Source organism: Pteropus vampyrus, unplaced genomic scaffold, assembly GCF_000151845.1.
Source record: "Pteropus vampyrus isolate Shadow unplaced genomic scaffold, Pvam_2.0 Scaffold44, whole genome shotgun sequence".
Classification (NCBI taxonomy): domain Eukaryota; kingdom Metazoa; phylum Chordata; class Mammalia; order Chiroptera; family Pteropodidae; genus Pteropus; species Pteropus vampyrus.
In genome coordinates this window covers 77-65,833 of record NW_011888825.1, presented here as the reverse complement: position 1 = coordinate 65,833, position 65,757 = coordinate 77, and the positions used below count along the sequence as shown (strand labels likewise).

At 49.3% G+C, this 65,757-nt stretch overlaps 8 protein-coding genes and 2 pseudogenes across 23 annotated transcripts in view; 6 read left to right on the top strand and 4 right to left on the bottom strand.

The window, feature by feature from the left end:
• NEURL4 (neuralized E3 ubiquitin protein ligase 4) overlaps nt 1-4,385 on the top strand; it is an 11,932-nt gene extending 7,547 nt beyond the window's left edge. For 5 of the 10 annotated variants that reach the window (XM_023529866.1, XM_023529862.1, XM_023529863.1 and 2 more), the window contains 11 exons: nt 13-111; nt 198-359; nt 555-719; nt 1,282-1,440; nt 1,745-1,924; nt 2,063-2,150; nt 2,243-2,350; nt 2,500-2,644; nt 2,799-2,911; nt 2,992-3,157; nt 3,705-4,385. In XM_023529866.1, coding sequence (XP_023385634.1) covers nt 13-111; nt 198-359; nt 555-719; nt 1,282-1,440; nt 1,745-1,924; nt 2,063-2,150; nt 2,243-2,350; nt 2,500-2,644; nt 2,799-2,911; nt 2,992-3,157; nt 3,705-3,909 — 1,590 coding nt within the window. In that variant the 3' untranslated portion in view covers nt 3,910-4,385. Of the gene's footprint in view, nt 1-12; nt 112-197; nt 360-554; nt 720-1,281; nt 1,441-1,730; nt 1,925-2,062; nt 2,151-2,242; nt 2,351-2,499; nt 2,645-2,798; nt 2,912-2,991; nt 3,158-3,704 lie in introns of those variants that run through there. The other 5 variants (XM_011358814.2, XM_011358813.2, XM_023529865.1 and 2 more) reach the window with 4 other exon arrangements.
• Nucleotides 4,386-4,519: 134 nt separating this feature from the next.
• Nucleotides 4,520-7,932, top strand: GPS2 (G protein pathway suppressor 2). The gene is made up of 11 exons (XM_011358822.2): nt 4,520-4,706; nt 4,912-5,074; nt 5,459-5,568; nt 5,644-5,756; nt 5,886-5,965; nt 6,056-6,138; nt 6,333-6,486; nt 6,586-6,675; nt 6,762-6,841; nt 6,932-7,027; nt 7,202-7,932. Exons 2-11 carry the CDS (start codon nt 4,981-4,983, stop codon nt 7,283-7,285), a joined length of 984 nt encoding a protein of 327 aa, XP_011357124.1. The 5' UTR covers nt 4,520-4,706; nt 4,912-4,980; the 3' UTR covers nt 7,286-7,932.
• Nucleotides 7,597-12,615, bottom strand: EIF5A (eukaryotic translation initiation factor 5A). Of its 3 annotated transcripts, none has more exons than XM_023529877.1 (6): nt 12,595-12,615; nt 10,135-10,320; nt 8,901-9,005; nt 8,574-8,705; nt 8,415-8,488; nt 7,597-8,247 (listed from the first exon to the last, which is right to left on the bottom strand). In XM_023529877.1, the coding sequence occupies exons 2-5, from the start codon at nt 10,297-10,299 to the stop codon at nt 8,426-8,428; spliced, it is 465 nt and encodes a 154-aa protein (XP_023385645.1). In that variant the 5' UTR covers nt 10,300-10,320; nt 12,595-12,615; the 3' UTR covers nt 7,597-8,247; nt 8,415-8,425. The 3 variants fall into 3 exon arrangements, with proteins under 3 accessions (XP_023385645.1, XP_011357111.1, XP_023385644.1); XM_011358809.2 differs by lacking the exon at nt 12,595-12,615 and adding an exon at nt 12,189-12,369; XM_023529876.1 differs by lacking the exon at nt 12,595-12,615 and having other exon boundaries at nt 7,597-8,286.
• Nucleotides 12,616-19,924: 7,309 nt separating this feature from the next.
• On the bottom strand, nt 19,925-20,555 carry LOC105291342 (annotated as a pseudogene).
• A 5,480-nt stretch (nt 20,556-26,035) lies between these two features.
• YBX2 (Y-box binding protein 2) lies at nt 26,036-31,985 on the top strand. Its single transcript, XM_011358808.1, has 9 exons — nt 26,036-26,387; nt 27,012-27,075; nt 28,402-28,435; nt 29,292-29,381; nt 29,974-30,258; nt 30,428-30,531; nt 30,847-31,024; nt 31,417-31,501; nt 31,607-31,985. The coding sequence occupies exons 1-8, from the start codon at nt 26,111-26,113 to the stop codon at nt 31,465-31,467; spliced, it is 1,083 nt and encodes a 360-aa protein (XP_011357110.1). The 5' UTR covers nt 26,036-26,110; the 3' UTR covers nt 31,468-31,501; nt 31,607-31,985.
• A 1,598-nt stretch (nt 31,986-33,583) lies between these two features.
• Nucleotides 33,584-38,285, bottom strand: SLC2A4 (solute carrier family 2 member 4). The gene is given in 11 exon segments (NM_001305197.1): nt 33,584-33,787; nt 34,311-34,514; nt 35,026-35,127; nt 35,271-35,375; nt 35,544-35,731; nt 35,822-35,984; nt 36,077-36,192; nt 36,303-36,427; nt 36,518-36,690; nt 36,814-36,930; nt 38,253-38,285. Coding segments are annotated over 11 exon segments (1,530 nt in total).
• A 9,082-nt stretch (nt 38,286-47,367) lies between these two features.
• CLDN7 (claudin 7) lies at nt 47,368-51,733 on the top strand. The gene is made up of 5 exons (XM_011358805.2): nt 47,368-47,482; nt 49,731-49,994; nt 50,801-50,965; nt 51,077-51,161; nt 51,257-51,733. The coding sequence occupies exons 2-5, from the start codon at nt 49,772-49,774 to the stop codon at nt 51,417-51,419; spliced, it is 636 nt and encodes a 211-aa protein (XP_011357107.1). The 5' UTR covers nt 47,368-47,482; nt 49,731-49,771; the 3' UTR covers nt 51,420-51,733.
• Nucleotides 51,734-51,890: 157 nt separating this feature from the next.
• Nucleotides 51,891-58,945, bottom strand: ELP5 (elongator acetyltransferase complex subunit 5). Of its 5 annotated transcripts, none has more exons than XM_023529856.1 (9): nt 58,746-58,945; nt 57,428-57,539; nt 57,208-57,268; nt 57,044-57,124; nt 55,163-55,383; nt 53,671-53,852; nt 53,141-53,236; nt 52,910-53,010; nt 51,891-52,269 (listed from the first exon to the last, which is right to left on the bottom strand). In XM_023529856.1, exons 2-9 carry the CDS (start codon nt 57,471-57,473, stop codon nt 52,155-52,157), a joined length of 903 nt encoding a protein of 300 aa, XP_023385624.1. In that variant the 5' UTR covers nt 57,474-57,539; nt 58,746-58,945; the 3' UTR covers nt 51,891-52,154. The 5 variants fall into 5 exon arrangements, with proteins under 5 accessions (XP_023385624.1, XP_011357105.2, XP_023385625.1 ...); XM_011358803.2 differs by lacking the exon at nt 58,746-58,945 and adding an exon at nt 57,682-57,825; XM_023529857.1 differs by lacking the exon at nt 58,746-58,945 and adding an exon at nt 57,643-57,799.
• Nucleotides 54,768-54,883, top strand: LOC111738946 (annotated as a pseudogene).
• On the top strand, nt 58,025-64,241 carry CTDNEP1 (CTD nuclear envelope phosphatase 1). The gene is made up of 8 exons (XM_011358804.2): nt 58,025-58,812; nt 61,397-61,463; nt 61,559-61,677; nt 61,873-61,944; nt 62,350-62,466; nt 62,692-62,803; nt 63,222-63,306; nt 63,610-64,241. The coding sequence occupies exons 1-8, from the start codon at nt 58,711-58,713 to the stop codon at nt 63,668-63,670; spliced, it is 735 nt and encodes a 244-aa protein (XP_011357106.1). The 5' UTR covers nt 58,025-58,710; the 3' UTR covers nt 63,671-64,241.
• Nucleotides 64,242-65,757: the final 1,516 nt, after the last annotated feature.

Genomic DNA, 65,757 nt, shown 5'->3' with positions numbered 1-65,757 from the left:
CCTTGGTTCTAGGTGGGAAGTCGTGTGGGCATTCGGCGGGGGACAGATGACACAATGCACATTGTGATAGATGGAGAGGATATGGGGCCTGCAGCCACTGGCGTTGCCAAGGTAGACCCAAAAGTTGCCTTGGATTTTGGGAGTGGGGTTGAAATCTTCCACTCATCTCCTACTTCCTGGGTCTTGTGTGTCCCCAGAACGTGTGGGCTGTGTTGGATCTATATGGGCCAGTGCGGAGTGTGTCTATTGTCAGCTCTGCAAGGCTAGAGGAGCCAGAAGGCACCCGGCCTCCTTCCCCCAGCTCAGACACCGGAAGTGAGGGCGAGGAGGACAACGAGGGCGAGGAGCATGACCTGGGAGTAAGAGGCTGCAGCAGGGCCCTTTGGGCACATGGATGAGTGGTTGATGGGCCATTGGCCACCAGGTTGTTTTTGGGTTCTCCGATCATGTCCTGGGTGGGCAGAGGCTTACACACAAGCTCTGTGTGAACTCCACTGGGATGTCTCGGACTTCACATTGGCAACCCCAGCAGCTTAGTCTTTCTTCCACACCAGGGCCAGGATCAAGTCGCCATTATGCATACAGCCCTCGAGTTCCTGGAGAACCATGGAAAGAATATCCTCTTGTCCAATGGGAACCGTACAGCTACGCGGGTGGCCAGTTACAATCAGGGCATTGTTGTCATCAGCCAGCCCCTAGTGCCCCAGCTGCTTGTCCAGGTGGGCCTTGCCTCATTACCCCCAGCAACTTACTCATGGTGACCCAGGGCCAGCCCTCCTAGAACAGAGCCTTTCCAGGTTGAGGACAAAGTGGAAGGCCAGCCCCTTGGATGTACTTCCCAGGCTTTTGTTCATACCTTGTGATAGGAGTTGCAGGTCGGTTACCAGGAAGCACCTACCTGGTAACTGTAGTGAGGGAAGCAGTAGGGAGGAGTTAATGGAGCCTAAGGGAGATGCCTGATTCTGAATGTGAGAGCAAGGAGGGCTTTCCAGAAGAGGGGCTTTTATGCAGCAAACTAAAAGGGGTTAGTGTTAGGGGAAAGAAGTCCCTAGGGACAAGAATCTTTACAGAGTCAACAGCAAGACCAAGGCTGAAAGAGGGAAGGAAACAAGTGAATCTGTAGTTTCTGATCCCTCTAAATGTCAGAAGAGGCAGCATCCCAGGCCACACTCTGAGAGATGTTATCTTCTCTCCCTGGCTGGGGTGAGGAGCATGGGTGTGCTGGGAGGGTGGCCTCTCATCAGGAGGCCATAACTGGGGAGTAGTCACCTTTTCCCCCAGGTGCGGATAGACTTCCTGAATCGGCAGTGGACATCTTCCCTTGTCCTGGGAGTCATCACATGCCCACCTGAGAGGCTCAACTTCCCTGCCTCTGCCTGTGCCCTCAAACGGGCAGCCTGGCTGCTGCGGGGCCGAGGGGTCTTCCACAATGGCCTCAAGGTAGGTAGGGGAAAGAAGGGAGAGACCAGGTCTCTGAGTAGGGAGGGGCTAGCCACAAGGGCGTGAATGTCATTACCTGGACAGTATTGGAGTTGCTGCCTCCTATGTCTTTGCCTTTGAAATGTTGCAGTGGGGGAGAGGGAAGGTGGAATCTAGGTCATTGAAGCAGAGGGTAGAGCCCAGGCATTGGGCAAATGTGGAGGCAAAGCCCAGGGACTGGCAACTCGAAGCTGAGTGAAGCATGGGGGTGGCTATTGCTGATAGGATTCTGATCTCTGGGAAGACAACAGATCTCTCCTCCCAGATCTGTGAGAAGTTTGGGCCAAACCTGGACACGTGTCCTGAAGGCACCATCTTGGGACTGCGGCTAGACAGCTCTGGGGGGCTGCATCTCCATGTCAATGGGATGGACCAGGGGGTGGCTGTGCCAGATGTCCCTCAGCCATGCCATGCACTTGTGGACCTCTATGGGCAATGTGAGCAGGTTAGTGCCAATGGAAGCAGGGAGGAGGGAATGCTTGAGAGACGGCTGTCCAAGAAAAGAGGAACACTATGGTCCAGGGAGGGAATCAGCAGGGCCTGAGGGCTGGTAATGCTCTGCCTGACCATCCCTCTTCTGCAGGTGACAATTGTGAGCCCTGAACCAGGAGCTGCCATTGGGAAAAGTGCTGGAATCCAAGGGGACATGGAGAAAGCTGACATGGTAGATGGTGAGCCAGCCCTAAGGGACCAGGATCCTACCTCACCCCACCTTGTAGTTCTAGCCCCATCTTTTGTGACCTCTGTCCCTCTGCTCCTTCAGGGATCAAGGAGAGTGTGTGCTGGGGTCCACCACCTGCTGCCAGCCCACTCAAGAGCTGCGAATACCATGCCCTTTGCTCCCGTTTCCAGGAACTGCTATTACTTCCTGGTGAGTTCCCAGTCCCCCAGAACCCGCCTCATTCCCTGGACCAGTGCAGGGCCATGTCTAGAGTCCTGGAGATGAGTTAGAAGAAGCTGTGTGGTTGAGACCCCAAGGTGGGAGCCACAGCATCAAGTCTGCCACTGACTCTCCTGCAGAGGATTATTTCATGCCACCACCGAAGCGTAGCCTGTGCTACTGTGAGTCTTGCCGGAAGCTGCGAGGGGACGAGGCCCACAGGCGCCGTGGGGAGCCCCCTCGAGAATACGCCCTACCGTTTGGCTGGTGCAGGTTCAACCTCAGGTACAAATGGGGCGGGGTCATGTGTCTCCCTTACGGTTCTTTGTCTCCTTGAGAAAGAAGTTTAACAAGAGGGTATATGCAAGAAGTAACACAACTTATCTAGGAGATGACCTTGGGGAGCCAATGACCTTTGTCCTATCTGCCCACCTCCTAGGGTGAATCCCCACCTGGAGGCTGGGACACTAACCAAGAAGTGGCACATGGCATATCACGGTAGCAACGTGGCAGTTGTCCGGAGGGTGCTGGACCGAGGAGAGCTGGGAGCAGGTACCATAGCTCTGGTACAGTCAGGGCAGGCCAGGCCTATGGGCCACAGCAGGATTTCCGTGACCCAGTTCTCTTCACAGGGACTGCCTCCATCCTGAGCTGCCGGCCCTTGAAGGGAGAGCCCGGGGGAGAGTTTGAGGAGCCTGGTGAGAACTGCGCACCTCCTCGGGAGGAGCAGCCCCCTCCAGTGCTTCTTTCTCCTTCCCTCCAATATGCTGGGGCTGAGACCCTGGCATCCAAAGTGCAGTGAGTACATGCATGGGAGGGGGCCCCAGCACCACTTGGGTCTCCATGATTTTCCTTCTCTTTTCTCACCTTGTTTTGCTAGTCTTCAGTCCTTTTGTCACACATTCGTTTAAAAGAAATCCCATTGCTTTTGTGCTATCTCAGTGAACAAAAAAGGGTATCTTGCTCTTGTGGAACTTATATTTTCTCTAAAATGTTATGCATAATAAATATTTAGTATTTTTAAAGGTGACAAGTAGTACTATGGAAACAAAAAGTAGAGTTGGTGGAAATGGATCAGAAGTACAGTTGGAGCAGGCATATTAAGTAGGGTAGCCAGGGTACGCGTTATGAAGGTGAGATTTGAGCAAAGTCTGGAAAAGGAGGTGAGGGAGTTAGCTGAGCAGGCATTGAGAGGAATACCATTTAGAGAGAACAGCTAGAGCTGTCCCTATAAGATGGGAGTGATTCCTAGGAACGGTGAGGCCAGTGCAGTCGTTGCAGTTAGCAAGGAGACGTGACAGGAACCAGAGACCCCACTGCCCTCCTTTTGCTTCTTGCCTGACAGATTCCGGGACCCCAAATCCCAGCGGACACACCAGGCCCAAGTGGCGTTCCAGGTGTGTGTGCGCCCTGGCTCCTACACCCCTGGCCCTCCTTCTGCTGCCCTCAGAGAACCTCCTGACCCTCACTTCAGCCCAGCCGAACTTGAATGGGTAACCAAGGAGAAGGGGGCCACGCTCCTCTATGCCCTGCTGGTACGGGTGGAATGAGGGGTGAGACCTCACTACTACAAGCACAGTTGGGCTTTGGGCCTGTGGACTCCAGTGACGACTGCCTCCACCTCATTCCAGTGACCCAGGGCATGCACGGTGCTCAGCCTGGCGATGCACAGGAGCATGTAGGCAGGCTCTCAGTTAGATGGAAAGTGGAGCACATGTCCATATCCAGGGCCCAGAACACTCCCTCTGAGGTGAGGGAGTTTGTGGAGAGCCCAGCTCCAGGCCCTGGGTAACACCTCTCATGCACTGATTTGGGGAACACAACTCCTTATGACTCCCTCCCCTGTATCACTTAATTTATTTCCGTTTTTGTTCTTGGTTACTGTGAATCCCAGAGGAGTTTCCCTGTGCCCCACATGAAGCTGCTTTTTTTCGGGGGCCACCGAACAGGAGCGGGGAAGGTGGGGCCCTCTGTACAGTTATGACTCTGATTTCTAAAGAGCCAATAAACAACGTCTGAGAGCATCCGCTTCGCCTCTCAATCATGCGCCCCTCGGGGATCCCGACTTGCCCAGTCAGGGACCTCGCCGCAGAGCCAGAACCAGCTCCCGGAGTCTCGTGGCTGACGCGCGGCCAGGAGCGGCACCTTGGTGTGGTCGGCGCGGGGCAGGCATAGTGGAGGACTTTGGATACCACAGGCACCCGTCTCGTATGCTTCCGCCTTTAACTCCCCGCCCAAACCACGAGGTCCCTATTGCTCTGACCCCGGAAGGATTAATCTCAGTTGCCGGATGTGACGCAGTGGCCAAGGCGCAAAGGGGGCCTCCGAGAAAGCGAAGAGAAGGAGGGTAGGGCGGGGCGGTGGCGGCCGGTGCTGGCGGGGAAGTGGGCGGGAGCGCGGAGGCAGGAAACCCTCGCCCCGCCTGCGCTGAAGCCGCGGCAGGCTACCGGGCCGGGCTGGCGGCGGGTGCCGGACACGTGATCGGGGAGGCAGGCGGGCTTCCGCCTAGGCGGACCAGGCAAGATCCCCGCTGAGCGCCCGCCTCCCTGCAGGCCGGGTCCGAGGTCTGGCAGTCAGCGACAGAGCCGGGCACCCACGGTCCGAGCGTCCCCAGCAGCACCATGCCTGCGCTCCTGGAGCGCCCCAAGCTTTCCAACGCCATGGCCAGGGCGTTACACCGGCACATCATGATGGAGCGGGAGCGCAAGCGGCAGGGTGAGCTGGGGCCAAAGCGGGAGGGCATACGCCCAGGGCGGCACCGCTATCCCAGAGCTGACTTCCACCCACGGGCAGACTGATGCACCGCCGGCTGAAGCTAGAAGAGGGATGGAACAGGCCCGTGTGGTGGGAGTTTAAACCACCAGGTCTAAACTCTAGAACTCTTGAGCTGGGAAGGACCTTGGAGAGCACCTAATGAACCCTCCCTTTCCCTGTCCCCTATTGCAGTGATGAGAAGAAGCCTGTCTTCTCAAGAGGGAAAGAGCCATTATCAAGAGCATAAAGGAGCATTGAGTTGACCCGATTTTGCTGGTCTTCAATCTATAATATTCTATTTTAACCACCCTCCCACTTTTCCATTCTGTCTAACTCTTCCTCCAGAGGAAGAAGAGGTGGACAAGATGATGGAACAGAAGATGAAAGAAGAGCAGGAGAGAAGAAAGAAAAAGGAGATGGAAGAGAGAATGTCACTAGAGGAGACCAAGGAACAAGTATGTAGGCCCTTGATCTCTCCCAGCTCTTCCCTTGGCTCTCCTGCCTTCATTTTCTCTCTCCTCCTTTCCCAGATTCTGAAGTTGCAAGAGAAGCTTTTGGCCCTACAGGAAGAGAAGCACCAGCTTTTCCTGCAACTCAAGAAAGTTTTACACGAGGAAGAAAAACGGAGGCGAAAGGAGCAGAGGTGGGATTGGAGGGCTAAAATTAAAATTGAGGACAAAGTATAATTGGGACCAGGTAACAAAAGATCAGTGTTTAATGGCAAAAGAGGGGACCTTGTCCTTGATTTTGATCTGCCTTCATTTCATTCCAGTGACCTGACCACTCTGACATCAGCTGCATACCCACAGAGCCTGACTGTTCACACAGGAACTCATCTCCTCAGCATGCAGGGTGAGGATTAAAGAAACCACTTGTCAGAATGGGCCCTCCTAGGGCTTATAGACTCCCATTTCAGCATCATGAAGATCTCTCCCTCTCTAGGGAGTCCTGGAGGACACAATCGCCCAGGCACCCTCATGGCAGCTGACAGAGCCAAACAGATGTTTGGACCCCAAGTGCTTACAGTAAGAGGAGTAGGACTGGGTGTCTAGTCCATTGTTTTTCCCTGTTTCCACCTAGAGCCAGGCATCCTTACTAAATCAGTTTTCAAGTCATGAGTGTAATATACATTTAGCTGTATAGGGAAAAATGGGGCATACCTAATTCACATTGAGTTTCTGCTTTTGAGTTTACGAAGTGAGTTCTCATCTCTCCTTAGACCCGGCACTATGTGGGCTCAGCAGCTGCTTTTGCAGGGACCCCAGAGCACGGGCAATTCCAAGGCAGCCCAGGTGGTGCCTATGGGACTGCTCAGCCCCCACCTCACTATGGACCCACTCAACCCACCTATAGTCCTAGTCAGCAGCTTAGAGGTGAGTGATGGGAAAAGGGAGGTACGTGTGGCTTGCCTCAAGGCCCAGAGCTGGGAAGTGTTATGAACAGACTAATGGCTGTGCCCCTGCCTTTCTCAGCACCTTCAGCATTTCCTGCAGTGCAGTACCTGTCTCAGCCACAGCCACAGCCCTACGCAGTGCACAGCCACTTTCAGCCCACTCAGACAGGTGATAACACCCCATACGGGGGCCTTAGTTCTATGGGTCTGCCCTTCCTCATTCTCTACTCATTTCACACACCCTTCTTCACCTAGGATTCCTCCAGCCTGGTAGTGCCCTGTCCTTGCAAAAGCAGATGGAACATGCTAACCAGCAAACTGGCTTCTCTGACTCAGTGAGTGTAAAGCCTTGGGAGGTCAGGGGAAGGGTTATGTTGAGGAGCCCAAGTCCTGGCTGCCTCAGGTCCTAATTCTCTTCTCTGCAGTCCTCCCTGCGCCCCATGCATCCCCAAGCTCTGCATCCCGCCCCAGGACTTCTTGCCTCCCCCCAGCTCCCTGTGCAGATGCAACCAGCAGGAAAGGTAAGGATGGTAAATCATACCTTAGGTCACAGTCCCTACACTACTAGGGAAAACAGGATTGGGTAGGAGAGGTGGCTCACAGTCTTGGTTTTCCCTTCTTCCTTTGGGGTGTGGTTGTAAGGGTATGGAGAAGAGAGAGTATGCACACTGACAAAGCCTTTTCATCACCACCAGTCAAGCTTTGCAGCTGCCAGCCAACCTGGTCCTCGGCTCCCCTTCATCCAGCACAGCCAGAACCCGCGATTCTACCACAAGTGACCATCAAATTTTATCTTCAGCCTCATCCCCACCCCTTACCATGGCTGAGGGTGCCTGTGTGTCCTAGTCCAGGCCAATAAAACCTGCCATTGCTCCTGGCTGCTGTTTGTGTTGCCTCCCACCTGGACCAAGCCAGGACTACTTGGAGGGCGGAGTGGTAGCTGACAGGTCCATGGCAAGTCACAGTGGGACAGTGGGTTGGTTGACATGAACTCAGTGGCACAGTTCAATCTAAAATCTATTTCTGGTTTCCAAATTTATCTTCTAGTCAGCAAATACCTATTTGCTCAAAGCAGCAGCCAAGTTAGAGCTTCATATTAAACTTGTAGTTTTATTTAGGTTTGCTTTTAACAAATGTGTCGGGGAGAGAGCCCACAGGAAAGGGTGAAGCCCATGGGGGCAGGGCCCTCCCAGATGCCTGAGGAGGGGGCAGGTCCCCTCCCCTCTCCTCCTTTTCCCTCCCCAGCTAAAGGGATTTGGGGAGAGATACAGGCAGGGGAGGGGGCTGGTCCCCAGTCTGTGGGGGTGGTGCTTGGGATAAAGGGCTATGGGGAACAGGAACCAGACCAGGGACAAGTGGGGGAAGGGCACAAGGATCATTTGCCAGAATCCACAGCTTTGATTCCAGAATTTAAAAAAAAAAAAAAGGAAAAAAAACAAACAAACAAAAACAAACCACTAAACTAAACCACAAGCAGCACCCACCCCCTCTCCCCCACCAGGGCTGTAGTGCGAGGGGAAAAGAGGAGGGCAGCTTCACCAAGGCCATGGCTCACTCCTGGCCAAGGGAGCAGGATGTAGGGCAGGGGCTCCCCGACAGATTGAAGGGGTGGGGGAAACCAAAATAAAACGTCAAATAAATTGAGTAGGAGAAGTCCAGCCAAGTGCCAGGCCAGAGCTGGGCCAGGCTGGGGGAGGGGGCCTCTGCAGGCTTGAGGATCACTGCTGCCACCATCACCACCCTGGGTAGGAGAGAGAAACCAAGTAAGATAGGATAATACCTGGAAAAGGAAAAAGGGTGAGGATCATCCTGTGGTCAGAAAGTAAGCCTGGAACAATTAAAACTAAAGCAACTCTTTGATGGGGACAACAAAGTATGTGAAGGGGGAATAGAGTTTGTCATACTCACCTGGGAGCCAGTTATTTTGCCATGGCCTTGATTGCAACAGCTGCCTCCTCTGTCATGGCAGACAGCACCGTAATCTGTGAACGAGAAGTCAGAAATCTAAGCTCAGAGATGAAGCACGAAGAGGATAGCTGGGCACAAAAGGAGGAGGGTGGTCCATACCAGGATCTCCTCTCCACAGTCGTACTTCTGCTCAATCTCCTTGCCAAGGTCTCCCTCAGGCAGACGAAGGTCCTCTCGCACCTCCCCACTGTCCTGGAGCAGTGATAGATACCCATCCTGGATGCCAATCAGCTGCGGGCAGATAGGGAAAGAAGTTGAAGTAAGTTGATACGGAGGATAAAGGATCAGACAAACTAGGATAGCAAACTATTAATACCAAATACCCTCTCCTGCCATTTCCCTCCTCTCCCAGCACAAACTCTTCTACTCAATCTGTACACCACCTCCAATTACTGACCCAACTATATACCCAGACCATCTACATACCTGGAAATCATTCCTTTTGATGTTGGGGACATCCATATTATGAGTTGATGGGCAGATATCTTCATATTTCTTCCCAGTAAAGATGTCAATACCAACCAAGTGGACCTGTATGTATGCATCACATCAAAGAGAAACCCAACCAAACTAGGGTAGAGGAGATAAAGGCTCAACTTGTCCTTGGCTGGGAAGGGAAGTCAGACGACAGTTGGGACAAAGATCAGGGGAGTTGGAAATGAACAATGAAATCAAGAAAGAAACACTAAAGCCTCTAAAATAAAAAGAACCTGAGGCAAAAAGACCACCACTGAAATTGGGGTTGACAGCATAAGGAAAACTGTAGGCCAGGTTTGGAGCAGTCAATTACCCAGAGCTATCAAACCTTTGACAATTAAGGGGTTAAGTGCCTAGAAGAGTCCAGGTAAAAGTTTAGAAGAGTTTTCTAAACATCAGCATAAAAGGCTGAGAACTTAGGAAATAAGTAAAAGAGAAAGAGCTGAGAAAACAGGAAGGATTAAGAAAGAGCTGAAAAGAAAAAAGGATGGGAGAGATTAGGAAGAACTAAGCAATTAGAAAATAAAGAAACCAAAACACAGAAAAGGATGAAAGAAACTGGGGCAACCCAGGAGGAATGCCAAGTCAACAAAAAATAGAGAAACCAGTTAGGGAACAAAATCATAAAAAATTTAAAAAGGATGAACCAGGTTGAACTTCTGAGGAAAAAGAAAAATCCAAAGTGACAAGGACAGAACTAGCAAGAATGTTAGGACCTAAGAAAGCAAAGAGCCTCAAGGAACTCAAGGAGAGGGGGCGGCAAGGAGATTTGGAAGTTCAGAGGTAAACTGTTCCTCTCCAGGGAAGGCTGAATTCTGTGTTAGGGTAGGAGAACCCTAAGCAGAGTAACAGAAACAAAGAACACCTACAAAGACTGAAGGAAAGAGAGAGAAACAGAAAAAGTGAAGGCCAGGAATAAGGAACAGCTAAATAGCCAGAGCATAAAACACCACCAAGAGATGGAGAAAGGGGTTACCAGAGACAATAGTGGAAGAGGCTCAAGTCTGGGAACAAATGTAGTAGAAAGGTATCCGGGGCTGAGAGCTGAACAGAAGGAACTGGATGGTAGGTTAAGAAAAGAACTAAAGGAAGGTGGAGGGCTAGGACTGATGACAACTTGCTTCCAGGAGCCCCATGGACCTGAGAGGTGTGGGGACAAGATGTGGAGAGGTAAAACTCTAACCTTGGCATGGCCGTGTTTGCCAGTCTTGGAGGTGGACATCTCCACAATCTTACATGGTCGGCCTTTGAGCACCACAAAGCCATTCTTACGTAATGCTGAGCACTGCATTGGGAAGGTGGCTGAGGCCCCTGCATCTCCTGTCTCGAAGTCCAAATCATCTGCCATTTTAAGAGGCTTCGATTCCAGCTAGAGTCAAGAAGAGAACTGGAGTCAGTAAGAATGGAGGTTTAACAGGGCCTCTCATTTATCCCACTCCTTTCTGGAAACTGCTTCATTTTCTTCCTAGCAGTTTATTCTATTACCTATCTAAAATAAAGTTAAAGTTCCTAGATTAAATATTGATTGGGATCACAAATATTATAGAACTAATGTGTGTATAGTGGAGGTAAGAAGCTGGATTCCCACCCCAAACAAAAGCTAAAGCGGGGGGACTTGGGAAAGTCTCAGGGCCAAATTAGGATGCCAAATCTCTGAAATGGGCAAAAGCCTAATTCTTGGGAGGGGGGAGGACTCAGGTGTTACTTGCCACTGAAACCAACCACCCCTCTTCCCCACACATAACCAGAGCTATAATTAGGTGAGCAGCAATGAGCCAGCAAAAGGGCGGGGCTAACGTGGAGGGGAGGAGGGTGGAGACCAGAGGACAGGGCCCCACCCGGCTATGTTACACCCCTACACCTTATCCACACACAAGCCAGTCACTGGTACAGGAAACCACAGGCCTCTTTGGGGGATTCCCGCCTCTCCAACATGCATTTGCAGATGCATCCGAGGGAGGGTAAAGTAAAGTTTTTTCAAACTAATCCCCCTGCTAAACACCTCGATCTCCTTTCCCAAAGGGAACTCAGGAACCCAGCCTCTCCTCGAAGGCCCTCCCACTTTTCCCAAGATGCATCGGTCTTGTCGGCTTTTCAGGCCGGGCCTGTAAGTCAGTAAAAGTGGGGGAATGGGGAGTGGTGAATGACAATAAAATGAAAGTAAAAGGCTGGTAGTAGTGAGTAGTATAACTTATACTAGGATAGTAAAGTGAAGGACTCTAAAACCAGGAACTCCCAAAATAGACACATCGAGGAAGACAGTGACAAGGTGAAGAGCACCTATCACAGCAGGGAACTCACTGCCCGGGATTTTAAGGTGCTGTCGGCACGACTGAGAAGAGTTGGGCTCCCATCCAATCGCCCTCGGTTTCCCCATTGTATCTAGTCTCCCAATACAGAAGAGTGCCACTTACACTTGGCTGGCCCCTTCACTTCACATGAGGTTCGGGAGGGAAAGCCCCAAGGGCCTGTAAGCTGCGGGAGTGCTAACATATGCCCGCAGCAGGCTATCTGGGGTGATCAGAATCCGGGCCTCCGGCTTCTCCCACTCCTCACAATTCCAAGCTCCCTGAGGCGCCCTCGAGGACCTGCTGTCTCCGCGCTGGGGGGTGCCGGCTCCCGCCCACCATGTGGCCGCCCGGAGCTTCCGGTGGCCCGGACCAGGGGGGAGGGGGTCCCCGCACACGTTTAGCCACGCGGCCTCCGACCCCGAGGGCAGCCTCCCGTGGGGGGGACTTCCGGTGCCGCGTCCGCCCCCTCCCCAAGGCCGCGCCTGGCCCGGGTCGCGCCAAGCCGGAGCCACGCCGCCTCCCCTCCCCCCGCGGGCCGCCAGCCCCCCCAAATGCCCTCTCACCAAATAGACCCCTCCCCCACCTCACGTGGCAGCGGGCACCCAGTTCTCAACCGCCCAGGTACCCTTGCCCCGGCAGGCCGATCTGGCCCCGAGCCCTCGCCCCGGCGTGGCCGCCCGGCGGCCTCTCCCGCGTGGCGGCCTCGCGGCTCGCCGTCCTCCGCCCTGCGTCGCTCCAACGTCACCTGGCAGGCCCCAACCGTCACTCCGCGCGCCAACCGGGACGCGCGCCCGGTCCTCTCCGCACCTCGCGCCGCTAGCCGACTGGACCCTGTGCGGCGGCCACCGCCGCTCCCCTCTACCCCCTCCCCGACTCCCGCGCAGTTCCATCTCTACTCCCAGGCCCAAGCCAAGGTTCCGCGCACGCGCGCCCTGTCCGCTCTCACCTCGCGCGAACGCACTGACTCGTCCCCGTCCGCCCGCCGCGAGCCCAACCGCTGCCTCCGAGCCCACTGCCGCCGCCGCCGCCGCCGCCTCTACCGCCGCCGCCGCTGCTGCACACGGGTCTTAGTACGCAGGCGCTGACTCCCCACTGACCAACCAAGCAGCCCTGTGACAGCCGCGCAAGCGTGCTTTCTAGCTCCTCCGCCCTCCACCCCCACACTGCGCAAGCGCACAGACCCTCTCTAAGCTCCACCCTCTCTCCCACCTACCCATCTAATGACGTGCATACGTGACCCCGCCCCTCACAAGTCCTGAGTTCTGCCCACCAGTCGGCAACGCGCAAGCGCACCCGGTTTTTTAATCCCTTCAACCTCCTCTTGCCTCCCGGTGATAGACCACTAGCCCTACCGAACAGTCCTTGCGCCTGCGCAATAAAGAGCCCTACACTCAACACTCTCTGGAGGAAACGCCTCGGCTTCAAAGCGCATGCGTGTTGGGAATCCTGCCCGCCCCTTCCACCTCAGACGTTGTCTATACGCCGGATGTTGAAAAGACCACGCCACCGTAGCTCTCTTCTTGTCTATAACGCATGCGTCATAGGAAACGCCCCACCTCGGGTTTAAGTAGACTTAAACGACTCACACTTTTCAGAAAACTTGCACTGTAGGATGGACCTCTTGACTCAAAACCCATCCCTCCCCATCCACCTCCTCAGTTACACACATGCGCATGAGAGCTTTTCCGCTTCACTCTTCCTAGAGCGCCAGTGTGGTCGAGTTACCACCCACCTCAGCTTCACTTCTCTAAGTTCTACGTTTCTGCTCTGCCATAGAGTTTCACCCTGAGAGATAGAGCGGTCCTGTCCCAGCCACCATCTTGTCTAAAGCCTTGGTCCGTATTGGTCCCTATGGCTTCCATAGAGGCTCTTCTACCTCTGAATTATAAGTAGACTTTCTTGTCATGTTTCTTTTTCCCCCAACTGTCCTGTGTGGTCTCCAAAACAATTGTCTGTTAGTACCCTTAGAAAAAATTATATAAAAAGTGGAATATTGAAATCCATTGACGTTCTCTAAATCAGGGTTACCCAATCCCCTTTCCTCCCTCCACTGGGCGGCTGCCTGTTAGGAATGGGGCTGCACGGCAGGGGGTGACTGGAGAGCAAGGGAAGATTCATCTGTATTTGCAGCTGCTCTCCAGCGCTAGTTAGCATCACCGTTTCAATGCCACCTCAGATGGGGCATTAGATTCTCATAGCACCAGTCCCTGGTTCCCAAAATGTTGGGGGACCCCTGCTCTAAATCGAAGAAGATGACTGTGAAGATGGAAGGAAACAAGCTCTCTCTCAGAATGTATTTCCCTGGCCTTCCTTCCAGGGAAGAAAGTGGCTTCTTTTCCTGAAACTCTGTAGTCTCCAGTTCCTAGGTTTCTAGCACTACCTTCGTGGCTACCTTGTTTGCTGCAGTAAGCAGGTGGACAACAGTAACGTGGTACAAGAGGAGCAACTAAATATCTGGATTTAGAATCCAAAACTCTGAATCTGGTTCTTGTTTTAAGAATTCTGTGACATGATAGATGTGAACTGCAATCATAACCTGAATTAATACATTTATTTATTTAGAGAATTGATACACTTATGTAGCACATTATACTATCACTCCTAGCTCTTTCCACTCAATTTTCTGAAATTTCTGCTCTTTCCATTGTAAAACAAACTTTCTGGGCACATCATTTAAAAGTTAAAATGATAATAATGGTCGAAGTTGTGCATGTGTGGGGCAGAAGGTATATGGGAAATATTTGTGCCTTTTGCTGTGAACCTAAAACTTCTCTTAAAACTAAAGCTATTTATACAGAATAGTGTTGAACGACAACTGTAAAAATAAAAAAATAAAGCTATTATATTTGAGGGAGAAATTTGAGCTGGACTGGATGCAAGAGACCAGTGAAGAGCATCTAATAGTAGCCCCAGTGTGCAAGAATGAAGACCTAGACCAAGGCAGTGATAATGTGGCAGGGAGGAAGAGTACCAGAGATATTTTGGAGATCTAATTGGTGGAACTTGGTGGTTAATTGTACGAGGAAGATTAAGTCAAAGGGTAGGTCAAAGGTGCTTTTAGTCTGTGTGATTGGGGATTATATTACTCAAGACATTCTTGAAGATAAATACAGTCATACATGAATTGGGAAATCATCTTAAGATTCTGAGATTTTTGGGAAGCCTGCTCAGAGTCAGATAGAATGAGCACCTTAGTCTTATAGCAAAGCTGGGCTCAGGTGGGCGTTTTCTACAACTGGGTTTGACGACAAATCAGCTGTTCTTTTTTTTTGTATGACTTGTCCCTTACCTGGAAGGGAAAGGACTCCAGTTATATCAAGAGGAATGGTTTTGACAGGGTAGGTGAATAGGTAAATATGAGCCGGAAGAGAGAGACAATGAACAGTTAACAAGGCCCTGAGACCAGTTCAGCAGAAGAAAACATAGAACCAGGCAGGCTTGTGGAGCCTCCCTCATTCTCCCAAGGTTAGAAGCCAGATGCACAGACCAAAAAGCTTAGTAGTGCCTGGTACCTTCTTCACCCTCTTCTCCCGACATAGCGTTCCCTGATCAGTTAACTGCAAATGACCATTATATGACCTTACTCTGGGGGCACTCAGCTGGTATGGGCAAAATTAGTTACCTGGGTTGTGCCTACTCTTAAAATTTTCAGGGCACAGGTGTATGGCTTCCAATCTACAGGCACACACTGCGCAGGCTCCAGTTTGGAGTGGGAGGGTCTAAAGGAGGAGAAGAAAATTCCCGCCATTTGAAGTAGGAGGGACAGAGGGAGAACAAAGAAATCCTAAGACCCATATGACCGCCCCCCTGCCCGACCCTTAACTTTTCAGGGCCCTGTCTTGGACTTTTTCTGAGTGAGCTTTACTGCGTCTATTTAATAAAATCACTTCTGTTTGCTACTTTTTGTTCGCTCTTCTCTGAGCATCAGACCTCCATGTAAATCTTTCATGGGGGAATCCAAGGACCGAGATCCTGACCCCCACAACGTAGACACTTCATTGCCGGTAACAGTTTTACATGAGTAAAAAGATTCTATCAAATTTTCTTTATTATGTAAATAGGAGTCCATTGTAGAAAAATATAGAAAATTTAAAAATTAACCGTAAATCCAACACCTAGAGGCAACTGCTATAATGTTTTACTGTATATTCCTCCAACCTTTTTCTATGCCTTTAAAAAAATACATCTGAGATCATAGTGAACTGTTTCTGTGTTGCATGTGAAGGTAAATTAAGCCAGCTGTTGGAAAGAATTCCCAGATACAAAACAGGCAAGAATTGGGATTGAGGTGAGGGTTCTCCATGGTGCTATTTCACAGGTAGGATTTATTTTTATCAGGGGACTTGGGCAAGGACTATTCCTCTTTCCACCCTCAAGAGCTTGCATAAAAGTCAAACACACCAAATGGACTTTGAGAATGGGCAAATGGTTAACCCTTTGGTTGTGGGCGGCGGGGGGGGGTCGGGTACTTGGACCTGTTCTCACAGCAGCCAGCTATTGGGATCATAGCGAAAATCTTGGACTGCACTCACTCAATCATCCATCCATTCAGTTAATATTTACTGAGTCTATTAAGTGCTAAATACTTGGGATACAAGAGTGGTGACCTTAGCAATCCCCACAATTGGGAAGGGGATTATCAGATAATAAACAAATATCTAATGTTGGTCTGTGTGCTCAGGCCAGTATCTGTCTACCACCAGTTAGTGATAGGTTTATAAAATGAGAGTTGGTGAGTAGAAGGAGCACCTTGAAGGATACCTGAGGGATCTTTGTGATTTCTATCTGTTCCTTTGGAAGTTAAAGAAAAGAGCGTGGAGATGGAGAAGAGACTGGATTGGTTCCGAGCCTGGAGGAAAAGCCTTACCCAAGAGTCCTCCCCTCCCTCTATTCTAGAAGCCTTGCTCAACCTGGGTGCTAGAGAGAGAAGTCAGAAAGTTTCTTAGAAACTGGACCAAGTAAGTAGGGAATAAGGCTGGAGACAGAATACAGAGCCACCCAGTTCATAGAGGAAGGAAGCTCAATGAGCCAATCACAAATGACTATAGAGTGTTGACTATGTTCCTTCATTTGCTCATTCATTCACTCTTCAGGTGGTTGCAGAAGGCTTGCTCTGTGTCAGGCCCTATGGCCAGCAGGAGAAATTCAGAGGTAGTCTGGCAACTGCAGAGCAGAGTGATGCAGCCCACTGCAGAGAATATGAGGTTGAATGAGCACCAACATGGGGCCAAATCCAGCCTGGAAGGCTGGTGGATCTTTTGGAAGGGGAGACATCAGAGCTGAAGAACCCGAAGAAGGATCAGCCCTCAACAGAGTGAGGAAGGGTCTGGGAGTTCTGTGGGCAAGAGATATAGAAATATTAACTGGATATCAACCCTTCCAGGTGGGTCTAGACCCATAATTAAAAGAATTACTCAGGATGAAAGAGAGGAGGTGAGGAGCAGGTGACGTCTGTGTTCAGAGAAGAAAGCTCCAAAGGGTAGGCTGGGGCCTTAGCTGCAGGCCTCCAATCCAGGGGGATACCCTTGCTGCATCATGGGTCCTGGGCCTGTGAACCTGCCTACAATCTGAGTTCTAATCCTAGTCCTAGTCCTTGTATGCCTTTCAGAATAGAATTTGGCTTCACTTCCCACTGAGACCATCCCTGACACTCCCAGGCTGACCTGGATGGCATTTTCTCTGCCTTACCGCCTTACCCCAACCTAGCATTTGTTCTACAGATAACATGTCTGCCTACCTCACTAGAATGTGAGCTCCATGAAAGCAGGGTCTTTGCATCCCCAGCACCCACCACAGAGTGTGGCATATGGCTGGGTCTGAATATTTATAGAATTAATAAATTGGGAGGAAGGGACAATTTAAGCATGAGAAATTGCCAAGAGTTGGGAGGAATCAAGAAGGAAGAGTGTTGTAAAACAGTGAGGTGGGAGTTTGAAGTTAGAGATTAAAGAATACACTCTGGGCATACTTGGGACCACTTTGTCCTGACCAGTCAGGAAACAGGCCTGGGACCTGCATTCCCTTCTCTCTTTGGTGCTCACTTCCTCTCCACTTTGGGGTGCTTGACCAGCTTAGAATATGTGATTCTTCTTGGCCCTGGTACCCCCAATTTCTTCGAAAGAGGGCTGGACAGCTCAGAGATGAGTGGTACTCACCAAATTCTAAACTCTACACAGAAACTATCCCTAAAGATGGAGCTTAGACAAGAAAGATAATTCTCTCTACTTGAGGTCCAAATCTCCTGCCTGTTTACAGAGAAGGGAGTCTCTCTTCTCACCAACCCCAGGGAAGAGGAAGCCTTCCAAGTCAGTCCTGCAGTTCATCCGAGCAGTCCATTTTAGGGCTATGTTGGCTCCCCAGACTGAGCTGTTATGTCAGAGTTTAAGCTGAGAGGCCCCACAGATCTATCTCTCCAGAGAAACACCCACTACACTCACTGCCTTCTGGAGCCTGACAGGAAAGCCTAAATCCCCACCAATGGTGTCAGTCTCTGAGGTAATTCAATTCAACCAAGAAGAACCCAGTAAATGGCTTTAGACAATAATTCAGGGGCCTCTCAATTCAAGACAAGTTTCCACCTGGATTTGAGGCTTGCCAGACTTAGGCTTTAACCTACCTATCCCAATTGTTCCTCTACAGACCTTCTGAAGGTGTCCTGTACTTCCCAAACATAGTCATGCCTTTCCCACTCCGGGACTCCTTACTGTTTAACTTTGGCCCACTTAGTATCTCTGGGACTGTTTCCTCATCTATGAGAATAGAGAAATCAACACTTACTTCTTAGAGAGCTCACCCATCCCTAGGGCTATCCACCCCATCTGTATTCAGAAATCCAAATGCAAGACTCTACCCTTGACCTCCTAAGCTGCAGACTCATACCTCCAACTGCCTGCTTAATCTTGATTTCAAACAAGCCCCAAAACAAACTCCTGACTATGTTCCTCATCTAGGGTTTCTTACTGAAGTAAACAGAATCATCATTCAAACAAGTTCATTCAAGCTAAAAGCCTAGGTGCCTTGATTCCTTTTTACTCACTCCCATGCATCCAATCCAACACCAAGTCCTGCAAACACCATTTCCAAAACATGCTTCAAACTGGTCCACTTCTCTCCACTGTCATTGCCCGCACACTAATCCATGTTCCCATCACCTCTGCCTCCCTCCAATTTATTTTCCACAGAGCAGCCAAATGTTTTAAAAACATAAATCATGTAGGGGAGGTTGTTCATGAAAGGCAAGGAGTATGTGAGAAATCTCTGTATCTTCTGCTCAATTTTGTTTTAGACCTAAAACTGCTTATAAAAAATAAAGCTTATTATAAAAAATAAAATAAAGTTTATTTTAAAATCAGGACATATAAGTCACTCCCTCTTTTAAAACCCTTCTAAGACTTCCCATCACTCTTGGAATAAAATCCAGATTCCAAGGCTTTGGTTGATCTGGCCCTGATTACTTCATCCTCTTCCTTTTTCACTAAACTTTCTCCTCTAATAGGCTTGTCTTTTATTCCTCAGGGACTTCGCACCAGCTATTTCATGTTCCTCGAACTGTCTTCCCTCATCCCTTCATTTAGCTGTCTTTTTCTCATCTTTCAGGTCACAGTTTAAACTGTGACACACCTCCTGGCATTGCCTTCCTGACAGTCTAATTCTAGTTTAACCCCCCACATCCTCAATCTATGCATTTCCTTCATGGCTTTTATTATATCTGTAATTAAAACGTGTATTTGTTTACTTATTTCACTGTCTCCTTTACTAGAATGTGAGTCATATGAGGGCAAGGATCTTATACATCTTATTTACCACTATATCCCCAGTACCATTACAGCACCTAACACACAATAGGTGCTCAATTTATGTTTGTTGAAGAAATAAATGAATATACGTTTCATTGTAAACTACTTGAAATATTTAGAAGACACAGAGTTGCTAATGAGCACCGCAATTATCATTAGTTACTGGTGCACTTCCTCATTACATGGTCAGAAAGTGGTAATAAATATCAGTGAAATAAATTCGAATAGAGAATCCATGGACTTTGAGAACAGATGATTTAGTATCATGAAAGTTGAGATTTAAAAAGATGGTTGTATAGCAGCACTGTCTACTAGAACTTTCTGTGATGACAAAAATGTTCCATATCTGTGTTAAAACAGTATTCACTAGCCACGTATAGCCATTTAATTCTTGAAACGTGGCTAGTGAAACTGAAGAACTGAATTTTTTATTTTAATTAAATTTCAATGGCCATATGTAACTAGTGGCTACTGTATTGCACAATTCGGACAAGTGTCCAGAAGACCAGTCAGGAGGGAGTGTTTGGGGACTGCATGGGTAGGCTCAGCATCAATGGAAAGACAGAAGACTGGATCTTGGGTCTTTAGAGCCAACCTAAGAGGTTTGAACTTTACCTATGGGTCTTCAATGGTAAGTCGCTTAAGAGTTTTAAGCAGAATAGAGTATTTCATTCATTCATTCATTCATAAATTTGCTTAAGTTTATTTTTTAATCTCTTACCCCACTCCTATCCCTTCCCTTCTGTAGGCAATTGTGCTATTATCTTTTTGTTTTTATGTATTCTGAGATGTGACTTGTTGTTTGTGAGAACCTGTCTTTTTAAGTAAATAAGATCATTGCATATATCGTTTTTCTTTTTCTTTTTCTTTTTTTTTTTTTGACAGATCCTGCCTCAGGTTTATTTGTACGAATAGCACAGGAGGACACCAGCCCAACACAGACAGCAACCCAGGGGTCACACCAGTCCTTCCATCCTCATATCGGCAGACAGATTTCTACTCTGGAACCTTCGGGAGGGCCTGGACACCTTTAGGAGCTCGAGCCTGAGCCAGAGGCAGAGCTGCAGCTGCAGCCAGGGCCTTGGTTTGAGCCTTGGCCTTGGAATTTGGCTGGCAGAGCCTGAGACCCTTGGCAATACAGGACAAACACATTTCCCAAGCTTGGGGTGAGCGATGTAGGCAAGTTGACTGAGCTTGCAGCTGCCGCCCTTTGGGATCCTGGGCTTGACCTCCTTGGGCTTTACGAGGGCCTTGATAGCCTTAGCAGGTGCACTCATGGCCTTGGCGCTGTTGGCTTGCATTTTCTTTAGCCTCTTCTTGTTGTGCTTCTTAGCAAAGCGCGTGTTCCTCAGGAACTTGGGGTCCACCCCCTTAAGAGATTCATATCTTTGTGATTGGGGTTTCTTGATAAATATTTCAGTGCCATTTTCGGGACTGGTTGTGTGTGGTGTGGTTCTTGGACTTGCCCATGTCTGCACTGAAGCCTGCGGCTTCCAAAAAGCCTGGGACCGGAAGAGAAAGAGCCTCATTCTATTTCTTACTTTTTCTCTAAGCACCGTGTTATTAAGATCTATTCATTCATGTTGCAATACGTATATCTAATCAGTTGCTTCAAATTGCTGCATAATACTCTATGGTGTACTCCCAGCGATGAATTCCCAGGTTGACTCCAACTTTCCACCTTCACATTTTCATGAATGTTTTTCCTTATAGACCTGTTAAAGAACCTTTTTGCGTCACATACCCAGAAGATGAATTGCTGGGTTATAGGGAATGTGTATATTTAATGTATCTAAATATTGCCGGGGGAAAAAATACTTTTCATAAAGGTCTTTCTGGCTGCCTTCATTAATCCAGCCATATATTTACTGGTCACTTACTAGATGCCAGTTACACTTACACTTTTAGGTACTGCAAATACAGCAGTGAACAAGACAGACAAGATCTCAACTTACAAATTATAAACAACAAAATATGAACAAGAAAATATCAGGTACTAATAAATACTTTAGTGAAAATAAAGCAGGTGGTAGGACGAAATGACTGAGAAGCTATTTTGCTTGTGAGGTACTCTGTGAAAAGTGGATTGGAGTGGGGCAACTCTGGAAATGAGGAAACCAAGTAGGCAGGATGCTATTGCAGTGATGTAGGTGAGAGATGCTGATGGTATGAACCAGGTAGGGATAGTGGGGTCCATATCTCCGCATCCAGATATGGTGGAGCCCTTTACCAAGACATAGGACCCTGTAGATTTCCAGTTTGCAGTTGGTCATCATGGGTCTGGAGCTGAGGTGGTCTAGAATGGAGGCATAGATTATGGAGTCATCTGCGTCTGGGTTGTTTATTGGTTTCCTAGGGCTACCATAACAAAATTTCACAAACTTCGTGTTTAAAACAACAGAAATTTATTCTCACACTTCTGTAGAAGTCTGAAATCAAAATATTGGCAGGGCTATCTTCTCTCTGAAGCCTTGAAGAGGAACCTTCCTAGCCTCTTCTAGTTTCTGGCAGCCCTAGGTGTTCCCTAGTTTGCAGCTGTAGCGCTTTAGTCTCTGCCTCTATCATAATGTGGCATTCTCCCTATCTGTTTGTCTTTACATGGCAGTTTCCTCTTATAAGGATACCAGTCATATTGGATTAGGGCCTACCCTAATGACCTCATCTTAACTCAATTACAGCTGCAAAGATCCTATTTCCAAATAAGGTTACATTCACAGGTGCCAGGGGTTAGGACTTCAATAACATATTCTTAGAAGACACAATTCTGTCCATAACAGGTAGGAAAGGATGAGCTTTCCATAGGAGAGGTTATAGAATCAGAAGAACTGGGAAGTCCTGACCTTTAGGAAAGATTAAGTAAAAGACTGAGGAGCCCATGAAGAAGTTTGAGAAGGAAATGGTCTCCAGTTGGATCTGCAACATAGACAGAAAAACAAGGGCAAAAAAGTGTCTGTTGAACTAATACAACAGATAGGTGTTTCCTGAATGCCAGGCCAAGGAAAGGAGCAGAGCCTGGGTAATGCAGACAGTCTTTCAAGAAGTTAAGTTTGGAAGGAAAAGCCTGACATATGGAAAGAACTAACAAGGATATGAGACCAAAAGACTGTTGAGGAAGATGGGAAAATGTAGTCTCAGCACAGGCAATGACTTAGAATTTGGGCTCTGGAGTTGGGCTTATCTGTATTTGAATCCCAGCTTAGCTTGTTCCACAGCAGTTATGACTTTAAGCTGGTTGCTTCACTTCACTATACTTCAGTTTCTTTACCTGAAAAATGGGGATAATTACCATAATATCCACTTCCCAGGGTTATTGTAGGGACTAAATGACTGAAGACATCTAAAGTGCTTAGCACAGTGTGTGACACATAGTAAGTGCTCAATAAACATTAATTCTTACTGCTATTATGCTAAAAAATAAAAACAAGGAGGAGATTTCAAGGAGATGGTAAGAAATATCAGATATAGTAGACAGGACAAGGAAGCAGAGAGTGGAGAGAAGGTCAAGGATTTCGCGGAGTGCTAGCAGAGCCTGAAAAGAGGGAAGGACAGAGGCAACAACAGCTGAAGAGAAGATGGAGGCTACAGGTATGAAACACTATAGCAGTTGAGAAATAAGAGAGTGGGTATTAGAAAAGAGAAAAAGTAAACTCTGATTTGGGCTGCAACAAGAAAGTTGAAGGAGAAAGTTGCTGGGAGTATTTGGTACTAGGGGACAGAGGTGACACTACCTTTTAAATCTTTCAAATATTATCTCAGTTTGATACCACAAATCTTCACCTTTGCTGTGCTAAGCCTAAGCATACAGGAGAAATTGTTCTATAAATGAGGAATGGGCTTTGGATATGTGGTGACATAACTCAGCAAGGAGTGGGTAGGAGGGAGGAAAAAGAGAAGCTGAGATATGGGCTTGTTAAGTTTTAGAAGTCTGAGGAGCAACTGGCTAGAGAGTGCTTGGCTCATTCTGGTGGGAAGGACTCAGCGCTAGAGACACAGGTTTAAGAGCCATCAGTAGCAAGTAGTCACCAAAAGCAGGGGAAGGGATCGAATGACCTACAGAAGGCAGGTCAGAGAAGACAGTTCAAGAAAGATTGAGGCTGGTGGGGGAGGACAAGCCATAAAAGGAGAGAGATGAAGGTACAGGGGAAGGTTGGGCAGTGGAAGCTACTACAGGAACACTTGTCTGGATGGAGTCGAAAGAGAACCAAAAACCATTCACTGAATGTTTCAATTAAGAAGGGACTGTAGACCATTGCTGAAGCAATTTCAGTGGAGTGGTGAGGCAGAAACTGGATTTGGATTTGAATTGGTGAGGTGTGAAAGACAGATGGGGAGGTAGAGACAGTAAAACTTGCTTTCAGGAGTTTTGGTGTTAAATTGATGGAGATATACAGGGCAATAGTTAGGGAGGCAGGGTTTTTGTTGTTTTTTAAACAAAACAGAGAACAAGCGAGACAACTTCAGGTGGGCAGGAACAAATGGATACAGTGACAGAAAAAGGAAGAAGCCTTTTTGTTAGAATGTTTGGAGCCCTTGTTATCTATAGAACATAAAAATACTTAAATAACCAAAAAATTACATGCACAAACCCTTCAATTGAACAGGGAAATTAATTTTGTCTGTCATCTGCTAATTCTTATTTATGGGGATAAAGACTATGTAACCTGTATGTACACATAAGTGTTGTTTCATGCCCCCGAGTCGCTGGCCAAAGTTACTTTTCCCCGTGGCACTCTCATCCCTGGTTGTCTGACCAATTTTTAATCTGATTACAAACAGGACTCACTCTTCCCATGAACTTCCTTTCACCTCACCTGCTAACTTTATAGTTAAGCAGTCTACACCTGAGCTTCACCCCTACCTTCCATGAGATTCTTTTGTTGCCGGGGTTACACTGTGAGCTATCTTGCTAGTCTTCCTCCAGCCTTGGTCTCTTGCTTCTGGCATCCCTTGAGCTCAGGGCTGGGCACAGGTAAATCGGTCTTCACAGTCTAAGGAGGGTGGTAAATTCTGAATCCTTAATCGCCTCGCCTAGTGATTTAGTTGTTTTCTCATCTTTTCTCTTTTTCTGTCCATTGTACCTGAAACCCTGGAAAACAGAATTTTCAACTCCAAAACGTTTTGAGGGGTGAGATGAGCAGGGCAACCAGAGGAAGGACAGCGAGGAAGCCCGGGCCACCAGCCCTAGGGAACAGCCGGGAGAGGGCGCACCGGGCCCGGGCTTGGAGGCAGCTGCTACCATGGCTGGAGAGCGGAGGCCCGCTCTAGCGAGGACACCGAGACTGGAGAAGCGCCACATGGGGCCGAGCGGCGCGTGGGGGCTGTGTGCTGCCCCGGGGTGTTCTGTCTCGGCTAAAAATATGCGCTGTTCAGCGCCAGTCGCGTACTCCCGGGGTCGTGCAGGCTGCACTCGGGAGGAGCGACTTCCGGAGCCGCATTATTCTGGGAGGGAGACTGCGGCTCCTGGACCAGAACTCCCCGGCTCCTGAAAAACCAGGGGCAAGCTTCGCACCGTCCTCAGTCTTCTCATCCGTGTAATAGGGACCATTTATTTATTTGAGAAGTATGGCGAGCCTATGTTGTGCTTGGCACTGTTCCAGGAGTCAGGCACAACTACAAAGTTCTAAAGGCTGTGGAGTAAACAGTCCAGCGTTGCGGAGGGGACAGGGGCGGGGTGGGGTGGAGAGAATAAAATAAAGCAAATAACAGGATAATCTCGTATTTTCAAAAATGCCAAGAGAAAAATAAAAGATGATGTGTCTACCGCCATGCTATCCTGAACAAGACGGATCTGACCTGATCTTGGAAGCTAAGCAAGGGTTAGTACTTAGATAGGAGACCAGGCGCCGTAGGCATAAAAAACAAAAATAATAAGGGATTGTAAACTGACAAGGTCCTTGCAATCTGTAAAAAAAAAAAAAGATGATGTGACAGGAGTGATGTGTAAGCTGGTATTTGAATAAGTCACCCTGAGAGACACAGAGGGAAGAGGAAACTGCCTGTGCAAAGGCCTTGGTCGAAGGAGGCTGGCCAACTGGAGAAAAGAAGGCGGAAAGGGCGGCCAGAGAGGGAGGCCCCGCCTGGCGGGAGACCACAGCGCCCAGCATGATAAACCCTGAAACTAACCCAACGTGGCAGACATCAGAACAACGATGGTTCGTGGGGAGACTAGGATTGCCTGCAAAGGAAAACGTCCCTCGAAGAAATTTCCTATGGTGAGGGGAAAAATACCTCGATTAGAGTATTGACTACCTGGATGAACGCGTTTATAAAAATTCAGCGAAGAGCTGTGCATTTTGTTATATGTAAATTTTACCTTCAAAACAAAAGTGAGAGTCGCCGACTTGTGAGAGTAACCGTGAGCTAGAAAAGTCGTTTTGCTGCGCCTTCAAGCTTGCTACGCAGGCGGAACCGCAGCCCGCTCTGCGGGCATCCTCTGGAGAGAGGGTGGATGCGGGCCCGGATAAGGCGTCCACACCTGGCAGCTTGCGGGCTAGGGCGGTCTCGAGGGTGAAGGTGAGCGGTGCAACTCATAGCCAGAACGGAGGCTGGGGTCTGGCCCCCGAGCCGGGTCGTTAGGGGCAACCTTGGAGCTGCACCTCCCCCCGCCCCGCCCTTCGCGCAAAGGCCAGGTGGCGGTTGGGGAGCCACCAGCCCGTTTGATTTCCCGCGGCCGGTGGAAAGGGGTAGGTGGGGGAGGGGAAAGGGGCTGTCGGCCAATGCGTGGGGCCGGGAGAGGTCACGTGGCGACACCCGGGCGGGGCCCAGGTGTACTTACGGGGCTGCGGGCGGGGGCCTCGGCCGCCGCGCGAAGTCCAGGAGGCGGGGCCGACGTGCCGGCCGAGGGGCCTGCTCCGCTAGGATTGGCCTTTGGCCAGGAGGCGGGGCCTGTGCACGCCGCGGCTGTGGGCTACGATTGGCTACGTTTCAGCGCCTGCTGCGGGCGTGCGGGCGAGGCTCGGGGCGCGAGGACCGAGCGGGGCAGTGGGTTCGCGAGCCGGGGGGAGGGGCCGGGGCGGTGGCGGCGGCGGAGGAGGAGGAGGTGGCGGCGGGGGCCGGTACTGGACCCGGCGGGATGAGCGAGGCGGAGGCGGCAGCGGTGGCAACGGCGGCCCCCGCGGCGACGGTGCCCGCGACGGCTGCAGGGGTGGTAGCGGTGGTGGTACCTGTGCCGGCGGGGGAGCCACAGAAAGCAGGCGGTGGGGCGGGCGGCGTCGGAGTCGGAGCCGTCTCAGGCCCCGCTGCTGGGACCCCCTCAGCGCCTGGCCCTCGCACCCCTGGCAACCCGGTGACGGCGGCCTCGGGGACCCCCGCGCCCCCAGCCCGGAGTCAGGCGGACAAGCCGGTGCTGGGTGAGGGGAAGGCGCGTGCCAGGGCGGTTCTAAGGAGTCGGCGGGCTGGGGGAGGGGCATCGTGGAGCTTGGTGGGGTCCGGAAAGCCAAAGGCAGGCCTGACCTGTAGACTCAAAGGACTAGCTGGGCTGGAGATGGCTAGTACCAAAATGGGTTCTCCTGGTGGGAAGTGCTGCTGCGCCTTCCTGGGCAGGAGGGCGTGGTCGGCAGGTCTAGCTAGGGCCTTGGGAAGGAGGATAAATCTCAAAGTCTGGCCAAGCCTCCTGGAGTGGGAGACTTGGCTTAGTTAACTTGAGTTAGTACTAGGTCAATCTCTAAGCCCAGGAAGCAGGTACACTAGGGACCTTTATATTAAGAGGGCTAGAAAAACTCTCAGGTATGCCTGAGGATGGGACTTTGTGGATCAGGTGAGTACCAGGTTCTAGGTGGTTTATAGGCTATGAGGAACATGCCTTAGAGTTGAAGGGTTTTGAAAGCCTGAGCCTCACTGTGTGAGCACTTCTATTTAAAGTTAAGTTTACTAGGTAATAGGGAGGTAGGTTAGATTTTGGAGTGTCTCAAAACTGAGTCCAACTCCATCTCTTACCCCCATCTCACTGACCCCACTGCATCTCTGCCTGGCAGCAATCCAAGTCCTGGGCACTGTCAAATGGTTCAACGTCCGGAATGGTTATGGATTCATCAACAGGTATCCAAGGAACCCAGGGTGGGGGTGTAATGTGTGTCTTCCAAACTGGCCTGTGGGACTGGACACCTTCCCAGCCTCATCTCAAGGCACATGGTTGCAATGTCCAGCTGATGCTGATTGAAAGTCTTGCAGCACAACTGTGGGCAAGGTGAAGTCTCATCTTCAAGGGCAGCAGAGGGTTAACAATCTAGGAAGTTGGCAAACCTGGCTCTGATCCTTCCAGCTTGTGTGTCTCACCTTCTGGTTTAGTTTACCCCACTTGGGGCAGAATGTACCTGCTTTCTGCACCTAGGGCTCCAGACCACGCTAATTTCCTGTTTCAGGCAACACACATAGCACTCTGATAACTCATCTGCCTTAGAGAGCTGTTGGCTCATTCAAATCCCCCACCTGATGGGACTGAGGCTGGTGGGGGTTGGGGAAGGAGCCTGCCTAGACACAGGCTGCTGCTTTCCTTCTCTTTGGCAATCCAACCCCCTGCCAGTACTGGGAGGGGCCCTAGTGGTAGATTCTGAGCAAAGCCAGGTCTCCCTCTGTGGGCCTTTCCTCAGCCTGGGCACCCTGCCCAACCCAGCCCTTCTAGGAGGCCCTAGTTCCCTCTTAGCAGGCTGACCTTTGTGCAGATCCAAGTGCTTTAAAGCTAGAACATTTGTTCTAGGGAAGGGCCCCTCTCTAATTCTGGAAACTGAGGACTCCTGGGAGGTTCTGAAGGAAAACTTCTCCCCTCCTCTGCATTGGGGTGCTAGGATAAACTCAGGTAATAGGCAAGTAGTGATAATGATGGAATATCTGTCTTACCCTTGGTCCCTTAGTGTGTTGAAAGGGAGCCTCACCCTAGAGTTCACTTCCAGGCTGAGGCTGAGAATAAAGTTTGGGGGCTGTTTAGAGCAAGTTCTTGACACATTGTCCCCGTCTCAAACTTGTTCTGCACCTCTCCCCCATCCCCACTTTCTTGCTCCTTGATTGTAGAAGGAGATGAACGAAATTTTCCAACGACGATGGGGGTTGGTGAAGAGGGGGTGTTGACCTAGGAACAGTTACACCAAGCACTACCAGTTTCTAAAGGGTAGAGGGTGGAGTGCTCAGTTCCTGCAAGGTAAATTTGCCTTTCCACTCCACCCTTTCCTTATAAAGCCCAGATTTTCCACTGAGCTTTTAGTTATACTTCTTTTCATACCAACTTCTGGGGGCCCTGTCTATCCTCAAGCAGCCATGGAAGGCTGGAGAAGATAGGCCCACCGATTTAGGAATGGGCAACTAGGGAGGCCTTAAGGGAGGTGAGAATCTCACCAAAGTCACCCCCTAATGACCCATCCTGTTCTGCAGGAATGACACCAAGGAGGATGTCTTTGTTCACCAGGTAAGAGCTAGGTTGGCTTTCTGAGGGGAGAAACTTGCCCTCTCTTTGAAGGCCTATACCATAATCCTTACAGCAAAGTCATGCTTCTCCAGCTTTTACCTCACCATGAGATGCCCAGCAGGAAATAGTTTCCCTCCTCATCTGCATCAGGTGTCTAAATTAACTGCCATTGGCCTCACTTGTGTTAGGTTGTCTCTAAAAAATATATGTGCTGCCCTCTGGGCATGGCATGCTCACTACCTACTGGGACCTGTTGACACCACAGGAGTGAATCACAGGCAATGATCAGAGACACAGGCTAGAGATACTTGGGTGCAGTGGTTCTCAAAGTGTGGTCCCTGCACTAGCAGTAGCATCACCTGACATCTAGATTCTCAGGCCCCACCCCAAACTTCCTGAATCAATCAGACTTGGCAGAGGGGTTGGCAATCTGTTTTAACAAGCTCTCCAGGTGATTCTGATGCACGCCACAGTTTGAGAACCACTGCTTTGGTGGAAAGAGCTCTCAGTGGGATTGAGGTAAGAAGCACAGTATATTTTACCCATTTTGCAACTTAAGACTGTCTCTGCTTTTTGTTTTGCTTTTGAGTTCATGTTTCTTGCCTCTTTGAAATCCCTGCGGGGTAAAGGGAGGGAGTGTGTCCTGGGACAGTGGTAGCTGCACAGTAGTTCTGGAGGCTCCTAGTTTATGGCTTTTCCCTTACTAAACTTTGACTATCTTCTCTTTGCTCCACCCTCCAGCCCCACCCACAAGTAGAGTGGTGAAAAGAATGAAATTGGGTGGTGGGCCCAGCAAGGGGGAAAGAGACTCTGGGCTTGCTATTTTCACCTTTTTCATGGCCTTTCCCCTAACCAGACAGCTATTAAAAGAAACAACCCCAGGAAGTTTCTGCGCAGCGTTGGAGATGGGGAGACTGTGGAGTTTGATGTCGTGGAAGGAGAGAAGGTTTGGGGGCCGCGGTGGGATATAGAGTTGACCAGGCTGGTGGGAGGGTGGCCTGGAGTCATCCCAGGCTTTGGTCCTCCTGAGGCTAGCTCTTCCTCTGGCTCAGCTCAAGCTGTGTACTCACCCAGACATTGTTGTCTTTAACATTGGCTGCTCTAAGAGATGTCCTAAAGAACATGTCCTAGTTATCTGTTACTGAGTGATATATGGGCTTTTTTTTGGAAGTTCACAAGCACTTCTATGTCTGTTCTCTACGTGGGGCTCTGTCCTCATGCTCTCTTAGAGTCAGCCCTCTGTAGTAAGGTGGATAGTTGCTGCCAAACCTTTTTCCATTCACACAGCCATCTCCAGTCTTAAATTCAAGAGGATCCAGTAACAGCTATTTCAAAAAGACAAGTCGCAGAGGTGGCCCCTCCTAGAAGGATCCAAATATGCCATTGCCTCACTAGGGGAGAGTAGGAAGAAGTTAGAGGGGCTGAAGGGAAACTGGAGAAGGCATTTAGGTGGAAGAAGGGGGAGACTAATGATTTGAGCCATTTGGGGAACATTGTGCATTTGCTATTGGAGCAAGTTCTCCCTACCTCCTTTCTAGGGTGCAGAAGCTGCTAATGTAACTGGGCCCGGAGGGGTGCCAGTGAAGGGCAGCCGCTATGCCCCCAATCGACGTAGGTTCCGCCGATTCATCCCCCGGCCTCGCCCAGCTGCCCCACCACCTATGGTGGCAGAGGCCCCATCAGGTGGGACAGAACCAGGCAGTGAAGGGGAACGAGCTGAAGACCCTGGGCAGAGGCCCAGACGACGGCGCCCACCACCCTTCTTCTACCGCCGTCGCTTTGTGCGAGGCCCAAGGCCCCCCAACCAGCAGCAACCTATAGAGGTGAGGAGAACTGGGAATGTGGAACCAAATACCCAAGTGGGAGTTCCTGAAGAGAGAGAGCACAAAGTCCCTAGGGGAAGTGGAACCAAGGGTTGAGAAGAGCTCTGGACACCTGAGTCCTGGGCAGCTGCTGTTACCGCAGCTCACCAAGGCCTCTCTATATTCCCAGGGCACTGATGGGGTAGAATCTAAAGAGACAGCCCCATTGGAGGGGGACCAACAGCAGGGAGATGAGCGGGTCCCCCCACCCAGATTCCGGCCTAGGTACCGAAGGTAAGACTCCTTTTCCAGACCCTATCTTCCCCTTCACCATCTAGTATTGGATAGGGGTGGGGGAGCGTAGGAGTACAGGAGGAGTCGGGAGGATGTGAAGGGGAAGAGCTAAGTTCTCAAGCCTGAAGCTACTGGTGAAGAGGGCTGGGTAGCTAAAAGATTACTACATAGGTGTCCTGGGGAAGCAGGCCCCCTAGGGATTTGGCTCCTGGGGACGGAGAAGCTGGCGGGTCCACCTCTGGGGAGTCCTGGGAGGGTGGGAGGTGGTCTGCACTGGCCCTCTGCTCTCTTCAGGGTCCCCACTTCTCTTCCCAGGCCTTTCCGCCCCAGGCCACCCCAGCAGCCTACCACAGAAGGTGGGGATGGCGAGACCAAGCCCAGCCAAGGTCCCACTGATGGTTCCCGGCCTGAGCCCCAGCGCCCAAGAAACCGCCCCTACTTCCAGCGCCGAAGGCAGCAGCCCCCTGGACCCAGGCAGCCCACAGCCCAGGAGGTGAAGACCTTGGACTGTCTACTGTGGAGCCACCTCCCCCTCTCCTTCCTTTCCCCTCTCTTTTCTACCCTTCCTTTCTCTATCCTGTTCCCTCCTCTCTTGCCCCCTGCTCCTTCCCTACCCACTTTCAAGCAGCCTGACACCAAAGAACTAGTACTGTTGGGCCACCTCTGGCAGTCACCCCTACCCACCAGGAAACCCCAGCAGATGCAGTCAAGCCTGTGTCACCCTCTGTGTCAGCTCTACTTGGATCCATAGTATCAGTTATGGATGTGAATTGGGGGAGGAATGGGAAGGAGCTATAGGAATGAAAAGAGGAAATGTAGAGAAGGTTGAAGTTAGGAGCCTAAAAGAACAAGAGGGTCTCAATCGACCACTCCTGTTCTCTTTAGACCTCAGCCCCCATCAACAGTGGGGACCCCCCCACCACTATACTGGAGTGATTCCAACTCAAAGGACACCCAGAGCTACCATCTGGTGAGTGGCTCCTCCTGGGGAGGGCCCAGGGCAGGGAGCCAAGAGGGCAGGGGACTGGGTCCTAAGTCGCTAGTCATGACTTATCCATTTCTTTTTCTCTCTCAGGTATCTGCCAGTTTTTCCAACTGACCTGTACCCTACCCAGTACCCCCCCTTCCCATAATTCATGACATCAAAACACCGGCTTTTCCCCTTTTTCCTTGAGACTCAGGAGGGCCAAAGCAACAGCTTTTACTTTTTTTTTCTCTGTCCCCTACCAAGGGTTGAAGGAAGGGATCCATCCTTTTTGTTCAGAGGCACCAACTCCCTCCCCTAAATCAGGCTGAGAAGGAACCAGCCAGCTCTTACCTCCTCCTGGTTGTTTTTCTTTCCCACCCCAGTTTATTTTTTGTTTTCCCTCTACACCTGATCTCTGAAGCCATTTTATGAACTGTCATGTGCCACCTGAGCCTCCAGTAAAAACAAAAACAGGCTTTCCTGTTGTCTCGGTCTCTGCCTCTTTTCTGTTCAGAGAATTGCTGGTAACATGCTGGTGAAGGTGGGGAGGAGGAGGATGTGAGGCAGTGGGCAGCACCTTGAATCCTCGTTTCCATATTTCTAGCTGTGCAGCTCTCAACAAGTGCTTTCATCCCTGTGAGAGTCACTTTTTCCATCTGTAGTAGAAGGATAATTCCCTTGCAGAATGTTTTGTAAAGTGCCAACAGCACAGTTTGACACTTGCAGCTCCAACTTATTAGCATTTACTATTAAAAGTAATGACTAGAAATATAAATGGGGGCATGAGTGATATCACCTAGAGCAAGGGTCCCCAACTTGAAGGCCTCAGGCTGGTGCTGGTCCATGGCCTGTTAGGAACCTGGCAGCACAGCAGGAGGTGAGGTGAGCAAGTGAGCTGCATAGCAGGAGGTGAGTGGTGGGCTAGAAGCAAAGTTTCATCTGTATTTGCAGCCGTTCCCCAGCACTAGCATCACCGCCTCAGCTTCACCTCAGATCATCAGGCATTAGATTCTCATAGGAGCACTGGTCTCGGATGCCAAAAAGGTGGGGGACCACTGATCTAGAGGATTCTTTAGACTTAAGCTGAGGCAGGATAGAGAAGGAGGCAGAGGGGAGAGAAGTTATGGTCCCTGTCTGAGTCCATCCTTGAGTGCCTCCACAACAAGACATTTGTTTCATACAGTGACTTTATATATGTATCTATATATTTACATTTAGTACAACAGACCTTTAGTTTCTTTTCCCTACCCCTTTTTTTCAAACATATACAAAAATCTCTGAAGGTTCCTCCCAGCCCAGTGTTTACAGTCAGCTTTTCAAATCCCTCTTTCCCTTAGTTGGTCAAAAGCCTGTGGATACAACACCCTTCCAGGATGGGAGAGGAGCTGGGGCCCCCATTTGGCAGCCTTGAGAAGCAGTTGGGGTAGGGCCCAGAGCCTTAAGTCTAGAGGCGGGAGCTTGCTGTCCCTCTAGCCACATATGGGCACATGTTCCCTCTTGCCCTGGAAGGTTGAGCGAGAGGACTGAGCCTGCAGTGAGAGGCGTGAGTTAGATGTTGGGAGGGCATATCCTTTGCCATGGAGGTATCAAGACAACCCTCTTTACCCACAGTCTATGTGGCAAGAATTCAAAGTGCCAGAGAGTGGGAGGAGTCCAAAATGGCAGGAAACTTGATTTCTCTAGTCCTGCTCTGTTTCAGTTCACCCCCACTGAAGTCAGTCCTAGAGCCTTTCCTCCCTCTAATCCCCCTTCTCTCAGGGTACAGGGGAGGGGGAAAATATTCTGGTGCTTAGGTTGGGTGGGAGTGGGGATGGGGTAGGCTATGGAGGAAGGAAGAGGAGGCTGAGGGGACTGCTCACCCTGATGGCCACAACCTAACCACAACACATAAATAATCCAAGAGAGTCACATAAGGGGAATGAGGTGGTGCTCAGACCGCCCCTCCCTCCAGTTTCCCAATTCCACCAGGCTGCAGGGGCTTTTTCCACCCTGGAAGTGATGGGGAAGAGAGGGTTAAAGTGCTGCAGAGGAAAGGAGGGGGTCTCTGGGGACACAGCAGTGGCTCTCCAATCCCTGCCTTGCCCCTCAGTCATTCTCATCTGGCCCCAAGTACTCAAGTTCCGTGCTGGGCTTCACCTCCTGCTCTAAAAGAGAGGGTGTCCGGTGGAAGGCGGCTGAGATCTGGTCAAACGTCCGGCCTCGGGTTTCAGGCACTTTTAAGAAGGTGAAGATGAAGAAGCTGAGCAGGAGGACCGCAAATAGAAGGAAGACATAGGGACCCATAGCATCCTGGGACAGGCGGAGAAAGAGATGTTGACAGAGGGAAGAGGAGGGGAGAGCGAGTCTCAGGCATGCCAGAAACTAAAGTCCCCCATAGGGAGCTGGGATACTGCAGAGAACAGGTGGCTCCTTTACTGGGCAATGGAAATTACGTGGAATGAGAATTTAGTGAAAAGGATTCTCTGAACCCCAACTCTCCTGTAGTTTTTTGCCCTCATCATCCTGAGTTACTATACTCAGAGTGGATTCCCAACTGTTTGCAATATTAATATGAAGGTTATAATTTTATTACTAGTTTAAATAAAGTATGCCACTAGCAGTTCTGTTGCTATGGGATCTAGTTTAGCTCCCTTCTTTCCTTTGATTCTGGTGGAACAGGTGGTCTCCAGGGCCCATGCGGTCCACCAAAGTGATCCCTAGACTAGTAGTCTGTGGGCTGGGAAGTGCCTGACTGGAAAGCCAGTGGGCTAGCTGTGAGTTGCCCCCCTCTGGCCTATGGTGTGAAAGACTGGGACAGGGGCAGGCCACCTACCGCAATATACTGGAAACTCATGCCAATGAGGAAGTTGCACGTCCAGTTGGAGAAACCAGCCACAGCCATGGCTGCTGGGCGGGGACCCTGGCTGAAGAGCTCGGCCACAATGAACCAGGGGATGGGGCCAGGGCCAATCTCAAAGAATGCCACAAAGCCGAAGATGGCTATGATAGAGACATAGCTCATGGCTGGAAACCGCTCCTGGGGGACAGGCAGGGAGGGTAGGATTCAGGTCAGGTCTTTCTGGATCTTCCTTTGCCCTCAACCCAGAGAACTGAAATCTACCCTTCTCAGCAGCTCATGGGGGAGCCTGCCACTCTAGGTTAAAACAGGCCCTTGAGAATTTCTGAGCACTGACATTCTTCTGGCTGCTCTGTGCCGATTCAAGGCAGAGGGAATGTTAGGGACTCTCAGCTATTAAGGTGGGCAGTTCTCCCTTGGTTCTAAAGCTGGGTCCTTAGGAATGATTGTTCCTGGGGCTGGACAGTGTCCCTCCTTCCTGGCTGCCAGAGTTGTGCTACAACTTCTTCCTTGAGCGAGAAGGAGTAGAGCCTGGGTCCCTCGGGAGCACAGATTATTGTCCTAGCACACAAGGTGGCACCTGAGATCAAAGGCACATATGTTGAGGCATGGCCCTGGCTGGCCACAGAGCCTCTTGGGGTAGTCCCCATGGGTTAGGCCACTGGTTCCCTTACCACTCCCCAGGCCTCACCAGCAGAAGCAGAGCCACAGTCATCAAGATTGCACAGCCACACATTCCTGCCAGGCCCAGGAGATGAAGTGTCCGGCGCCCAGCCCGTTCCACCAAGAACACCTAGGGTGAGAGTCAGGGCTTGGTTGGGGTGGAGTGGGGGGGCAGAGGCTTCAAGACATAGGAAGTGGGAGGCATGGGGTGGGTGGAGACAATCAAGGGATGTGAAGCCAATGGTGGAGGCCATTCCAGAGGCCAGCAGTTACCGAGACCAAGGTGAAGACTGTGTTGACTACACCAGCTCCTATGGTGGCATAGGCTGGCTGCCCTACCCCTGCAGTCTCGAAGATGCTTGTTGAATAATAGAAAACCTAGAAGTGAGGGAGAAGAAAAGGGGATGGCAGGGATGTTCCCTCCTCCCCTGCAGCCATACCAAGCTGGACTGACCCTGAATTTTAAGGGAGGGGATTTGTTCCCTTCTCCCCTCTTCTTGGGCTGTTCCCTAACCCTGCCCTTCCAGGAGGCTGCTGCACACATACAGCATTGATGCCTGAGAGCTGCTGGCTCAGCTGCAGCACAATTGCAATGACTAGGGGCTGCCGGTGGGTACGGCTGCCCAAGAGCTGCAGCAAGGACAGTGGCCGCTCCCGCTCCAGCTTCCGCTTCTCCTCCTTCAGCTCAGCCAGTGCTCCAGACACATCAGCCCAGCCTGTCAGGCGCTTCAGACCTGGAAGTGTGGAGAGTCAGGCTTGAGAAGGCAGGGAGAAGACCTGGGAGGGGAACAGGCACTAGCAAGATGGTGTGGAAGTTCACTCACTCTTTTTGGCAGGCCCCTCCAGGTTCCGAATGATGTAGAGGTAGCGGGGGCTTTCTGGGCAGAAGGGCAGCAGGACCAGTTGCAGGAGGGCAGGCAGCACTGTGATGCCCAGGAGTAGTGGCCATAGGATGGCAGTGCCCAACATGGACTCCAAGCCCAGCACCTGTGGGAGAAGGAGGTTAGGCTATTCAACCTGTTCTCCAGAGCCCCACCCCAATCCTCTGCCTATTCCCCCATGAGGCCAGGCCTACTAACCTGGGCAATCAGAATGCCAATGACGATGGCCAGTTGGTTAAGTGTCCCCAAGGCGCCCCGCAAGTGAGTGGGGGAGATCTCCCCCACATACATGGGCACAAGTCCTGATGTCAGCCCTGAGCAGAGGGAAGAAGAGAGGGCTGAGGCAGCTGCCCACTTTCTCCTGCCACACTCAAGATGGAGGAGGAGACCTGGGCACTGGCAGGGCCATAGTGCCTGTGGGTACCTGAGTAGGCGCCAATGAGGAACCGTCCAAGAATGAGCATCTCATAGGAAGAAGCAGCATTGGCCAGGCCCATGAGGGTGCCCCCCAGCACTGCCAGGGTGTTGTTGACCAGCATTGCTCTTTTCCTGACAGGCAGAGAGAGGGGCTGTGAGAGTTAGGTGCCTGTGATGTGGCTCCTCCTTCATGTTCCCCACCCTTGTCCTCCAGCCTCATACCTTCCCAGCCACTGAGAGATGACGCCGATGAGGAAGGAGGAGATCATGCCGCCCACAGAAAAGATGGCCACAGAGAGAGCCCAGAGGGTGGTGAGGGTGCCTGTGGGGATGGAGCTTGGTCCCTCAGGCCCCTGCCTCCCCAGCCATGTCTCATTGTAGCTCTGTTCAATCACCTGGGGTGGGGGTGGGGATAGCATAGAGTGAATCCCTGCAGACCCTTCCCTCTCTGCTAGTCCCTTATGTCCCCTGCCCTCCTTTTTTGGGTACTTCCACTCTACCAGTCGCAGGTCTCTCACCTTTTGTGGGGCATTGATGACCCCAATGTTGTAGCCAAACTGCAGGGAGCCAAGCACAGCAGAGAATACAGAGAGGACCAGTGTCCCAGTGACTTGTTGCTGAGGGGGTTCCCCTTCCTGAGCAGACAGAAGCAGAGAGGAGGAATGTCACGTGGAATTGTGGTTTCTTTCCTTCCTCCAGGGTCCTGAGCCTGGGCCCAGTCAGAGCTTTATGATACTGAGTTCCATCCAACATGTTGGGTGAGGGAAAGTGGGCCATGTTAGGACTTTCAGAAAGACTTTGGTGTAAACAGGAGCAGAAAGAACCCCACAGTAACCAGGGCATGAAAGAGAAATTGGATATTTGAGTCCAGCTGGCAGAGGAATGTTTGAGGACCTAGGTCTCACAATTCCTCTGTGACCTTGGGACAGGCTTGGCCTTAAGAGATCTGAATTCAGATTTGTGCGACCTTGGGCAAGTAACTTCCCCATTCTGAACCTAGATTTCTTTTAGAGGAGATAGAGGTATGTTGCCTGCTTTGCCTACCTGTCAGTGAAAGTGTAATAGTCAAAATCAAATGTTAACAGTACCCCCAACAGTGCTGATTTCATAAACTGACAAGTGTATTATTATCATCAGCTTCTGTCTTCTTCCCTTCCCCGGGGTTCTCTCAGCCGGTCTCCTGGAGGCCCTCAACAGGCGCAAGAAGAGCAGTTCCAAAAAGGACATCGGGGTCATTCCTCCCAGCCTATGGCCCTGGCGGTGGCCTTCTTTTTCTCCGCCCCGGCCTTCCCTCCCCCTCTAAGCCCCAACGAAAGGGGGTGGGGGAGATGGGCCATGCCCGACTTTTGCTGGGGAGAGCCATGCCCAAGGGATGGGGGCGGGAAGGTGGTGTGAGGGGCGGTGGCTCTGGTGGCCGCTAGCTGGCGGCACAGACTGTCTCTAAGCGGAAACTTGAGCTGGGGGAGGGAGGGGACTGCCACTCCTCTCTGCCCCAACACCAACCATGGGGCCAAGGGAAAGTTCAGCGTCCTGAAGAACGGCCAGGAGTGGGGGTAGGGGCCAACAGAGAGCCTCTGGTCCTCGAAAAACTTCCAGAGAGCCGTGACAGACCGACAGCTGCTGGAGGCCAAGACCTGCCTGGATCCCCTTTCTCAAGCTTGATGGAAAGCAGGGTGACCCTGATCCCGATGCAACGCCGTGTACTAGAGAAGGGGGCGAACCCTGGTCTCACAAAATCCAGTTGTGGCCCGTTCCCCTGAACGGTTCCCCAGATTCACTCAGCCTGTTGGAGGACTGGAATCCGACAGTCACAGGTTGTCCAGACCGAGTGTAAATAGCCAGGCCCTTAACCCCCACCCGCTAAGCAGGGACTGCCCAGTAGCTGACCCCAACTGTGACCCCAGCCCGTGAAAAGTGAGACCCGTGCCCCGGCCCGCCACCACATGCTGAACCCTACTTCTGAGCCGATCTGTTGGAAGCCCGACGGCATCTTGTCTTAAGAGCTGGAAGAACAGGAGCTGAAGTTAAGGAGAGCAGACTGGGGCCTGGCGGCCAGAGGACGCGGGGACGACGGGGGTCCAGGAGCGAAGTGCGGAGGGCAGGCCTAGTGTGACCAACAGCCACAAGCTAAGGAGCCGGAGAGCAGCAAGGCTCCCGGGGATCTGGAGCCCGGCTTGGGGGAAAAACCCGAGGGTCCCCCCGTAACTCCACGGGCCACGCCCTTCACAGCACCCATTGGCCGCACACTCCCAGAAGACCACGCCCTCTCCTTAAGCCTGAGGTTTAGAGTTTGGCACCAGTTATTGAGTTGACCTGCGAGGCCCGGGTTCCCGCCAGCCTCCTGCTGGGAAGTTTTGAGAAAAATTCCTTGGAGCACTGAAGGCCCCGTCCCCCTCCTGTGAAGACTCCGCCCAGTAGCCAAGGTTTGGGGCTGAAGAGGCGACTTAAAAGTCTGAATCATGGGTTGAGACAGCGGGGTCCGAGCAGAGGAGGGTATGGGCCAGGTATACTCACCCGGGAGATAAGTTATCGCATGACATGGTATGCGAGCTGGCGCACTGAGTGCGTGAGGAACAATGGCCTAAAGTAACCCACGGCAGTTATTTTTAGATCCCACGTTGAGAGACGCCAAATGTCAGGTCCCGGGTGTCCCGGCCTGTCCCGGGCAGGGGAGGGCAAGGAGATGGAGCCTTAAAGGATCCGCGACACGTTTCCCACGCGGGGGCAGTCCTAAAGGACAGGAAATTCCGTTTCTAGCAATTCGGGCGTCTGGGCTTGGTGGCTTTCCATGCCTCTCTGCTCCCTGCACTGCCTACCTGGGCCTTCTCTTGGTTCCTGGAGGAGGCCGGAAGGACAGGTGGTCACACCAACCACGCCATCAGCCCTGAGGTCCCTGAGCTGCCACCCATGTAGTGGCCCCGTAGATGACTTGGATACGGTCTCTGGAGGCCGTTCCAGGTTTGAATCCCCAGCTAAAGCCTGCATGTCAAGGGAGAAACAGAACACTGCGAGTACAAGAGCACACGTGCGGCTCTGAAAACCGGGCTCAGAAGCGCGGGGCTGTAGTGCCACCTGCAGGTGGAGCGAGAACCCGCCTGCGGATCTGGCCAGGGTAGTCTCTGGCCCACTACCCCTGGCCGTTCTATCTTTCTAAGGCTTCGTTGCATCCAACCCTGGCCTCTCTCTGAAACTCCATATCCGAGTGTTCAGCTACCGCCTGGATGGAGCAGCTCACAAGATCAGAATGTCCAAACATGCTCCTTTTAACTTTCTCATCCCAGTGAATGTTCTCATTAGCCACTCTGTGACTCCTATCAGAATCCTGGAAATCATGCTTGATTCTTTCTCTCGTTCAGCCCCCTTTATCCAGTTAGTTACCAACATTGGTGTTTTGACCTCCTAAATTCATATTCATCTGATTTTCTTCATCTGTCCTGCTGCCAATTTGGTCCAGACCACCATCACCCTGACTGATCTTTCTGCTCCTTCTCTTCTCTTATATGGAAGGCACAGTACAATACAAAAAATTCAACCTTATTGCTCCCACCCCAAAGTCACTGGTTCTTTGTTGCCCCCACCGTCAAGTTCAAACCCCTTTTCAGGGTGAACAAAACCTCCTACCTTTCCTCTCCTGTCTCTTCTTTATCTTCTATCTTCTCCACTCAAGTCTTAGTCAAATACCTAACTACTATGCCCAGAATACACAGTGCTGTTTCATTCTTTGGTGCTATCCTCAGTCTAGGAAAACAGAGGACTCCTATTCATTCTTCAATAAAGTTCACCCTCCTCTGAAACCTTCCTTGGCTTTCCTCCAGAAAGCCATGTATCCCAGTGTCATATATTGTCATCATTTCTCCTCTGTACTTCAACCTTGAGGCCAGAAGTTCACCTTGATTACCTCTGTATCCCCAGCACCCAGCCTAAATTTTTGTTGAGTGAATGAAATGAGGCACTCAGTAAATTTTTGTTGAGTGAATGAAATGAGGGTCTGCTCCCAATGGTCAAGAATACAGATTGGGGAGCAAACACAAAGGAGAGAATCGTTTGTTTAATGGTTCCACCTATCTGATTAAGGGGATGTAAATGAAGACCTGAGGTCTAAACAATGAGGAAGACCAATCACTTATGAGCAGAAAGGGGCAGAAGCGATTGAAGGAAGCAGAGAGGGACTGATCAGGAAAGTAAAAGGAGAACCAGGGATGTGGGAATACCGTAAAGGGAGGAAGGCGGGGAGACAGGAAAAGTGGAAAAAGATGCTGAGGAGAAAAAAGGGATTAGGAGGGAGACACAGTCTGGGGGCAGATTAAAAATCAGTATAAGTGGAGTGCAGGGCTGGGGTCTAGCATGCTGGGGTCTGTTCTGCCACTTGGGGCAAGGCACATTCCTGCTCTTCTTATTCAGATGGTTTGTTTCTGATGTTTCTCAGGAACCCTTCTAAGAATTTAAATCTCAGGGAAGCAGAGTCAGGAAAAAAAAGTCAGAGCTAAATATAGGAGACAGAGTAGTTTAAAGAGAGTGGAAAAGTGGTGGGAAAGTAGAAGAGGAGGCAAAAGAGAAATAGAGTTGGGAGGGAGAAAGAAAAATGGCATGGAAGGTAGGGGAAAGATGCTGATTGATAGAGGATTGACAAGGAAAGAGAGAAAGACAATAAGTGGGAACTTTGCATTGGAATGTGTGCATGTGTGTGTGCATGTGTGTTGATTTTGCATAGTAATCCTTGGCCCTTGTGATCTCAGAACCAATTCTAGCCTGTCTTAAACTCTGCCCTATATCACAGGGAGCTAAACTCTGCAGGCTTTTGTTGCCCAAGCTCCTGTGTTCACTGCCTTCTGGCTGGGTTCAGCTCACAGTAGGTAAGAGATTGGAGGGCAGGAGAAAGCCAGGATATTCCCTTACCTCTACCCACCACCCACCCTTTGCTCCCAGCTCCTACTCTGCAAGCCCTCTTTACTTCCAGCTTCTGGAGGAAAACATTGACTTCTGAACTCCAGCAATATCTCCTCCCTTTGTCCTTTTACTGCATTTTGTCTATAAATTAGGGTCTCAGGTGCAGAGGGTTGAATTAACGACAGTTTTTGGTACATTGTCTTCATTGATCTATGTCATTTTATTTTTGTGTTTAAAACTATTCTCTTTTATTTCCATACCCATTTCTCATTTGTCCTCCTTCAAAAAGCTACCATTCCAATGCCTTTAATGCTCATTTTTTGTTTGTGCTCTTGCAAAATATAAATTGTTTGGTGTGCAAACATTTTAAATTGTGTAAATAGCATCTTGTTATGTTTTCCATTCTGATCTTACTTATTTTCAGTAAGCATTGTTTTAAAAACTCACTCACATTCTGTGATTATCAAATTTGTTGTTGCTTAGTACTCCACAGTACCAGTCATACCACATTTTACTTGCTCACAATCCCATTGATGAACACCCATGTCATCTCCAGTTCCCAACCACAGCAAATAATGTAGCAATGAACATTTATTTTTTACATGCCCACAGCACCTGGTATTCCTAGGTAGTCTCCCATCCGACCCTGCTTAGCTTCTGAGATCAGACGAAATCGGGCACGTTCAGGGTGGCATGGCCATAGACTAGCAATGAACATTTTTATACAAGGTTCATTATGGACTCCTATGAAAATATTTTCGGGAGATATATCTCTGCCTCTGCCTATGTCTGTCTTTATTTATATCTATCACCACAAGTGGAATTGCTGACTCATAGGATATACTTACACCTAATATGACTAAGTACTACCCTCTTGCTGTTAAGTCTCCACTTTCATCAGTGATGTGGAAGGGTTCTACTACAACCACATTCTCTTCAGTCATCATCCACCCAGAGGTAGCATAGTTAAAAGTATGGACTCTGGGCCCAAAATGCCTGAGTTTGAGCCCCAGCTCTGATACTTAATAATTCTGTGCCCTTGGGAAAGTTACCTAAGCTCTTTATGCCTTATTTGCTGCATCTGTAAAATGAGAAGGGAGATTATAATAGTATCTACATCTTAGGGTTTTAATGATGCTGAACAGTGTAATACTCACAAAGTGCTTAGAATAGATTGAACTGAATAAGTTTTTTCTTTTCCTATTAGGAACTGTGTGACCAGCGGGGTTCAAAATAATTTTATTTTTATAAAGTAGGTGCTGAAGAATAGGTTTTTTGTTTGTTTGTTTGTTTGTTTGTTTGTTTTAAAAAAACAGCTTTATCGAGACATAATTGCCAAACAATAAACTGTACATAAAGTGTATGATTTAAGTTTTGACGTAAGTATACACCTGTGAAACCATCCCAATAGTCAAGATAATGAATATATGCATCATACTCCAAAGTTTTCTTGTACCTCTTTGTAATCCCTCCCTTCAGCCCTTCCTTATCGTGAGTTAACCATTGATCTACTTTCTCTTTTTAAAGACTAGTTTGCATTTTCTAGAATTTTTCCGTAAATGGAATCATACAGAATATACTGATTTTCTTTCTAGCTTCTTTCACTGAACAATTACTTTGAGATTCATCTATGTTGTATGTATCAAGAATTTATGCCTTTTTTATTATTGAATATTACTGATTTGATTACCAATAGCAATCAGTCTGATTATCCATTCACCCGTTGATGGACATTTGGATTATTTCCAACATTAGGCTATTACAAATAAAGTTGAAAGGAACATTCAGGTACACCTCTTCGTATGGACATATACTTTCATTTCTTTTGGAAGATACCTAGGAATAGAATGGCTGGATTATATGATAGGTGTATGTATCACTTTTTATGAAACTGCTAAACTATTTTCCAAGGTGGTTGTACCATTTTACATTTTCATCAGCAGGTATATATGAGTGTTCTAATTCCTCCACACCCTCACCAACATTTTAAGATGGTCAGTTTTTAAAAAAAATTTTAAATTAAATTTGTTGGGGTAGCATTGGTTAAGACATTATATAAATTTCAAGTGTACAACTCTGTAATATGACATCTGTGTACTCCACTGTGTGCTCACCACCCAAAGTCTAGTCTCTTTCTATCACCATATATTTGACTCCCTTTATCTTCTCAGTCTTCCCCCTACTCCCCCTTCCCTTTGGTAACCACCATCCTGTTGTCTGTACCTATTAGTTTGTTCATTTGTTTTATTTGTTCATTTGTTGCTTTTTGGTTTATATCCCACGTATAACTGAAAACATATGGTTCTTATCCTTTTCTGTCTGACTTATTTCACTTAGCATGATAGTCTCAAGATCCACCCATGTTGTCGCAGATGGCAATATTTCAAGATGGTCAATCTTTTAAAATCCAGAGTGGACTATATGAGATTTTAATCAAATACTTGAGAATTGATTTGGATTTCTAATATTTGTCAGTTCAATGTGTGAAAGGTGATATCTTACTGCAGTTCTGTCTGATTACTCATGGTTTGGAGCATTCTTTTAAATACTTGTTAGCACTTCGGCTTTATTCTTTTGTAAATTCCCTCCTCATAGTTTCTGCCTGTTTTCTCCTGGAGTATTTTTCTTGTCGATTTGCAACACTTAAAAAATTATATCTATTCTTTGTCAGATTTGGACATTGTAAATATTTTCTCTCATTCTATCATTTGCCTATTAAATCTTCTTTGGTGAACTTTATCAAATAGAAGTTCTTAATTTTGGAGTAATCAAAATGACATTTTTCCCTTATGAGTGTGATTTAGAAAATTTGCATATGTTCTTTTCCATCTCTGCACCACAAAAATATTTTTATTTTCTTCTAATAACTTTACAGTTTTACTCTTCATATTTAGGTCTTTTTAATCCATCTGGAGGACATCCTTCTTTTAGGTGTTAGGGATACAATTTATTTTTGTTTTATTAAGCCACATTTACCACATTTACCACATTTATCAAATTCTGATATATACAAATATCTGTCTCTGATCTCATATTCTGCTCCATTGGTGTATCTGTCTGTTCTTGCACTAATACTGCACTGTTATTACAACTACAACTAATACTACAAGTTGCTGTTTTTCCTGATGCTTTGTAGCAGGTTTAAATTTCTAGAAAGGCAAGACCTCTCTTGTTACTCTTCCTTTTCAATGGCAACTTACCATTTGTGGTCTTTTATTGTTCCACACAAATGTGCAGGTTAACTTACTGAGGTCTTTTAATAAATGAATTTTTATTGATATCAAATTATAAATTTTTCTATGGACAACTAATATCTTTGTAATGTTAAGTCACCCCATTTAAGAGTGTGGACTATTTATTCAGGTCATCATCTATGTCCTTTATTAGAATTAAATTTTTTTTTCACTGAGGTTTTATGAATACTTGGTTAATTCCTAGGTGCTTCATAATTTTTGTTACTGATGCAAATTGAATGATATTTTTATTACATTTCCTAATTAGTTATTACTGGTATAGTACAATAATAGTGAATTTTTTTGTAGGTTGTTCTTGTATACAGCAACCTTGCTGAACATTTTTGCTGCATTTAATCGTCTTTCTGTTGATTTTGTTCACTTCCAAGTAGATGTATCATCTGCAAATCAGTTTTATGTTGTCCCTTTCAATCTTTGCACTAGTTATTTCTTGTACTTGTAGTATTGATCATGACCTCCAGGTCTGCTGATGGGAATCTCAAACAAAAGGGGTAACAGTGAACATCTTTGTTCTTTTTCACATCATAAAAGAAATAAAATTTCTTCATTAAATATAAGAATTTCCTTTCTAATTGTTTTACAGGAGTTCTTATCATAAGTAGGTACTGAACCTTATTAAATGCTTTAAAAAATTACTAATTGAGATAACCATATAATCTTTTTTCTTTAGTCTATTACTGTAGTGAATTACATGGATGGGTTTTCTAATGTCGAGATACTTGTATCCCTGGAATTAACTGTCCCTTTTTGTGATGTATTACTCTTTAAATACAACTTTTCATTTGGTTAAGTAATATTTTATTGAGGATTTTTGCATCTACATTTATAGATGAAATGGGCCTAGGCTACGTTTCTTATATTATCCTTAACTGATTTCAGAGGCAAGATTACTAGACTCATAAAATGAGCTGGTCACTTTTTCACTTCTTTACCAGATCTGTATCTCAAATATGTATTTCAGGCTGAACATAGGAGATCATCTGGCCCAGCCTCCTGTTTCCTAAGCAAGCAAAATATTATCACTCCTATTTTACGGATGAGACAATTGAGGCCCAAGAATAAATTTCTAAATGAGGTGGAATTAGAACTTGGAATATTTTGTCTACCTTGGGGCTATGACTTCTTGGTCTGACCAGTAAAATAATAATCAGTGATCATTATAAAAATTATTTTTGAGTAATAATGCATAAGAACAAAATAATATAGCAAGTTTCCAAAGTTCAGTTATTTATCAATTTTTCAGAACTCAGAAAACACTTTCCCATAGAAACAAACGAGTTGGTTGAGTTCCCATACCAGGTTGCTTACCTCATCATATCACTCATCATCCCCATTCTGTGTCGTGTAACCCCTAATCTGACCCAATCTACCCAATCTACCAACCAGATATGATCTTTCAAACTCTTCTTTTGTGACCTCTGGACTCAACATCTACCATCATCCTTATATGCCCAGCCTCTTCACTGAACATTCCTTTCCTAGACTTTACTGAAACCTTGCTGTCTTTGAGGACACATTTCCTTGGCAGCTCTCTTAACAGAGGCTTATTTTGGGTCTTATTTCTTATACCTTAGGGTCTGTAGCTGGCAGTATCACTCAATTGTATTGCTGCTTCTAGACCATTATTCTTCCTTTGTCCTTCAAAATCCTCTGCTCTTTTGAAGTTTGTGTCTGGAAATGTATAACTCACTATTTCTAATTGTTGCTAGGGTCTTCCAGCCTGCTCGTTCACCTACATTCACTGAGTACTTTAGTACCTGGCTCATCATCTTCCTCTTTACACCTATGTCCCTATCATCATTGTTGGTGACTTCAAAATCAATCAGGTACTCTATCTAATTGTAGCCTCTCAGTCCTCAGTCTTATTTCCAATGATTTTAATCTTCATCCAATCCCTAGGCTTTGTCAGCTCCAAAAAACAACCTCCTCCAATTTACTGAACTCAAGTCTTCCATCTCTGATGATCATCTCCTAGCCATCCAGCTCATTTACTCATTATTTACTCATGTATTTCTTTCATTCATGGATTCTAATAGTTTTTCACTATCCACCAACTCTTTTTTATGTTTACTTTCTTATTATCCCATTTATATCCATGATCTAACACATAAAACCCTCTCATGCAAATACCTTAAAATCCTTTTTCTCTTTTAAGCAACCAGCCCTGGATAATTTCAACCATCCATCTACTTGCTCCTTGTACCCAACTTTTGATTGTCGCACTGGGCTTTGGGGGAGGGCTCTACTGGCATCTAATCAGTAAAATCAAGGATGCTAAATATCCTATCATTCACAAGACCATCACCCATATCAAAGAATTATCTGGCCCCAAATTTAATAGTGTGAGGTTAAGAGATCTTGCTTTAAATTAATACTATAAGACCCAAAGGGGCAAGGGACACAGGGTCTTCCTCATCACATTACCCTGTTTTATTGCCTTCATAACATGTAGCATTTTGTTTATGTTTTTATTGACTGTTTCCTTTCCCTAGAATCTAAGTTACATGAGCACAGTGTCCTTATCTGTCTTGTTTACAGCTGTATCCCCAGTGTCAAACATGATGCCTAGTACATTATATAAGCACTCAGAAAATTTTCATTGAATAAGTAGATGAAAATATTGTTAATTTGCAAATTTATTCATTCCTTCATCAAATATTTATTGGTGATAAAACCCAAACACATCTCTGTCCTCTTGGAACTTATAGTACAGTGGAAGACTGACATTGAATAAATAACCACATAAAGTAAATAGTTTCAATTTATGATAAGGGCTTCGAAAGTAAAGTGCAAGTAGTGGTAAGAGCATTTAGCAGGTGATCTGACTCAGTCTGGGGTGGGGTGGTCAGGCCAGGCTTCCAAAGAGAAATGACATTTGACCTAGTAGCTGAAGGATGAGTCAGTTAGCTGAGCAGAGGAAGGTGGGTGGGGGTTAAAGAAGAGCACCCGGGCATAGAGATCAGAATGGGCAAAGGCCCTTTGGTGGGAAGGAACATAGTATGTTTCAGGAACAGAGCAGTCCAGTGTGGCTGAAGCACAGAGTCTAGTAAGCCGTGGTATGGTATCTGCCAAATCCAGTGTAACAACAGGAGCAAAAGAGTGCCATTGGAAGATAGATATTAAGGACTTCCAACAGGAAGTGATAAGATTTAAGTTTGTTTAAAAAAAAAAAAGTCACTTTCAGAGACTAGACTTTAGGACAAGCTGGGAAGCAGGGCGATTGGTTTGGAGGCAATTGCAGTGTCCAGGAAAGAGGTGATGGTGGTTTAACCTGAGGTAGTGGTGTTGAGCTTGAAGGGATGTTGGATATACTTACGTGATGAGAAATATGGAATTTTAGAGCTAGAAAGCACCTGTAAAAAACACACCATTAATCAAAAAGTAGGAAAAGAAAAATGAATTAAAGTCTGCATTTTATAGAAAAGCAAGTTAAAGAGGCATGAGGGGGCTCTTCAATATGTTTATTGAATAAAAGAAGGAAAGACAGAGAAATGTTTGAGAGGGAGAAACAAAGAAGGGAAATGCGAGAGTTGAGGTAAAAAACAAAAGGAGAACAATGAAATAAGAGAGACAATAAGAAAGGAGTATGGGTCTGAGAGGTGAAAGGTGGGAGAAGAGGAAGATTGGGAGTAAACCGGGTAGGAAGATGCAAAGAAAGACTAATTGGTGATCCTGGAAGATAGGGAAGTTGGAGATAGAGTACAAAGGTAGACTAAGAGAGGGGAATGAAATAGGAAGTGGAAAAGGCAAGAAGGGGGAGATGATAAAAGATAAGGGAAGAATGAGTGAATCGGGGATGCTGGGAAGAGATATCCAGAAAAAAGATGGGGCAATAGTTTGGGGAGAATGAGAGAAGAAACCTGAAGGTGAGGTGAGAGTCTGAGGGCAGACTCAAAGGTCACATTAGAGCCAGATGTGAGGGAGGGCTGAATGGGAGAGCAAATAGGCAGGCCCAGGCTCAGCATCAAAGAAAGAAATGTATGCATGGCTGGGGGGAGTGGAGAGAAGGGAAAGGTGAAGGACAAGTTTGGAAAGAATCCAGGGAGGGAATGAGGGGTGTGGCTAAGGCTCTGACAGATGCCTTTCTCTGCTCCCCACCCTCAGCTGGCTTCTGGTCTCAGTGGTTTCTTTCTTCTGCTACAAGGAGCCTTAATGAGGGAGGGGACAGTGACCGCCGGGAGTTGGAGTACAAAGGGCCCAGGCATTAAGTAATGTGAAGGATATGAATGGGGGGCCAAGAGGATGGGGGCCCATGCCTGGAAGCCGGTGTCCGTTGGAGAGCACGGTACAAGAGCGACCGACAGAGGCGGTGGGGCGGGGAGGTGCGGGAGCCGTGGCTGTGAGAGTGGAGGCTGCTCAAGAGGGAGTTCTGAGGGATTGGAACCAAGGGCCCCTGACGGTGGGATCCGCTAGGATCAAAGACTTAAGAAAAAGGACAAGAGCAGAGAGTGGGAGTAAAGTAGGGCGGGACAATGAGCGCCTAGGGGGAAAAGGCTGAGCGAAGGTTGGTCAGGGGCGTCCCCCTCCGTCTGGCTCTGCAGCGTCCCTGACGCACCTGTTGAGGAGAGGGAAAGTGGCATCCTGATGCCTGAGCAAAGTCCGGTCCAGAGGGACTGACTGTGAGCATGGGACTTGGGAGAAGCTTCTGCTTCCTCCCCACCTGCAGTCCAAGCCGGGCAAGTAAAGGGGCGTGACCCTGGTGCTCAGGTTTCTTCCTCTTCACCTGGGCTAGGAGGGGTGGGGGCTGGGACTTCCGGCCCAGGTGAATGTCCCTTCGGTGACGTCAGGTCACTCTCCGCCGCCCCTCCGGTCCCGCCCCTCCCCCCGCGCTCCCAGTGCCTGCGGGGACGCGCCCCCGACGCCCTACATATACTCAGGTGCGCCGCACCTGTCCACTTACACCTGCCCGCACAGCGCTGAGGTTTCCCGCACTACCTGGCTCTCGCACCGCAGCCTCGGGCCGACAGCTCAGAGTACTTTGGGGCCTTCCAGCACCCAGGACCGCTCTCATACGGCCCGTCTACCTTTTGTTTGGGTAGGGTCGCTAAGAGCACCGGAGGAAACCTCCCGGCCTTCACGGATCTCCTTTGTTGGCCACCAGTCCTCCGGGCGTAGCCTGTTTCCTCTGCTGTAAGACCCTTGACTCGCCAGAGGGTCGATTTGTGTTTACTTCGGGTGATACGAAATTTGGAGTCAGTCGACCAAAACCTTTTTTGACTCTTTGGGCGACTTATAACTCCACTCAAGTTGTCTTTTGTGGGGTTTCCCCTCAAGGTTTGTTTGTTTTATTGCAGAGGCGCCCGCCCGGCGCCCCCAGTCTTTTCTGAGGGCGGAAATGGCCAATTCGGGCCTGCAGCTGCTGGGCTTTTCCATGGCCTTGCTGGGCTGGGTGGGCCTGGTGGCGAGCACCGCCATCCCGCAGTGGCAGATGAGTTCGTACGCGGGCGACAACATCATCACGGCCCAGGCCATGTACAAGGGGTTGTGGATGGACTGCGTCACGCAGAGCACGGGCATGATGAGCTGCAAGATGTACGACTCGGTGCTCGCCCTGCCGGGTAAGGCCGCGGGGCCGACGGGGCCGACACGCCCAGGGCCGAGGTCATGGGGTTGGGTGCTGGGGCAGAGCCGGACGTCCTTGGTTTCCGGGGAGCCGGCGGGATGAGAAGGGAGCAGAAGCGGCCAGTTTGGGGCGGTAGTGCTGGCCGGAGCGGGCCGGGGTTCCGGTGGCTGCACGTGAGCTCGCACCCCGGCCAGCTGCGCTCTTCTTCTGCCCACAGCTTCTCTGGGAGGCCGGGTCCTGGGCCGGGGTCTCCCCTCCCCCACCGGTCTGAGCAGGCTACAGCCTCCGCTGCTCCCGCCCTTTTCTCAGACAAAAGCTGGCGCGGGACCGAGGCCGCGGGGTCGGACAGAGGGCCGAGGATCCTTGCGCTTCGTCAGAAGTGGGCCGCCGCCTGCGGCCTCTAATCTTATCGGCCGATTAGCCGAAGCCACAAACCCCATGACCTCGATAGTGGGGTCAGAGCTGGGACGCGCCGTCATCTGCGGCCCGCTAGGGTCTCCGGCCGCTACCTCCGCTTTTCTTCGTTGTCTCCTTCCACCCTTCCCCCTACCCGGGGCAGTTTCATCGAAACCCGGGCGCCCCGGGCGGGTCCGAGAGCCGAGAGAGGGCGGGGCGGAGCTGGAAGGCCGCGGACTCGGGAGGGTGCGGGATCCACCCTGCTCCCGCCCGGGACTTGACACCCCGGGGGTGGGGTCCAGCGGCCGCTAGTTAGTGGGCACGGCGGGCAGCTCGAAGGCTGCAGCCGTGCGCAGGCCGTCTGCACTTAAAGCAATGACGACAATGCTTGCCCCTTCCCTGCAGCGGCCATTCAGGCCACTCGAGCCCTAATGGTGGTATCCCTGGTGCTCGGCTTCCTGGCCATGTTCGTGGCCACAATGGGCATGAAGTGTACACGCTGTGGGGGAGACGACAAAGTGAAGAAGGCCCGTATAGCTATGACTGGAGGCATCATTTTCATTGTGGCAGGTGAGTCACCGGTTTAAGGCGGGCTCAAGGGCTCTCTTCTTTCCTATCATGGAGGAGCAAGTGTGGACAAGGTGCTGATTCACGGTATCTGAATCCTCATTCTCTCTCTAGGTCTTGCTGCTTTGATAGCTTGCTCCTGGTATGGCCACAAGATTGTCACAGACTTTTATAACCCTTTGGTCCCCACGAATATTAAGTAAGTATGGCAGCCCTGCTTCCCAAGGGGACATGGGGTCCTGGGGAAGGGAGAGGCAGGCCAGGGTTTTTGACCCCAATCCCCTTTCTCCACAGGTACGAGTTTGGTCCTGCTATCTTCATTGGCTGGGCAGGGTCTGCTCTGGCCCTCCTGGGAGGTGCACTGCTCTCTTGCTCTTGTCCTGGGAGTGAGAGCAAAGCTGGGTACCGTGCACCCCGCTCCTACCCTAAGCCCAACTCTGCCAAGGAGTATGTGTGAGCAGGGACCCCCTTGCCCCAGCCTGGCGGTCCATGAGTTCTCAGACACCTGAAAGGACCTGGGGCAGAGCTCAGCTTGTGGGCAGGGTGTGGAGCAGAAACCTTCAGTCACTCTAGTCCTGCACACCATGTACAGTTCCCTGGGGGGGGGGGGGGAGAGGAGACAAAGAGTGGGTGTGCTTTTTGTACAGTAATAAAAAGTATGTTTTGGAAAGTAGGCTTTTTTCCTCCTTCAGGGCCTGCTTTCTTCCTACCCAGACCCCTTTAAGGAGCCTAAAGTATACCTGTTAGCTAAAAATACACTTACTGAGCACCAATAGCATGTCAGTCCATCCCTGTTTCACCATTTCATTGTCATTCAAGTCCCCAAACTGACTACTGACTTAAAAAGACTTAGGTGCTTGGTCATCCTCATTCATGCCCACCCTCCAGTCCCTTCCACTCCCAACTCTTGCTTAAATAGCTACTAGAGTTTCTTTTTTAATAAAAAATACTTTATTAGGCTTAGGGGAGGTGTTTCCCAGTCTCTCACCTTCCCCTTCACCCCCATCTCATTTTTGTCCTGATTAGGTGATACTCCCTGGCTCATGGGTCATAGGGCAGGGCCTCCACAGACAATGGGAACAAAAATGGGGCAGAGACAGGGCAAGGTCAATGGGAACAATAGAAAGATGGTTATGGATCCAAGGTCTCCCCACAACCCTCCAAACACAGTCTAGTTAAATTTAATGGCTAGTCAAATATCTAGGTCATCATCTGGGTCCTCTTGGTCCAGGTCATCATAAACATCTGGTTCGTAAAAGATGTAGCTGGTAGCCTGGCCCAAACCAGGACACAGCAGAGCCTGCTGTCTGAGGAAAGAGAAGGGGAGAATTGGTGCTGGTGAGTAGGATAACAAGGTTACTGTCTGGATACCTTCTATTTGGTGAATGTGATTCTCTTTGTCTTCCATGTTTTCTTGGTTTAAGTCCCTTTCTCTGATCTGGTGTAGTTAGTACTGAAGCACCATTTGGTACTGGAATAGATACTCTTATACAACTGTCCTAATACTCTAAGTTCTAAGCCACTTGAGGGCAAGGATTCTGCCAGTCTTGCTTCATCCACCCACACACTGGAAACAGAACAGGCATCTATTAAATCCTTATTAACCTTCCTCTGCCCTCTCCATCTAGCTTCTTTTCCTCCTAGCACCAATGCCTAAAGATAGGGCCACTCCCCAGGGTCTGGTCTGACTCAGCCTAGGCCCAGATTGCTCCGAGGACAACTCTGGAGCTGAGACCCAAGGCTCAAATGGAGAGAAAAGAGACAAAGGCCCTTTGCCATTGTTGGGGTATGGGTGGATAGAGAACCACTCCCCAGACCTGGCTCCGGAGATGGACTTCAGACCCTATAAAGCCTGAAAGGTTAATCAATAACCTGTTGTCACCCCACCTCTCAGGCTCAGATGCTAGGCTCTACTCAGGAATCTGGGCAGACAGGCCCCAACCTTACTTTTCAGAGCTGAACTGGAATGGCAGGGTCAGGCTATCTTTGGCTTCTTTCTCTTTCTTGGACAGGTGAAGATTAAAGGTCAAATGAGTTGTGGGATCCACCTGTAGGTACAAAGGATGCTGCCACTCTGCCCCATCCCTGGAATCGCTAACCCCACCCCCAACCTCAGCCGTTTTTATTTTTGGCAGACCCCAACTTGTCCCTCGTTCTGGCCCTGGCACTTTTAGATACCTGGAGTGTGTGAGGATGTGAGTGGGGCTGGGAAGCTAGAGGAGGACCTCCTTGGAGATCCAGACTGAAGTCAGGCAGAATGGAGAACCACTGAGTCTGGGGGGAAAAAAAAGAAGAGTAGTAAAGTTTTTTCCCATCTTACAGAACAAACCAGAGAGAACTAAAAACCTAACACCTCCAGCCCCCAATCACCTATGTAACTGGCTGCTTTCAGCTCTTGCTGTCTACCTCTTCTTACCCCTCCTTCAAACCTCTCTATATGGACTTGTTCCTTCTCTCTCCTAGTAACTACTTTCCTCCTTTTCCATTTCCTGGAAGGCAGTGTTTTTCATTGGTTAAGTTCACAGGGTTCAAGTTTCCTAGGTTGCAAAAATGAGGATAAAATACTCTACCTTACAAGGTTAGCTATGAAGATTAAATGAGGGAAATAATGAAATGATGAAAGCACAGAAAAGTGTTCATCACATCAGCTTTTTTATTGCTCTTCCTCTTTGTCTGACCCCCAACTCTAGTCTCTGGGTGCTTCTCACCTTATGGGTTGGGTGCTGTTGGGGCCTCCGATAGAGGATGTGAGCTGAGGCCTGGCCCGCTGTACCGCTCAGAGTCACCTCTGTCTGAGCAAGGCTGCTCAATGCTCCCACGGGGCCTGGGCCATGAAGCTCTTCATGTAGCAGGCCTAGCACACGTACCTGCTCTACTGGGAAGCTGTCACCTGGAGAGGGACACGAAACGTAGGGCATAAAGGGCAATAGATAACATTCAGAGTGAAAGCCTGGGATCAAATAGTGAGGAGGAAAAGAGACCCACATTCCATCACAGCTGTTAACAATCCTGACTGCCTTTGGCCAGTTTTATGACCCTACTTTGAGCCTCTTTCATGTACTTTAATGTACTTTCTTATTTCAACGTAAATCTGATCAAGGAACCACTCTATAATCCTCAGGAGCTACTCATGGCCTTCAAGATGGAATTGACACTTTCATCTTTGGTTCCTGCTTCATCTCTTAGGTACCGAATTAACCTGGAGATTTTAGAACTTGCCAAGATCCCAGTCAGTGTCTTTGATCCCTCCCCTTTGGGGAGCATTTACAGAGTGTCAGGCACTGCACTAAACTCTTTTGCTAAAGTCGGCATTTTTAGGTTGAACCATACAAAATTGTGCATATTTGACATTTGACCATATCTGAACTACAAAAACAGCAATTCCACACTTTTACAAAGGGAACTAAAACACTGAGAGATCAAGTACCTTAATACTAAGCTGGGTATCTGACTCCAAAACCTCTGCCAGTATTCACAGTATACTTCAGGGCTAGTCCTAGTACTGCTGGCCTAGCCAAGTTTGCCTGGGTGACCCCTCTGCTCTCCAAGACAGTTCCTTCCTTAAGGTACTTTGTATATGCTCTTTTATCATGGCCCGTTTCAGAATATCTTGTAGCTGCTTGTTTGTCTGTATCCTTTATGGGACTTTGAGCTCCTGGAAGACAAGGACCTGACTACAGTTAGTCTTTATTTTCTCATTATCTAAAATTTTATCTGGGATGTGGTTCTGTAGTGTAGCGGTTAGCACGTCTGCTTTACACGCACAAGGTCCTGGGTTCACGCCCCAGTGGAGTCACAGTCCATGGTCTACGGCCATGCCACCCCGAACAAGCCCGATGTCTGATCTTGGAAGCTAAGCAGGGTCAGGCCTGGTTAGTACTTGGATGGGAGACCACCTAGGAAGACCAGGTGCTGTAGGCATAAATAATAATAAAATAAATAAAATTGTATCTGACACACTATATGTGTTTAATATTCGTTGAATGAATGAATGAAATGGATGCGTAAAAAAGAACTTGGAAAAGAAAAAAGTGATTGTTAGGTGGCATTACAGAAAAGTCAAGAACTAGTATTAAGGTTGAAAAGATGGATGAAGGTCCACTTGGACATCCCTGATATGTTTTTTCTTAGCTTGGAAAAGGGCACGTTCTTTGGCAGGGGGAGATGTATGAGGAGATGGGCTTCAGGGGGGAGTCTCACCAGGGCTTGAGTCCTGACGGTTTAGAGCATGCAGTGTCTGGCAGAGTGTGGTGCAGGGAAGGTGAAGCAGCAGCCAGCTAAGTGAATCAAGAGCAACGGTGACAGGACGAGGATCTGTCTTCCTGCACATGGCTCTCAAGACTCCCAGGGGCCCCCCAGGAAAGGCTTCCCCAGTCTTTGACCAGTTGAGGGGGTCTCTGTAGAGGTCATGGTAAACCAGCCTGCAAAAGGAAAATAAAACGCAACATAATACTGTTCTATCCCCCTAATTTTGAAATTCATCCTGTGATCTTTATGGCTGTTTTCTTGATTTTCACTAACATCCTAAAACCAGTGAAAGGTTAATTACTGAGAGGTAGAATATAGTGACTGAAAATACAGACTTTGGCATCAGATAGCCCTGAGTTCCAGTCTAGATATGTTACTTGCCTGAGATCACCTAACTGATAAAATTACTTAATCTCTCTGAGTCAGTTTCTTTATTTGTAAAATAGGGATACCAAGTTGATATTTAGCACAGTGCTTCAGACAGATTAAATACTTGATAAATGTTAGCTACCATCACTATCAAATATTTCCTGAATGGTGGCTAAAGTGTATCATTCTTTGGATGGATAAAGAGAAAAACATGAGATGAGGTTCCAGTCTGTAGAACAGCTTAGAGAAGGTCAAGAATTAAATCATGTGCTACTAACTACAGATAAAATATCGATTCAGGAAAGGGAGACTGGAGTGGGCTAGAAACCCCAGGAATGCTTCATGTGGCATAACTTGCTTCTCTTGTGAATGCCGTCTTAACATATAGCATCACCTCTATCACAATGGCTGACACAAAAATAGGGCTCAACAGACAGATGTAACCTACTGTTATTAGCCAAGCAGCTACCCAGACCAAGAAATAGTCTTTCTTAACCAAGCAACATAGGTGAGTTCAGGGACCTCCTGATCTGGATGCTACCCCACATCAGTCTAAAAGTCTTGGAACTCTACCTACTAAAGTTCTTTTATATTTGTTCCAAACTCTCCATCCCTGCTGTCACTCCCTTAAGTCAGGCCTCTGTCACCTCCTACCATTATTCTCTAAGATTCCTAATAACAAGGATCATGTTTGCTTCATTCACTACTGTATCTCCAGTGCCTAGCACAGCATCTGGTTCACAATTGGTGCTCAGTACATTTCCATCAGAAGTGAACCTGGATTACTGCAATAGTCTTCCTAGTTGGTCTACCTATCTTCCAGCTGCTCGCTGCCAACCCATTCTCCATATCATGGTCACTGAATCTAACAGGAATGTTATCACTCCTCTCCCAATTTTCAAATGACACTCCATTGCCTTTACAATAATATCTAAACTCCTTTTTGTACTCTACTCTGTAAGACCTTTTACTATCTGGTATCTTTTTATCTGTCTGATCTCAGGAAGCTCTTCCACCTTCCAGGAAGCTCTTCCGCCTTCCTATACTTCCCTAACTTTGCATATGCTGTTCTCTGCTTGTAGGACAAGTCCCTCAGTAGCTTGCAGTTAACCATTGATACAAGTTTGGAATCCATGTCTGAATTAAGCATAACCAGATTCCAAATAACTCAAAACACAACATATTTATTCCTCTTCTCCAGTACAGCTGCTAGTGCTAAACTGAACTGTTGGCCTTTTAATACCCTCTCTCTCTCTCTTAACTTCTGTAGTCTCTGCTTTGATTCTCCAGATACTAACCATTCCTTATTCCTCTTACTGATTCCCGCCTCCTGAAAGATGCATATACATTAATTCAACGAATAAGTAGCTGCTACTACATGTCAGGTTCTGCGCTTGTTGCTGTAAGAGTTCCTTAGCAATAGAGGTTCCACATTCAATTAACTCTCTTCCAAGTTGTACTTACTGGCTGTTGATACTGGCGTCAAAACCTTCACGAAACTCTTCCTCGCTCACTTCACACCCCAGGATGTGGACCTGCTCCCCACTGAAGCACATGAGGCAGAGTGTCAAAGAGTGGGGCCCGACTTCCTTCCCGGGTAGGACGGGGAGACGCTGCAGAATACTCACCACAATACAGATTTCTTGATAAGTGCCTTCAAGAGACTACGCCCCTCCCACTGCACAGAGTCTGAGGAGAGCGAGGGACGGATAAACAGCGTGAGAACACTAACTTTTCTGCCTACACGAACCTGTCGAACCACCATCCCGAGCCTGTGACCCATGGTCCTTCCTTCCCATTTCAGTCTCTTGAGCCCGACTCCGAAGCCCTTGTGCTTGTGACCCTTACCCCGAAGCAGCAACAGGCCGCCAACAGCCAACAGCGACTCCAACATCTCCTACTGGCGTCTGGTTCCTTCTCCGACGCCCTCTGATAGCGTCATGGCCCGCTGTCCCGCCCCCTGCAGGTGAAAGGGTCGGGACATCCATTATTCCTCCCACTACTAAAACCTGGCAGTCTGGAATGAGAGGTGATTAATGTTCAATATTCCCAGGGGTGCTCACGCGGACGGGCCCCTCCCGACCCCTGGCGCAAAGACGTACGGACGACGCTCCTCTCTACATTTTTATCGAGACTAGGGCGGGAAGAGCGGTTGAGGCGGTTGAGGGGGAAGTGGCTGCACGAGCCCGTCTGACGGCCGGAACTCGGGGGCAAGTGATGTCACTCCGTCACGTTCACCCTATTCCAGGCGGGGCCTGCTTCGCCCTAGGCCCCGCCCCACCGCCACCTTCCGCGCGTGCGCGGTACTGTGGCCTTGTTCGGGGCACACTCCGCTTTCTTTAGCCCCACCCGCAGAGACCGAGTAGCGGGGGAACATTACTCCCGGTGAAGCGAATACACGTCACCACCGGAAGCAGTGTCAGAGGGGAAGAGGAGGGGGGAAGAAGGGAGGAGGGATCCCCTGGGGCGGTAAAATGGCGCCTGTCAGAGTGGGAAACCCAGCTGCAGAGACTGCAGCTCCAATCCTCAGCGGCTAAGACGCCCCCGACCTCGGGGAGGGGGAGGCCGCTCTGGTTCAGCCATCCGCGCCCTTCGGCTCCCCCTCCCCCAACCCCTCTTTCCGCGTTCCTTCGCACGGCCGGCTCATTCGCCGCTGCCGCCGCAGCCCTTCGCGCGCCTTTGCCCCCCGCCCTCCCCTTTCCCGCGGGCAGCCCCCTAGCGCGCCTGCGCAGCGGGCCACCCTCCTCTTCCCCCTTCCCCTCCCCCTTCTCCCTAGCCCCCTCCCCCACTGCCCCTTCCCCCAATTCTCCATCCCCTTCCCTCTTGGTCTCGGAGGACCCCGTCCAAGCCCGACCTATCTCGGCCCGCAACCCCCGCGAGACCGTCGGTGCCACTCCCTGCCCATGTGGGCCCCTTCGGTCTGCCCACGCCTGTACCCCAGCTCCCGGTTCGGCTGGGCTTTCCCCTCGCCGGGGGTGGCTTTTTGAGCCGCCCGCTTGGTGCCCCTCTCTGCAGCCTCTCCTGCCACTCGGGGCCCCCGTTCCCCCTCCCGGCGGCGGGGGGCTGCCCCCGGGGGGCTGGCGGAGTTGGGCCGCGGGGGCCCCGGGGCCGGCGGTGCCGGGGTCATCGGGATGATGCGGACGCAGTGTCTGCTGGGGTTACGCACGTTCGTGGCCTTCGCCGCCAAGCTTTGGAGCTTCTTCATTTATCTTTTGCGGAGGCAGATCCGCACGGTGAGCCTGGAGGGGCGCTGGTGGTGGTGGTGGGGACGTCTGTCAGCGGCGTTCACGGGTTTTTGGAAAGTGTCGGGCCTCAGGGCCTAGAAACAGTCCTGGCGGCGACTTCTTCCCCTAGAGAACTAGGGCACCTTTAACTGGGCATGGGATGGGATCGGGAGGAGGGAGACCCTTGTAGTAGAACCAAGATTGGGTGGGGTGACCTAGACAGACAGGATTTTGCAACTCTTGGGGGCTAGGGTGGTGGGTGGGGCGCTCTGAAGAAAGCCGAAGTTGTTACTAAAGAAACGGAGAGAAGGGGAACACCTGTTTGATGGCAGCAGATCTACTGATGTGGGCTTGTGAAAGACTGATGTTAGTCCCTCCATGTGTATTTGGTCTTATAAAAGGGGAGAGACAGGCCTATGTGTCAAGATGAGGGTCAGTGGGAGGGCATATGTGACAGACAAGGATGGGAACTTGGGAAAAGCCCTGAGTGTGAAGGAGAAACTCCTGCGGTTTGCATTAAGGGAACTCTTCCAAAAAGGCCCTAAAAACTTAATACTGTGAGTGTGTGTATCTGGATTTATTGAGACCCTGTGACTAAGATGCTTTTATGTTGGGCTTCTTTAGTTGTGGAAGGGAGCACATCAAAGTTTGGGTGGCCCTATCAGAGGAAGATGTTTGTAAGTTGTAGGCTTGAATCTGAGGGCACGCTCCTTTCTCCAGGACATCCTAGCATTCATTATGAGGGATACTGTAGTCAGTGAAGACTATGTCCATGTACTCAAGTATCTCTGGGTTTCCTCCCATATAACTTTTTTCCAAGGTCAAGGCTCCTTAAGGCTAACATCGTTTAATGAATGGTCTCTTGTATTCTCATCATCACTGGGGAGAATCCTCTGAAGGAGTCTAGGGAGAATTCAGTGAGCTAGGTGCAGAGGTTCTCAGGTCTGTACTCTTTGGCATACCTCAGTAAAACTTGAAAAAATAAAACCAGGTAGGGGTTGCCTAGGTCAAGGAATTTACAGAAAGCGCTGGGTGGTAGTGGTGGTGGACTTAATGCCTTGGGAGAATGGGCCTGGCCTTTTACCATTCCACTTCTTCCACTTCATGATTTAGGGTAAGGATTGTTCTGGGTGGTCATGGTTGTAGTTAGGGCTCTTTACCTGAGATAAGAGTTAGGAGCCAAGAAGAATTTGAGGTCAGAGATGCTGAGATGTGTGTGGGGCTGTCTCCTGGGATTTTTACTTGTTAGCGTCCATCCTCTATCTGGCCTTGCTCCGAGCATCCCACCTTCTCCCTCCAGCACATCACTTTTCTGTTCTGGGTCCAGGGAATAGTGCTCCAGCCCATCCAGAGGCTCGTTGCTCTCCTCTGGGTGGCACTGACCCCACAGCCTTTTGTCTTCTCTTCCTTTCCAATCTGGTTTCTCCCCCAACCCCACCCTTTCTGGCAGATGCTTGAAGCATTCCCTACATGCCCAGCATGTGCAACCCGAGATAGCACGGCAGGACACCAGAGCTGTTGCAGCCCTCATCCTGGCCCAGGGAGAAAAAAAGGGCAGGTGCCTTGGAATTAGGGGGAGAGGGCCCTTTGGTTTGCTAGGGGAAACCTGGTTCTGATGAGGCTCAGAGCTTAGGGATGGACTGAAGAGCATTTGTCTGTGCCTTAGAAGAAAAGACTAGAAGAGGGAATTGGCAGGCTTTGCATGGCGGAGATCCGAGTGTTAGAAATAGGAGCCTCTAGAGAAGGCTTGGAGAAGCTGAAAGGCTGAGGTGGTGATGTCCTTGTCCCTTCTTAACCTCCACAGCCCTTACTTCACTCTGGCCTTCCCCACACCCTATCAGTCGGCGTGATGGGTGGGGCTTTCCAGTGTTCTCTGTCTTGCCCTGGGTACCAGGAAAGGGAAGCTGTTCAGAGGGCTGAAGTTCTTTGCAACTTGTGACTTGGATCTTAGAGACAGGAATGGACAGGTGGCTGGTTAAAATAGGCCTGATGGCCCCCAGCCAGAGGAACTTAGGTGACCTGACAACCCTTGGATTCCCTCATCCTCTATTCCCTTTAGGGACCCAAGGACCTTCCTTCTTGACTCCTAGTCAGTGTCCACTAAGGAATCTGAGGCTCTCAGTTACCAGCGGGATGGGAGTGGGGAGGGCTGTGCACTTCATTCAGTATAGCAGGATAATATCATAGTTAAGAGGGTAGGTTCTTGCATCAGACTGTGTGAGTGAAATCCTAGATTCACCACTTCATCGATTCTAATATTTCCTGACCACCCCTGTTACAGTGTTCTAGGAATACAGCCGTGATGGAGACAAAACTCACGCTCTCATAGAGTTTTCATTCAAATTGAGGGGACAAACAACTAAATAATTTCTAGCTGTGTGGCCTTAGGCAAAGTATTTAACCTCTTTAATCCTCAGTTTCTTTATTCTTAAAACAAATATTATTATTATTGTTGTTTTGTTGTTGTTTGGAGAAATAAAATAATCCTAAATCACTTACATTGTGCCCAACATATGGTAAATGTACATGTGCTACCTATTGTTCCTGAGGAAGATTTTCTTGCCAGGTGTTTTATTCTCTCTCTTGTTCTTAGGTAATTCAGTACCAAACTGTTCGATATGATATCCTTCCTTTATCTCCTGTGTCCCGGAATCGACTAGGTGAGTATGCTGGCTGGGAAGACTCTTTTAAGTTGAAATAGGGTTCAGGGTCTGACCTGGAGGTTGGTTGGTGTTATCCCTTCGTTGTGGTTTAGGCCAGGTGAAGAGGAAGATACTGGTGCTGGATCTGGATGAGACACTTATTCACTCCCATCATGATGGGGTCCTGAGGCCCACAGTCCGGCCTGGAACACCTCCTGACTTCATTCTCAAGGTGTGTGGGGGTGGAATGGTTATGTCTATTATTCTGCTTAGACTGGGACTCCCTTGCTCAATCTCAGAATGTGTCATCCCCAAACTCATCCCCTGGCATCCCTGGAGGGAAGCAGGCAGTGGGAAGGTGGGGAATGTCCTTTAGGCCTTCTTGTAGTTCTCAGGACTTCCCCAGCCCTTCCCTATTTCCCTACAGGTGGTAATAGACAAACATCCCGTCCGATTTTTTGTACATAAGAGACCCCATGTGGATTTCTTCTTAGAAGTGGTGAGTTTGTGAAAGCCAAAAGGAGCTCTGTGATGAAGGAATGGTTTTTAGGCTCTGAGATTTTAGAGGATTTGGAGGAAGTAAGGGGTGAGGAGAAATGGGTAAGTGCAATTTTTGAGAGGGGAGGTTGTGGAATATTTGGAGAATGGCTTTTCATGATTTGGGTTCATTTGTTTTGCCGATACAATTCTATTCTTCCACAAGCTTCTTGCATTTCTGAATCTTAAGGGTATATGGTGTCTAAAACTCCTGAGTTTGGGGGCATTCAGAATTTTGTGTCCTCAGACACATTTGATATTGCTGAAAGTCCTGAAGGACAAGGCTGGAATCCTAGTGAATGGGAACTATATATCTAAACAAATGATCACCTTTTCTGATACTTCTCTCTCCCCCTACCTATTTCAGGTGAGCCAGTGGTACGAGCTGGTAGTGTTCACAGCAAGCATGGAGATTTATGGCTCTGCTGTGGCAGATAAACTGGACAACAGCAGAAGCATTCTCAAGAGGAGATACTACAGACAGGTAAGGGGCTAGAATCTAGGTCTAAGAGTGAAGCTCAGGAGGCAGGCTACCAGGGAGTGATTTTAGTTTGAGGCAATTGCCCTGGAATGGGAACTTCTGGGCTTGTAGGGGAGGTATACTGCACAATCCCTTTTGTGGGAGTTGGCTGCTCATGGTGTTGGGATTGGGGAGACAGTCACAGAGGGGTGAGTCTCCTTTTGATGCCCAGCATACCCTGCCTTCCAGCACTGCACTTTGGAATTGGGCAGCTACATCAAGGACCTCTCTGTGGTCCACAGTGACCTCTCCAGCATTGTGATCCTGGATAACTCCCCAGGGGCTTATAGGAGCCATCCAGGTATGGGGGAAGGTGGTGAGTCTGGCATGACCAGGAAGTGGTTCTGAGGAGGTATTTTGAATACATGGAGCTGGGATGCTTTCATTTACTGTAGGTCAGGATGCAAGCTGTTTCTCTTTTCACTGAGACCTTCCCTCCCCCACATGTCCATTTCATAAATCAGATTTCTCATAGCAGATTTGCTCCAGCTGATACAATGGCAATAAATTTGACTAGAAGCCTCACACTAGTATGAGATACAGTGATTGACAATTTTATTTTGGAAGTTAAATCAGGAAGGTTTTTATCTAAGTTACTGAGTTTTGGTGGGGGATGGTGATGAGGTATATATTTTAATGATCCCTACTCCCAAAGAAAAGAAAAAAATACCCTGTCTCTCTTGAATCCTTTCTTATATGCATTTTTTCACTCAACCTAGATAATGCCATCCCTATCAAATCCTGGTTCAGTGACCCCAGTGACACTGCCCTTCTCAACCTGCTTCCCATGCTGGATGCCCTCAGGTAAGGGAAGCTAGACACTTAGATTTCTGAGGATCAAGGAGGAGGTGGGGGAATCCCAAGGGAGAATAAAAGTTTGTCCTGTTTTACTTATTTATTTCTCTTCCCTTAAGAATTTGGCATTTGAACCCATGTCTTCTTACACTAAAAGGTCATTACTTTTAGCCACTGGGTTTTGGGCAAACTGAACATCATGTGAAAATGGTGATCATTTCTGCCCTACGACTCTAGTGAGGCTGCCTCACACTAGTGTTGTGGGGCTATCAACTATGAGGACTCTACCAATGCAAGTTATTGTCATCCCAGGTTCACCGCTGATGTTCGTTCTGTGCTGAGCCGAAACCTTCACCAACATAGGCTCTGGTGACAGCTGCTCCCCCTCCACCTGAGTTGGGGTGGGGGGGAAAGGGAGGGTGAGCCCTTGGGATGCAGTCTGATGCCCTGTCCAATGGTGAGGACTGCCTGGGCAGGGTCTGCCCCTCCCTCCCCTCTCTGCCCTGGGAGCCCTGCACTCCATATGGAGTCTGGATGGACACATGGGCCAGACTCTGAAGCAGCCTCACTCTAACTTCGTGTTTGAACTCCCTGGAAACCCCAGACTGGGACATAAGCGGAGGCTTAAGAGAGCCGAAACAGTGTCTGTGGTGGAGAGACAGGACTGGCCAGTGAGAAAGACGTTCGGTAATCTGGGAGGCTGAGAGAGAAGCCAAGCCAGCTTTGTTGTGATTTGATTTTTTAAAAACTCTTGTACAAAACTGATCTAATTCTTCACTCCAAGGGCTGGGCTGTGGGTGGGATACTGGGATTTGGGCCACTGGATTTTCCCCAAACTTGTCCCCCCATTTTCCTTTTTTTCCCAGATTCCATCAGACCTGTAACCAGCTTCCTCTTTTTTTTTTTCCCTCTCTTAAACCATGCATTATAACTTTGAAACCAAAGCTGCCCTAGGTCCTTCTCTGGGGTTCTGGGAAATAAGGGAGGGATCTTTGTTCACATCCATCTTGTCCCCTAGATAGACGGGAGAGACTGCTATTGGGCCCGTGGGGTAGGAGGATAAGATGGTGTTGGCTTGTTAGGGATGGACTAGTGAACATCGACGTCACATGCTTTGGCATGAAGGGTCTTAGTGACAGAGTGGGCGACCCTGCGGATAGTGAAAGTACAGCTACATGTCCTGAGGGAACTTGAGCTTGAGAGCAGTAGGGCACATAAGTATGATAGAAGGAACCTGTATGCCAGAAAAGGCAAATAGCTGGAGAAACGCCGGGCTGGGGGGTACCCACATAGTCAAGCTAAGCCGGCGCTGCCCCCCGGCGGCCAGGCCAACGTTCCTCCGAGCTCCAGCTGCGGCGAGCTCCACCTTCCGGAAGCCGGCTCTATTTCCTCGCATCTGCCACGTGACGATCCGCCCTTCTCTGTGATCACATGATTTCTTTGACAAAAATAATTGTATTCTTCCGCGCTGACATAGTCCCTAACCTTTCAGACCTTTACAGTCCTTATTGGTCCACTCATATCTGGTACCCAAGCGTTCTGTGCGTCTGTCCAAACATATATTTCGTTTCTGCCCTCCTTTATTGCCGAAGACCACCTCTTCCGCTTGGGCACTACTTTGTTTTGGTGTCAACGGCCGCCTTCAGCGTACCAACACGTTTTGTGAATAGCTACCTTTGTAATTATCTTCAATTTTTATCTTGTACGTTATGTCTGAAAAGAGTTTTTAGAGAACTGAGGGTCATTATGATTACTATCTCCTAGCTTCTTTTCACCCCCAGCTTCGTGGGGGAAAGTCGAAAAATGAGTTTTCGGTTATTTTCGACAGTACCAAAAGCCAACTACATTTGCTACGATTCCTGCGTAGCCCACAAGTTGATTCCAAAGCAATTACGCTGATGGCGTGGCGGGGTGGTGGCGGTCAGGGAGGCTGCGCTAGTGGAGTAATGTAGCAGGAGGGGCGGCCCTTGATGGGCGAGGGCGGGGTTGGTGAATACGGAAGTGGCGCAAGTCCTGGGATCGCTCCGCTGAATCCGCCCGCGCGTCGCTGCCGTCGCCGCTGCCCCAAGTCCCGGCCCCCCCTCCCCCCCGGGTTCCCTCAGCCCAGCCCGGTCCAACCTGGTTCCCGGGAGGATGAAGTTCGTATATAAAGAGGAGCATCCGTTCGAGAAGCGCCGCTCTGAGGGCGAGAAGATCCGAAAGAAATACCCGGACCGGGTCCCGGTAAGGACAGCGGCCAGGGCAGAGGGTGTGGGGCGCTGGCGCTGGCGCTGGCGCTGACTCCGACGCAACAGCCTGAGCTTGGGTCCGGGACAGGCAGCATGGGCATCTGGCTGCCGGCTGTGGCGGGGTTGAGAACAAGCCTGAAACTGCTGTCTCGGGGACCGGAGGTGAAAGGAGTGGGGTAGCAGTGGTAGCTGGGGTGAGGGAGTGTAGGTGGGAGAGCTAGACCTTGTGATT

Coding starts and splice junctions, on each gene's coding strand:
- GPS2 (XM_011358822.2), top strand. CDS start 4,981: ATGCCTGCGCTCCTGGAGCGCCCCAAGCTTTCCAACGCCATGGCCAGG. Junction 5,757..5,885: donor CGGAGGCGAAAGGAGCAGAG/GTGGGATTGGAG, acceptor ATTTCATTCCAG/TGACCTGACCACTCTGACAT. Junction 7,028..7,201: donor AGATGCAACCAGCAGGAAAG/GTAAGGATGGTA, acceptor CATCACCACCAG/TCAAGCTTTGCAGCTGCCAG.
- EIF5A (XM_023529877.1), bottom strand. CDS start 10,299: ATGGCAGATGATTTGGACTTCGAGACAGGAGATGCAGGGGCCTCAGCC. Junction 8,706..8,900: donor TCAAAAGGAATGATTTCCAG/GTATGTAGATGG, acceptor ATCTGCCCGCAG/CTGATTGGCATCCAGGATGG. Junction 8,489..8,573: donor ACTGTGGAGAGGAGATCCTG/GTATGGACCACC, acceptor TCTCGTTCACAG/ATTACGGTGCTGTCTGCCAT.
- YBX2 (XM_011358808.1), top strand. CDS start 26,111: ATGAGCGAGGCGGAGGCGGCAGCGGTGGCAACGGCGGCCCCCGCGGCG. Junction 28,436..29,291: donor AGGATGTCTTTGTTCACCAG/GTAAGAGCTAGG, acceptor TCCCCTAACCAG/ACAGCTATTAAAAGAAACAA. Junction 31,025..31,416: donor GGCAGCCCACAGCCCAGGAG/GTGAAGACCTTG, acceptor TGTTCTCTTTAG/ACCTCAGCCCCCATCAACAG.
- CLDN7 (XM_011358805.2), top strand. CDS start 49,772: ATGGCCAATTCGGGCCTGCAGCTGCTGGGCTTTTCCATGGCCTTGCTG. Junction 50,966..51,076: donor CATCATTTTCATTGTGGCAG/GTGAGTCACCGG, acceptor TTCTCTCTCTAG/GTCTTGCTGCTTTGATAGCT. Junction 51,162..51,256: donor TTGGTCCCCACGAATATTAA/GTAAGTATGGCA, acceptor CTTTCTCCACAG/GTACGAGTTTGGTCCTGCTA.
- ELP5 (XM_023529856.1), bottom strand. CDS start 57,473: ATGTTGGAGTCGCTGTTGGCTGTTGGCGGCCTGTTGCTGCTTCGGG. Junction 55,384..57,043: donor GACGCCAGTATCAACAGCCA/GTAAGTACAACT, acceptor TTCCTTTTGCAG/GCTGGTTTACCATGACCTCT. Junction 53,011..53,140: donor CACATCCTCACACACTCCAG/GTATCTAAAAGT, acceptor TTGTACCTACAG/GTGGATCCCACAACTCATTT.
- CTDNEP1 (XM_011358804.2), top strand. CDS start 58,711: ATGATGCGGACGCAGTGTCTGCTGGGGTTACGCACGTTCGTGGCCTTC. Junction 61,945..62,349: donor TGGATTTCTTCTTAGAAGTG/GTGAGTTTGTGA, acceptor TACCTATTTCAG/GTGAGCCAGTGGTACGAGCT. Junction 62,467..62,691: donor AGAGGAGATACTACAGACAG/GTAAGGGGCTAG, acceptor CCTGCCTTCCAG/CACTGCACTTTGGAATTGGG.